The 72,089-nt window shown below is 35.2% G+C and overlaps 4 protein-coding genes and 1 pseudogene across 8 annotated transcripts; 1 reads left to right on the top strand and 4 right to left on the bottom strand.

The window, feature by feature from the left end:
• Positions 1-13,451: 13,451 nt before the first annotated feature.
• Positions 13,452-15,400, top strand: LOC148871167 (Pentatricopeptide repeat (PPR-like) superfamily protein). The gene has a single exon (XM_088968611.1). It carries the CDS (start codon positions 13,572-13,574, stop codon positions 15,387-15,389), a length of 1,818 nt encoding a protein of 605 aa, XP_088824737.1. The 5' UTR covers positions 13,452-13,571; the 3' UTR covers positions 15,390-15,400.
• A 7,736-nt stretch (positions 15,401-23,136) lies between these two features.
• Positions 23,137-25,444, bottom strand: LOC148871166 (protein LITTLE ZIPPER 4-like). Of its 5 annotated transcripts, none has more exons than XM_088971932.1 (2): positions 24,600-25,444; positions 23,137-23,628 (listed from the first exon to the last, which is right to left on the bottom strand). In XM_088971932.1, exons 1-2 carry the CDS (start codon positions 24,861-24,863, stop codon positions 23,383-23,385), a joined length of 510 nt encoding a protein of 169 aa, XP_088828058.1. In that variant the 5' UTR covers positions 24,864-25,444; the 3' UTR covers positions 23,137-23,382. The 5 variants fall into 5 exon arrangements, with proteins under 5 accessions (XP_088828058.1, XP_088828059.1, XP_088828061.1 ...); XM_088971933.1 differs by having other exon boundaries at positions 24,675-25,444; XM_088971935.1 differs by lacking the exon at positions 24,600-25,444 and adding an exon at positions 24,444-24,569.
• Positions 25,445-32,857: 7,413 nt separating this feature from the next.
• LOC148871165 (cytochrome P450 84A1 pseudogene) lies at positions 32,858-36,027 on the bottom strand (annotated as a pseudogene).
• A 1,213-nt stretch (positions 36,028-37,240) lies between these two features.
• Positions 37,241-41,046, bottom strand: LOC148871164 (acyl carrier protein 2, mitochondrial-like). The gene is made up of 2 exons (XM_088971893.1): positions 40,554-41,046; positions 37,241-37,752 (listed from the first exon to the last, which is right to left on the bottom strand). Exons 1-2 carry the CDS (start codon positions 40,821-40,823, stop codon positions 37,576-37,578), a joined length of 447 nt encoding a protein of 148 aa, XP_088828019.1. The 5' UTR covers positions 40,824-41,046; the 3' UTR covers positions 37,241-37,575.
• A 12,749-nt stretch (positions 41,047-53,795) lies between these two features.
• Positions 53,796-62,963, bottom strand: LOC148871163 (uncharacterized). Its single transcript, XM_088972299.1, has 5 exons — positions 62,364-62,963; positions 57,755-58,469; positions 56,204-56,573; positions 54,144-54,532; positions 53,796-54,010 (listed from the first exon to the last, which is right to left on the bottom strand). Exons 1-4 carry the CDS (start codon positions 62,674-62,676, stop codon positions 54,482-54,484), a joined length of 1,449 nt encoding a protein of 482 aa, XP_088828425.1. The 5' UTR covers positions 62,677-62,963; the 3' UTR covers positions 53,796-54,010; positions 54,144-54,481.
• Between the last annotated feature and the right edge of the window lie 9,126 nt (positions 62,964-72,089).

Below are 72,089 nucleotides of genomic sequence, written 5' to 3'. Positions count from 1 at the left end.
TCTATACATTGTTTAGTCGCAGGCTACAACACCTAATAGGAAATGAACATTTAAAAGGTTAAAAGTTCATAATTTTTCTAACAGTAATGAACTGCTTTGGCTATCTTTGATACCATTTCCACTTCCACTGGCAACATTTTGTCTTGGTCAATACAAATTTTTGAGAAATTGTCTTAATTGCTACATCACATTAAATAACCACTTTCACTAAAAAAATATAGGCATTAGATTAGGTGTTGTCATTTATGCTAGAAGTAACAAATTTGATATTTCATGGAGAAGCATAAATGAAAAAAGTTATGTTTACATTGTGCTATAATTACTTTGGAGCATACTTGAACCACCTTTTGGAGTTCTATCATCAGCAAAACTATATTTTTATCAAAGCTTTCCTAGTTGTAGGTATGTGTTCTATATTTTATCTTTTTTTTTTTTGCATGATTAAATGCATTTCTTAAAATTTTATGTTTGGTACTCTGATTTTAAGAGTTTAAGAATCAGACTTGAAAAATCATTTTTATGCAGCAAAAGTGACAGTTTGGTAATTTACTTTTAAGGGTTTAAGAATAAGGCTTGGAAAATCATTTTAAGGAACAAAACTAACAATTTGGTAGTTTGCTTTTAAGAATTTAAGAACCAAGCTTGGAAAATTCTTTTAAGGAATAAAACTAACAATTTAAAAATCTGTTTTTAAGAGTTTAAGAACTAGACTTGAAAAATCCTTTTGAGGAACAAAAATAATAATTTGGTAATTTTCTTTCAAGAGTTTAAGAATTATACCTAGGAAATACTTTTATAGAATAAAATTAATAGTTTGGTAGTATGCTTTTAAGAGTTTAAGAATTAGATTTGGGAAATCCTTTTTTGTAAACAAATAATATTTTTATAATATACTTTTAAGAGTTTAAAAACAAGACCTTGAAAATCCTTTTAAAAAACAAAACTAACAGTTTGAATATCTGTTTTTAAGAGTTTAAAAACTAGGTATAAAAATCCTTTGAGGAACAAAATTAATATTTTGGTAGTTTACTATTAAGAGTTTAAGAATCAGACCTTAGAAAAATTTTTATAGAATAAAACTAACAATTTGGTAATGTAATTTTAAGAGTTTAAAAACCAAACATAGAAAATATTATTAATGAATAAAACTAATAGTTTGGTATTGTGTTTTTAAGGTCTTAAGAACAAGACTTATATATTTTTTTAAGGAGCAAAAGTAACAATTTGATATATTGGTTTTAAGAGTTTAAGAATTGGATATGAGAAATCATTTTAATGAACAAAATAACAGTTTGGTAGTTTGCTTATAAATATTATTAATGACTTGATAAGTCGTTTTTAAGAACAAAACTAACATTTTGATAATTTGATTTTCAGAGTTTACAACCCCCATGAGAAATTTTGTGGTAAATTTCCCCATCTTACTTTAGCATAATGCGATTTAATTTCAATCATTAAATCATTTACATTATATTTTCTTAGAATATGAACTTTTCTTACAAAACACTAATTGGAATTTCCGCCCATCCCTTAACCTTTTTAAAAAATATCTAAAGCCTAACACAACTTTAAAATCAATCATAACCTTAAATTTAATCCCTACTTTTCCTCCACCCAAGGATCGTCTATCTAACTTGTACCCTCTAAAATCATAAGTTAGCCCCCTTTTTTAAAACCCTCCAAAATTTTGGTCAAAGATGGTGACACTTTATGCTTTGTACTTTTACTTTAAAAACCATTTGGATGAACAATTTTTAAAAACATATTTTTAAAAGTAAAAATAAATGATGGTGTTTGGATACAACAAAATATTTTATATGTATGCATGTCACATGGCATTTAAATATAAGTCAATAACATGTGGATGCCACATGGCATCATATACCATTTAAATGTAAGTCAATAATATATAAATGTCATGTGGCATTTGAAAGAAAATTAATGATATTACCTACCACATGGCAACATAGATGAATGTCACATGGCATATGATTGTCATGAATTATGTTCATATAACATGTATCATCCATATGTGCCATATCGTAGCATATATGGATGTCATGTGGCATTTGAATGTTGGATCAATAACATGTGGATGCCGTATGGCATCATATGTAAACCATATGGCATGCCATGTGTCACTAAATACATTAATGTGTCTATACTTTTACATGGCATTCATATATGATATCACGTGGTGGGGTGTATAAATATCACGCATGCACATGTTTGAGAAAGTATAAAATATGTTAGAGGGCAAAAAAGCTTGAAGTATAAAAAACTGGTTTCGTGCTTTTTGTGTTTTTTGTATTTTTACTGTGTTTTTTAAAAGTAAAAAATACACAAAAAACATTTTTTGATAATTTTCGTACTTTCATACTTTTAAAAGTATGAAAAATATTTTCAAAAATAGCACCAAACAGGACCTTAAATTTAGGCTCCCTATTTTCTTAGTCATTTAATGAGGGAGACAAGTGAAGACTTTAAGGAGCTTTGTCTAAGTAATTAATGAAGAGAGAGGGAATTGAACCTAGATATGAGGGTGTTTAGGTTCATCCAAAACAAGGAAAAACATAAAAGAACACCCTAGTATCCATGGGTTTAATTTCAATTAATAGATCCTTTATATCTCTAGAATCTAAATTTTTCTTACAAAACACCCCTTTAGAATTTCTACCTATCCCTAGACATTTATGAAAATATCTAAAGCCCCCATCACAACCCTAGAATCAATCATATCCTTATATTTGAATACCCAATCTTCCTTTACTTTAGGATCATCTTTATTTAACTTGCACTCTTGAAAACCTTGGGTTAGAAAACCCTAATTGCCAATTCTTTAAAAACCCTCCAAAATTTTGGTCAAAGTTATTTAAAATTTTAATTTTAATTTTAAATTTAAGGGGTCTTTTGTAGTGTGGATGAGAAATTGGTGGATGTGGACTAGTCTACAGTACACCTTATAGCAGGGACCAATCCACATCACACCATAGTCCACAGCTGTTTTGATTTGTGGATAGATAATGTGTACTTGACTAGTCCACACCCACGGTGGCATTCTATAATTGTGGTATGGACCAATCCACACCACACTTTTTGATTTCATGTATCTTATAAACATTTTATGGGAGATCTACACAGTCGATCATAAATGTCTAATTTTTGCATTTTATATGGTAAATAAATTGAAAAAATGCATTAATATGTAGACAAAAATTATATTTTTTAAATAATTAAAAAAATAATATTTTAAATATTATTTTATTGTTAAGTATATTAAAAAATTAATATTTAAATAATGTAAAAAGAGTTGAGAAGGAGAGTTGTCGAACTTATGCTAGAATTAACATTAAAAATTATTATTTTATTGATAACATATTAAAAATTAAAAATTTAAGAATTATTAAAAGATTAAATAAAATGAGAGTAATTGGACTAATGTAATGCATGTAGGTTACACTGAAACCTTCCCACAAACTATCCACACCATAGTGTGGACCATCCGTGAGAAAATACTGTAGATGATAAATTGGGGTGTGGTCTGTCTCTGTCTGCGCTATTTTGTGGGTGAAGACCGTCCACATGTAACAGAATACCATATCTTATCATAGAAAGGACAAAAATGGTCTCATCCACAATATATACACGTTACCTAATACAACCTTAGGCTTCTTATTCTCTTAGGCAATTAATGAAGAAAACGAGTATGATGATTTCAAGGAACCTTATCTAGGCAATTAACGAGAAGAGAAGGGATCAAACATAGATAAGAAGGCATCTAGGTTCATCCAAAATAAGCAAAAAGATTAACAATGGACGATGCCTGATAAATCTTTTAAGGAACAAAATTAACATTTTAGTAGTTTAATTAGTTTAAGAAATACACTTAAAAATCCTTTTTAGGAACAAAATTAATATTTTGTAATATGCTTTTAAGATTTAAAACCAGACTTGGAAAATCTTTTTATAGAATAAAATTAACAATTTAATAATATACTTTTAAGAGTTTAAGAACTAAACCTAAGAAATTCTTTTAACGAACAAAACTAACAATTTATTAGTGTGTTTTTAAGATTTTAAGAACCAGACCCGATGTAGGTACATAGTGGTCACTCAGACTATCAAAGGACAGATGGTGGAGAATTAATACCACACGGATGCCTGCGATAAGTCTATACCTCATCGCACATATAAAAGTTCATAACTCATCACACGATTACGACAGACTCACACCTAAAATGGGTTGCAATTAACTTCAACCTGTGTAAACCTGCAATGAACTTTAGATATGTACAGGTTTAGGATAAGTTTTAGAAATTTACAAACTTGTAATAAGCTTTGAACGCACGTGGTCCCGCGATGAACTTCACATATTTGTGGATCTACGATAAGCTTTTAAACTATTATAAAACAACAATAAATGTAGAACCACTACAGACCAAGAGTGAGTGCTAGAAACACAAGCACGTATAATGGGATGCCCCGTGGACTTGGTAAAGGTGAGCAATACAAATAACGATGTTACCCATGCCACATCAGTATAAAAAGGTTACAAAAATAAGTAACATACATAGAGGATCATTAGGGGAAATGAAACCCTGTCTGTGAAGAATCTCGTTTGATACATGGTGAAACCCTAATAATGTTCCCTTAATAGCCAACATAGAGATAAAGATCCCATTTTCTAATAAAAGAGACTCTTATATCATTCTTCTTATAGCTTTGGGTTTCTCTATATAAAACGAGAGAGCAACTCTTCCCTAAAGGGGGAACAAGATAGAACTTTGACATAGGGTTTCTCAGATGGGGGTCTCTCCCATCTCTCATCTCTTCCTCTCTTTTCCCCACAACCTCTCTCTTCTCTATTGCTCTTTCCAGACTTTTGGAGACTCGACCACCCACCAATGAGAGCGCAGCCTTATCAACACATAGGAAGTCCATTTAAGGATCAAAACTAATAGTTTGATAAATCAATTTTAAGCATTTAAGAACTAAATATAAGAAATTCTTTTAAGAAACAAAAACAACAGTTTTGTAATTTGCTTTTAAGATTTTAAGAACTAGACTTGAAAAATCCTTTTTAGGAACAAAATGAACATTTTGATAGTTTGATTTGAATTTGCACAATCTCATTATCCAAAAGACACCCTAGTATCTTGGGGTTTAATTTCAATAATTAGATCCTTCATATCATATTTCCTTTGAATATGAACTTTCATTAAAAAACACATCATCAGAATTTTTGTAAATCTCTAAACCCTTTTGAAAATATCCAAAGCCCTCAACATAACACAATAGCCAGTCATAGTCTTAGATTTGATCCCCCCACTCTTGTTCTATATTAGGGTCGTCTTTATCCAATTTGCACTCTCCAAAACCCTAGGCTAGCAAACACTAGTTGTTTCCAAACTTTTGGTCAAAACTATTTAAAATTTAAAATTTAAATTTAGGCCCCTTACTCTCTTAATGAGGGAGATAAGAGTGAATGTTTCAAGAAGCTTTGTCTAGGCAATTAAGAACTCTTAGGAATAAAACCTTGGACCTGAGAAATCCTTTTATGAAACAAAAATAACAATTTGGTAGTATGATTTTAAAAGTTCAAGAATCAGACTTGGGAAATCATTTTATGGAACAAAAGTAATAGTTTAGTGGTTTACTTTTGAGAGTTTGGAAAGGAGGTCTGGAAAATCCTTTTAAGAAACTTAACAGTGTGGTAGTTTGCTTTTAAAAGTTTAAGAACCAAACCTAGGAATTTTTTTTTTATGAAACAAGAAAACATTTTGATAGTCTACATTTAAGAGGGTGTTTGATACTGTGTTTTTATCATGGATGAAACCATTTTGGTCTCGTCCATGATAATTAGTGGTGTTCGGTTCATTAGAAATGGGTAATTCATCGCCAAGGACCATCTCAAATCAATTTCTCGCTAATGCTTAATTTTGTGGGTGAGAACCATCCACTAGTAGCCGAAAAAGAGCATGTGATAACATATCACGTGCTTTAGTATTTGTTGTTTTTTTACCACTGATGGACCCTTGTGCGGTGCATGGGAAAAAGATGTTAGGGCTTATTGGGCTTAAAACTTATTGCTCTATGAGGTTACAAAACTTGGGGGGGTAGGGATGTTAAATTTTCCCCATCCCCAAAGAGTACCCAACCTCCGCGACCAAGTGGGGATAAGGAATAAAGTCCACACCCCGCCTTGAATCCGATTATATATATTCAATATGTGTATATATTATATTAAATATATAATATTATTCATGTTATTTGTATTATATATTAAAATATATTTAAAATAAATACCTTTCTAAAAAGAAACTTTTAATTAAAAAATTTGGGGATTTAAGTCCCCGATGGGGAATCTGTCTCTATTGGGGACTGGAGATGTAGGCTAAATTTTTTTATCGTCGGGGATTGAGATCAAAGATGGGGAGTAGTTTGAAATTCGGGGTCAAGAGGGAGTGTATGATTGTCACCCCGAACCCGTCCATTGCCACTCTGACCTAGGGGGTCATCCCCCAAACCCTAATTCCCTCCAGACCCATAAATATAATTCCAATAATTATGGTAATTATAAATGTAGTATCCAATACTTATGGAAATAATTAAAATTTTCTAATTATTTATTTTAATAATTAGAAGTTGTGTAATTTGCCTTTCACTAAATTAAATTACCAAAATCACTAATTACTACTCAAAAATTATATTAAGTATCAAAATTACTGAAAATATAAAAAGTAAATTTATATTTATTGAAAATAAATTTTTGCTAAAAAATTTAATTATTATTTGATAATATCATTAAATATTAATAAATTGACCAAAATTACAAAAAATAACAATAATTATTTATTGCTAAAAATTATTAATAATATCAAAATAAATGAAAATGAAAAAAATAAACTTATGCTTATTGAAACAAATTATCTAATGAAAAAATTTTAATTATTAAATTTGTATTTTTAATATTTTAATTAATTATTAATTTTTTAGTAATTATTGATTTCAATAATTTATTTTAAAAAATTTTTAAAGTTAAATTACCAAAACTAATAATTTTCAACAAATAATTTTTTTGTAATTAAATTTTCCAATTTACCGAAACTACAAAAAATTATAGTTTAAGTGTTGATATTTATTGAATAATATTCTATAATATCAGTAATTATTGAAAATGTAAAAAATATTTTACAAATTAATTTGACTACCCAAATTTATTTAACTAATTAATTTAACAATGCTTTTGGTTTTAAATGGTTTATTATGCATGTAATTAGATCAAGAGGTGTTTTAAGAGCAATTGTTGGTGGGAGAGATAGTTTAAGAGAAATTTCAGGAGGGGGTTGGCTAAGTTATTAGGGAACATGAGAGGGAGAGAGTTGGAGTGATACTTTAGTGAAGAAGAGAAGGCTGCAACATGGTTACATGAAAAGGTTGGGAAGGGGTAAGGGAGAAAAGAGAGAGTGTTAAGGAGAAATGAGAGAAGGGGGAATGGGAGAAGGAGAGGGTTGCTAACATAGCCTATGTTGCTATATAATATAGTATAGATTACACCCTTGAGGCTATGTTTCTTCTCCTCCCTTTATGGTTAACAAAGTAGAGATTCACTGTTGATCAATGGAACCTATAATTTGATAATATACCTTTTAATTTTTTAGAAAAAGTTCTAATATTTTTATTGAAGTTTTAAATAATTCAATAAAGTTTATTGAATTATTTTAAATTTTTAATAAAAAATAGTTTTGTTATTTTTAAATTATTTTCACTTGTTTTTTGTTAAAATAATTTTTTGTTGGTTAATATGAATTTATCAATGATATTTCCAAATTAATTTAGGTTATTGTGTATAATTACTTATTTATAATCGATTGTATATCTATTCAACAAATTATATGTAAGATGTATGGAATAAAGAAGTGTGGTATGGACTAATCCACACATTTAGTTAACATAGTTCAAAACAACTATGGACTAAGATGTGGTGTGGATTGGTTTCTACCACAGTAGTATGGGTCCACACCCACAAATTTCTCGTCCACAGAATAGAACACCTCAAAGAGTTTAAGAACTAGACATTATAAATTATTTTGATGAAGAAAACTACAATTTTTGTAGTCTAATTTAAAGAGTTTAAGAAGAATTAGACAAGAGATGCTTTTATGGTACAAAAAAAAGAATGGTTTGGTAGTTTGTTTTTAAGAGTTTTAAAAGTGAGGCGTAGGAAATTCTTTTAGGCTAAGTTTGATTGCGATGTAAATGCGAATCAACATAAAACTCCATCGTCGGTTTGTATTACACGCATTTGTTTCTAGTGTAAAAGTGGACCGATGTAAAATTCCACATCCTTTCCACTTTTTCAGGTGTTTGTTTCTAATACAAAATTTACCTAAAAAATCGATATAATCACTTTTTATCAATGTACATTTACATCAATTCTCAATAAAAAAAAATCCTCCAATAACACATTTAAAATTTAAACCAATGGAGTAACTTTTACATCGAAGATTTTTCCACCGCAATCAAAACATAGTTTTAAGGAACAAAACTAACGATGTAATGGTTTGTTCTTAAGAGTTTAAGAATCAGACCTGTGAAATCCTTTTAAGGAATAAAAGTAATAGTTTGGTAATCTACTTTTGAGAATTTAATAACCAGTTGTAGGAAATCCTTTTATTTAGCAAAATTAATAATTTGATAATTTACTTTTAAAAGTTTAAGAATTAGACATGGGAAATCCTTTTAAAAAACAAAACTAATAGTTTGGTAGTATGCTTTTAAGATTTTAAGAAGGAAGCTGTGGATATCCTTTTAAGGAACAAAACTGACAATTTGGTAGTAGACCTGTAAAATCCATTTAAGGAAAAAAATAATAATTTGTTAATTTGCTTTTGTAAAATTAAATAACCATACTTGGAAAATCCTTTCTAAGACAAAATTAACAAAATTACATGATTGCACTAAGAAGTTTGAGAATCAAAATATAACTTTACCTTCTCTTTGTTAGTTGAAAGTTGTAGGGTCAAAGAGACTTCCAATTTGTAGGGGCACATTCACCTATTAACAAAGAGGCTAAAAATGTTTTTCTAGATGCTTATAACAAAGGGGTAGAAGATTAGAAGGTGATAACAACTTTTTCCATTTTCTTTACTACACTAATGATGGGAGGTACACAAATTATGTCTTTTTTCTATAGGACAACTAAAGTGTTAATTTTCCATGAAAGTTCAATTTCACAACACAAAGCCCCTAAATGGGTTTAGACTAGATCTCTTTCATAGGACAATGATGTAGGGTAGGGGATGGGCACAAGGAAGAGAAAAAAAGAGTCACATGAAGAATCTCCCTTAGGATGGAGAGTCCAAACTTGCCTATCTAGTTTAGAGAGATCCAAAAAAACAAATGAAATTACCCTAACAAGCTCATGATCTATCAAATCTTTATTTAGGTTCATGTTCCAATTCACCATAATTAATAAGGAAAATACAATCTGGTGGACAAGTTTTGTTTTGGACAAAGAAAGAGTACAAAGAAGAGAATAGATCTTTAAAGGCAGAGTAGCCTATCCAAAGGTCTTATCAAAAGAGAACTTTATATTTAGAGCAAACGTCATACTTGATAAAGTTTAAAGGCAGAGTAGCCTATCCAAAGGTCTTATCAAAAGAGAACTTTATATTTAGAGCAAACGTCATACTTGATAAAGTTTAGAAATTGAAGAAGCACTCTACACATGATCTTCTAAGGGAATGCCAAAGTTGTCACAGATACCCGAACATCCCAACCATTGCCTATACTTTTATGAATACTATTAATAACCTCTTGCCAAAGTCTCCCCTTCTCCAACAATCATTTGACAAAGACAAATTCTTCTTCCCTAAATTACCTATCCCTAAACCCCCTTACTCTTTGCTTTTACACACTAATTCCTATTTAATTAAGTAGTACTCCCTTTACCTAGTTTTCATAAAAAATCTCTCATTAATTTTTCTAATTTTTCACTTCCCCTTGTGGCATTTTAAAGACTAACAAATAATTAATTGTAAAGTTTGTTAAAGTGGATTTAATTAAGATAATTCTACCCCCAAAGGATATGTAATTCTTATTCTAAGCTATCAATCTCTTAAAAATGTTCTCTACTATTGGATTCCAAAACTTATTTTTCCTTAAATTATCTTCTAGAGGCATACCCAAACATCTCATAGGCTAACAAGTAGTAGGAGAACCTAGGGCCTCCGCTATATGATAGTCAACTTCTCCTGCTCAAGATTTATCCTAGCCACACAATTCTTTTCAAAATAATTGTTCTTTAGTTTAAAAATGTATTTAAACAATTTAATAACCCTTTTTAAATACTTTGCTTCTTTGGGATCCCCACCCTTAAAATCTAATTATATTATATACAAACTGCAAGTTACTAGTGCATTATTCCTGCCCACCTTCCTTTCTCTAAACAAGTTCATATTATTTGCCCTCATGAGAAACCTACTGAATACATCTACAATTAAATTAAAGAGGAAAGGGGAAAAATGACCCCCTTGTCTTAATCCCCAAGTAGTTGGAAAAATGTCTTTCACCACACTGTTTATTAAAACCGAATAACATGTTTTCAAACATCTTTCAATCCATTCGCACCATCATTCCCTAAAATCATAACACTTCAAGACATCCGAAAAAAAACTCAATCCACCATATCATAAGTTTTTTCTAGATCTAATTTACACAAAGGTTTTCCTCTTCCTTCCCTTAAAATTTTCCATACATTCATTAGTTATCAAAATTCGGTTAAAATTTTTTTGGGTATTAAGGATAGGAAAGTATATTTTACTTTTAGGGTAATGAAATGTTCCTCGCGAAATCCTTCAAAGATTGCTAATAAATCAAACTTGATTATCTCTTAACAATCTTGAGAAAAGGCCATTATACTAGCACTTTTGATTTATCCATTGAAAAAACATCATTCCTAATCTCTCCCAAATTAAAATTGCTTTCCAACAATCTTACCATTTCAAGATCCAGCCTTGGCCAATCTAACCCTTCCACATTTCAATATCCACCCTTTTGTAAATTTCTTTAAAGTGGTCCACAAAACACTTTGCAATTACCTCTTAGTCAGTCAAGGTTTTCCCATTAACTTCCATTTTGTTCACAAAATTCTTTCTTCTCCTACTATTGCCAATTGCATGAAGAAAACCCACATATTTTCACTACTCTTCACATTAGTTCAAACCCATCTTTCTTTTACCTCTTGCACTAAATTGAATATCACCTTCTACATCAGATCTCAACCTTTTCACCTATGTCATCATGTTCTTCCTTGAATTCCCTATTGGCCATTTCTTAGTGTACACATTAAGGTTCTTGACTTCCTTCAACTTCCAACCTAAATATTCAGCAACTTCAATTATGGGTTCCCTTTTTCCTTCATTTTCCTTCTCTACACCCTCCCTCCTAGCCTCTACCCCAACTAGACCTTTCCAACTCTACAGGATTACTAGTGTTCTCTTCAACATAACCTTCCTTGACCCTAAGTCCTTTAGAAAAAATCACACACCAAGTTCCAGATCCATTCCCCTTGCCCTTCACAATCAATCTCCTTTGTCCTTCTCTCTTCATTTTTTCTATGTTCACCTTCATTTCTAACCCAACTATAGGTCATGGTTGGTTCTCTATAGAGTTAGGTTTGAGGGTCCAAATGCTGGAAAGTTAGGTTCTAATCAGTTGTTGGGAATAGAAGCTTTTGAATTGGAACATACCCAAAAGATCTCTTCCGATTGGATTTAAGGGTCCAATAGGGTTCTCAAGGAAACATGGTTGACTCTGACCACTAAAGAATTCTTTCCCAAGGATTCCCTTACACTCCTTGGAAGAATAATTGAAACCACAACTAAGACACCCTGTGGTTGTTGAGTCTCTAGGTTCATTCCTATCTTCACAAGCACATGTTTTGTCACATAGGTAATCTCTTCTTCCCTACGAAGCTTCAATCTAGCTTTAGATCTAGTAAGCACAATCATGCTTTCATCCCTTCCCCTCTCGTCTTCCTCCAAAAAGAGTAGTTTCGTATTGAAGCTCTCTAGTTCTTAGGATTCCTTACAAATTTTCAAACAAACGTTGCCAATACTAGATGCCTCTAAGTCATCAGATTCACTTTCCACGTTGTTGAACTCTCCCCTAATTAAATAATCCTCTAAGTCATCAGATTCACTTTCCAAATTCGATTCGTTTATAATTGGATCAAATATGGATCTATCCCTATCCAATTCGATAAAATTCGATATAAATATATATGCTCATATATACTTAAAATTATACTATATCTATGATTGAAGTTGGTCTCAATGTTGTATTTTCACTAAATTTTTATAGTTCAAGTTTTATGCAAGTAATTTTCAATTCATAATATATAATATTTTGATCATTTTTAATCTAATTTATTTATACTATTTAATATTCGATTATAATCTGACCTCAATTTGAATCCGCTATATAAATAGATCAAATTTAGATATGCCTATGTCCGATCCCTTTGCAGCCCTACCCCTAGAGTAGACTTGATTATAGGTCAGGCTTTGCCTCTAAATTAATAGAATATACTCGATCCTAAGCCCTAGCTCAGCTTGACCATCGGACCTAGGTCTTGAGCTCAAACCCGACCCTCATATAAAGTCCAAAGCTTGGGCTCGAGCTCGAGCCCAACCAGAAACTATTTTATTTTTTCTTTTTTATTCAATTAAAACTATTTTATTTATATCAAAAGACCTTAAAACCTAAAAAAAATGAAAGATCTCACTATTACTTAAAAAGAGAAGAAGTATAAAGAAAATTATATATATATATATATACACACACACATTTATATATAATACATCATCAAGTCGAATTCGGGCTCAATTGAGCTTTTTTGAAAAATCCCAAACCTGACACAAAAAGGTTGGGCCCGATATTTTAGATCCAAGCACAAACCCATGGGCCTAAAATCCTGTCCAAGTCCAACGTGATTCGGGTTGAGCCTGGTTGGCCCATCGGGTTACCCGACCCATGATCAGATCTACCCTTAAGCCCTAGTTAGATTCACTTGCACAGGTGGTGCATCAAAATTAATACCCCCATTATCTCCAGGATGATCAGATTCCTTAGATGGTAGATGTGAATGAGTGGATCCTAATCCTATTACGGTAACATACGTGGCAAACTATGGGCCCATTAAATCCTGGGGCCGGGGGCGTGCTGCCAGGATGCTTTTCAACCGTTGGAGGATTCCAATCTTGCGTTAAATGGCAACAAGTCAACAGTCACCCGACACTGGATCTGCTCCTAATAAAGGGCGCCTCACACCGACCTCACACGCACATTCTATCATGGATTGGGAACATCTATGAACGGAATGCTTCCAATGCACGATGGATGTGCCTGTGAGGCGCCTATTTGTGAGTGAACCCAATCACGCTGGCCCGTATCTTCTCTGTTAATGAATAGTGAACCCAACAACAACGACGAAGACGATGAAGAACATGATGTAAATGAAGACGATATAGTGATACACAAGCCCATGAAAGCCAGATTTGCATAGCATGAACAGGGCTCCACGATGTCTGGAGTGGGCCCTTCTTAATCTCATTGATAGATGTAACTGTCTAAAATCGTTCAACCAAATTCATGCACAACTAGTTACCTCTGGCATCATCCAAGATGGAAACGTCCTAGTACTCGGCAAGAGCATTGCATTCTTTGCAAGTTATGTTGATTTCGAGTATGCCTGCGAGTTCCTGAATCAAATTCACTACCACCGGAGCTCTTTCGCTTTTAATTCATTGGTGTCAGCTTATGCCGTAAGCAATAAGCCACAGGCGGCAATTCTGGTGTATAGAAAGATTGTACGAAATGGGTTTTTGCCTGATATGTATACTTTCCCCGTGGTTCTGAAATCCTGCTCCAAGGTTTTGGGGATTGTTGAGGGTAAGCAGGTTCATGGGGTCGTTGCTAAGATGGGTTTTCTAAGTGATCTATACGTCCAGAATTCGCTTCTGCATTTCTATGGACTTTGTGGTGAATACCATTGTGCGAGCAAATTGTTTGATGGAATGCCCGTTAGAGATGTTGTCTCCTGGACTGCTTTGATTTCTGGGTATGTGAGGGCAGGGCTTTGTGGTGATGCACTGGCTTTGTTTTCGAGGATGGATGTGAAGCCGAACATGGCGACTCTAGTTAGTGTTTTTGTTGCTTGTGGGCAGCTGGGCGATCTGGGTATGGGTATGGCAATCCATGGGTTGATTGTCAGAGGTGAATTTGAAATGCCTTTGGTAGTTGGAAATGCTCTTCTGGATATGTATGCAAAGTGTGGTCGTCTGGGGGATGCAAAGAAAGTATTTGAGGAGATTCCTGAAAGAGATATTTTTTCTTGGACAAGTCTGATAAGCGGATTAGTCCAATGGCAGTGCCCCAAGGAGGCATTGGAGGTCTTTCGTGCAATGCAAATGTCAGGTGTCGAACCTGATAAGGTTACCATATCTAGTGTGCTCACTGCCTGTGCAGGTCTAGGAGCATTGGATTATGGAAAATGGGTCCATGAGTACAATGAACGTAAGGGCATTGAATGTGATACTCATGTTGGAACTGCGATGATTGACATGTATGCAAAGTGTGGGTGTATGGATATGGCATTGCACATCTTTCATAAGATGCAGCATAGAAATGTCTCTACATGGAATGCATTGCTGGGTGGCTTAGCCATGCATGGTCATGGCAAGGAGGTGCTCAAATATTTTGAGCAAATGGTTAGTATCAAAGTGAGGCCTAATGAAGTGACATTTCTAGCCATTCTTACTGCCTGTTGTCATTCTGGCTTAGTTGATGAAGGCCGCAAATTCTTTTATCAAATGATTGGTGGGGACTACAACATCGCACCAAGGATAGAACACTATGGATGTATGGTTGATTTGCTTGGTCGAGCAGGACTCTTGAATGAAGCGCAGGAACTCATCAGGACAATGCCAATGCCACCTGATGTACTCATATGGGGAGCTCTCCTTAGTGGTTGCAAGGCCCATGGAGAAATCGAGCTTTCCCAAAAGATCTTGAACCACCTACTTGATATTGAATCCAAAGATAGTGGTGTCTATGTTCTTCTCTCCAACATATATGCAACAAATGATAGATGGAAAGATGTAAATAGAACAAGGAAATTGATGGAGGAGAAAGGTATTAGAAAGGCCCCTGGCTCAAGTATCATAGAGGTAGATGGTAAGAGTCATGAATTTTTAGTTGGAGAAAGTGACCACCCTCAGAAAGAGGCAATTCATCTTGTATTAAACATGCTAGCAAAGCATATCTTGAAGGACAGGCTTTGGAGTTCAAACTCTGATATTTTACAGCAAGACTATTTCGTTTAGATGGACTAAAAGGTCTTAACTGTGGTTGAAATTTTCTGTCTCATGTTTTATCCTCACAAGTCATGTTTATATCTTTTGCTCTTAGCTTAGAAATCTAACCTAAAATTATATATTAAAGCAACATGGATATAGCATTGTTTCTTGATTATTGGCGAAAAAAGATGTAAATGAAAAAGAATATTAAAAACTCAGAGGTAGTAGTGACGATATGGAGAAGATGATCATGTCCCAATATCCAATAGTGCCTTAAGCAGATTTTGTTCATTATAGGAGACAGAGAAGCAAGCAGTTGTCATTGGGTATAGAACCCTCTTTTTTAATAAGTTTTTTATTATTTGCATGGGTAATTAGGCAGTGAATGTGTGTTTCGCTATTGTGTTTGTTGTTCAGTGTGATTTTTCCCCATAACTATAGCAAATCTTGGGAACGGTAAACCTTAAAATTTCGTAGTCTGGATGATTAAGGTAGCTCATTTTAGATTTTTTATTTTTTTTCCATTTTTTGTTGTTTTGGTAATTGTTCTCTTACTAGGGGTGAAATCTCTTCACCAGCATCTGTAATCTGTTATCTTTTATTTTACCGAAAATTTGTCCTTAACAAAAAAAATTGGGCAAAGTTCGCCTTCTGGAAGATGTTCTGTTTTGGATCCAGGTTGTTTGTTGTTCCTTGGCATAATCTAACATAAATATTAGAACACATTTAAATTTAAAGTTGCAGAGCAAATAAAGTATAGCTGGACCAGCTTAGGAGTGAAAAATACTCCTTTTATTTTAAGAGAGTTATATCATTTTTTCTTTACTTTGTATTGGGTTCATGCAAATGCAAACGAAAAGATAATAGAAGATGTCAAATAGAATATAATAAAGAAAAAATGGGAAACTGGCAATAGTTTACCTTGAAGATCAACTCTAAGCTACAGTGATGGCATCTGCTGTTCAAAGGAATCTATATTTTAAAGTTGGTATCTTTTAAACAAAAGAAAAGAAAATATTTTCTTTTATTGAAATTAATGAACATTTGCTGGTGTTATTTTCTATTTTTGCACTGCATGCTCATGTAAAATATTTGGCAACACATGAGCAGTTGTGAATCTGGAACCTCTGTGGTTTCTGTAGAAGTGATCTGTTCATTATATTACATAATATAAAATAGTTCTAGGTAGGTTTCAGAAAAATAAAAAATAAATTAACAAGTATACAAGTAAGAATGACTGGGGTGGGGTGGGGTGGGGCAATCTCCACGGGGATGGGGATGGGGTTAGGATTTTTAGCCCTGTTGGGGTTCGGGTAGGGAATTTGAATTCGAGGTCAGGTACAGGGCAGGCAAAACCTGGCCCCGCCTAGCACTATTGCCATTCCTACAAATTGCAAAGTTTAAGACCCTAGCGTGGACTTGTTTGGGCTTGCCTCAAGCAACTTGGTACTTATGTAGATCATAGAATTAGAAATGAAAGATATTTAACATCACATAAGCCATTCGAAGTAATGCAATTAAGAAAGAAATAAAGAAACTGAAAGTTTGGCATTCTTGAATTGTTGAGTGCTCGAATTTGTCTAATTTTATTTTTACATTTTCACTTTGAATGTGTTTTATATATTATGTTTATGTATTTTAATTTGAACTAATAGGCTTTCTGACATTTAGTTTATAATTAAAGTTTGCACTTTTTATATTCTTATTTATTTTGTTCTTTTTCATTTTATTTTTGCAAATTTTGCATCCTAGTTCAAAAAGGCATGTATTTCCCATTGTGCCTAGTGCTTTTAAACCACTGATTGATGCATTCTTTTTTTTTTCTTCCTTTTCTTGTTAATTAGGGAACATGCTTTTATTTGAGGAGGAAGTTCTTTATGAAACATGCCAACATCTTTTTATCTTACATGTGTGGAGTAATTAAGGATAATTTGATTGACATCTTGGAAGGAGTAGAAGAAACTATTTCTTTCTTCAAATAGGCACTACAACATAATATTTGCTAAATGGGAATGATGAGTGGGGCTTAAAGTCCGATAGGGCACTGTTTCTTACACAGATTATGTCTTTCTTGGTTGTCTTTTCTATAGAAAAAAAAAAAAAAAGACAACTAGTAGGTGAAATTGCAGACTTTGAAATTTAAAAATTTCTGTTGATGAAAATAATGTGATGGATTATGATTAATCCTTCATATGGAATCTGATCTTATAAATTCGTATGCCAGATTATGATACCTGATACCTGTTCAAGGGTGCCGTTGGGTACTTCAATTTTTAGTGTAAATTTCATCTCCAATACCATGTCCAGATGTGTCCTTGCCATATCTGGATAATACACATGCCAGAATGAATTGAAAAAACTGAGATCCCAAATTCAAAGAATAACGGAGAATTAACAACTTCATGAATTTTCAAAGAATATCTGAGATCCCGATTTCATCTATTTTTGTCTTCTTTCCTACAAGTTTCCTAGTGAGCTGTCAAAAATACTTTAACTGATGCTAGAGGATTTAGACCACTGAGGTTTTTAATTGCTCACCTTTTCTTTCGGATGAGGCCAGGTGTGGATCCATAGCACAGTCCACCGAACATTGGCATCATTCTGGTTCTCTCCACTCCATTTGTGAAATTGTGAAATGGGGTATGATGGTTATCTTCATTTGGATGATAGCTTTCTTATACATGTGGATGGATGCCCAAACACCCAAGTAAAATAGGCAACACTACTCTCTGCAAGAAAGTACCAAATAGGACAATGAAATCCATCTGGTAGAATGTGATAAATACTGTAATCAAGTGTAGAGCATTTTCACCGGAGCCATTGGAGAACTTGAGAACTCTAGTAAGAGGTGGACTCCTAATTCGTACAGTTTTGGGATGCCTCTTTTCTTGTCCATCTTTATGTCATTATACAGTTCTTTATGCTCTCTTATTACTTCAATTACTATTTATTGCTGATGCTCAAAAAGATAAAGATATAAGTAGAATTTGGGAAACATCCAAATGCTAAATTTCCTTATTGATGGCATTCCCTTTACTAGAATTTTCGTACAAGGAATTGATAGCCATAGAGTTGCTAATTTAAGAATCCTGTGCTGCTACTTAAACAGCTTAGTTTAGAAACTTGTAGAAATTGGTGACAACCAATTGGAACCCTACACACCGCGCCCCACAGCATATCCGAATCGTGTATTGGAAATATTTCTCAATAATATGTTTCCATTGAGTTCACATCTCTGCCCCACAACGCCCCACAGCACATCTCCATCATGTATTGGGACTTCCAATGATAGTACTAGTCCCAATGATGTCATCACCGGGAAATGTTTCCAATACACGGCGGAGATGTACTGTGGGGCGGAGATGTGATCTCGTTCCCAATGCACCCAAACATGTGCACGTGGGGCACCTGTGGGGGATGCCAATGCGATCTCCAACCAATTCCTCTTTCATCTAGATTTCCATAGATCTATAATATAGTCTAACTTTTATTTCCAGTGATGGTTTAATGTCTTAGGCCATATTTGGTTTGAAGGAAAATGCAAGGAAAGGAAGGGAAACATAAGGAAAACTGTACAAGGTTTGTAAGAGTTTTCTTACCTTTTCCTTCCTTTCCCTATTTTTTTTCTTCAACCTAAACACAACCTTGGGATTGAGAAACAAAGTTGGAAATACTGAGCTAATACCTATTAGTAGGTATAGTGTCCAATACATTAGGCTAGCTGCATATATATTTGCTTGATCAACAGGTTGCAGGAAGTTTCCATCGCGAGAATCTACATAATAACCTCTCAAGAAAAGAGTAAAAGACATGTTTTCCTTTCTCAAACCCATCCAAAGCCATGTTTGGGACTTTTATGAAAGCACTTTTACAAAAGCACTTTAATGAAAGTGCTTTCATAAAAATACTTCTAGAAAATTCAACTAGGGATAATTTAATAAGTGGTATTTTTAAAATTCAACTAAGGATAAATTTGAAATAAAAAAAGTTGAATAAGTGCTTATTGTATAAGCACTTAAAAAAACTGAAAATTTGGGCTTAAAAAATAAGCCCTTATTTTTAAAATAAGCATTTATTTCAGGCTTATTTCCCAAATACCAATAAGTGCTTAATGGCATAAATAAGCACTTATTTTTAAGCACTCCCAAACATGGTCCTAGTCCACTTAATAAAATTGAAGAAGGTGAAACCAGTTATAATGATTGACATTGAGATTGCTAAACGTTAACTGATTGAGATTTGGACTTGAACTCAATTAACGGAGTAAGGTTTAGTTGAACACTTTAGCTATTTAATAGGCTGTGGAACCAACGATGAAGTTCCACGCCAGTAATAAATTCATTAGGCCATTGTAAAAGATGTGGGTCGTATGTATTTAATATTCCACAGCATGTGGAACAGCTAAAGCGCTCAGATTCCAATTAATGATACTTCAACTCTAAAAGCTGTAGCACAAGAAGAAATCTTGGATTCGTTTAAGCTTCCAAGTTAGTAGCATGTAAAATCCTTGACCTCATTCTAATATTGATAAATCAAGATAAAACGACCAAATGAATCGATCTTAAGCTTTGATTATTCTCAGTAGGAATACCGAATAAATCTTAAGCTCTAGTGGTAATGGTCCATACAACTTTGAGCTCAGACTGTTTTATGAAAGTTAAGGAATCATTTATGTTCATCCCGCACTAGTAATGAAAATTGTGTTGTGGTTGCTATTGCGAAAGATTATTTGGGCAAGATTCTGGACTAAAAGGATACTCGTTAGGAATTTCATGTATCAACGCAGCGGAAGCTTGGGCGGCTTGAGAAACTCACAATTTGGCATCAAAATTTACAGATTCTCCCATCATCATAAAAGGGGATTCGAAGTTCGTCATTTCTTGTCTCAAAGGTCAGATTCTCTCTCCATAGACCCTAAGAAATATTGTAGAAGATTGCTTGCAGCTGAAAGAAAAACATGAGAAAGGATTTGGGTATAGACACGTGTTTCAAGAAACTAACAAAGCAGCAGATTGACTTGGGAACAAATCTTACTCTTCTTTCGATGGTTATGTTTCCCTTAACCTTTGTAATCTCTCTTGGACTTTAGATTATATTTGTTTGAATGACTTGTGGAGAGATGCTACCCCCGTCTTGTATAACAAATGGGCCCATCCAAGCCAGTTGCTTTTGGATTGAGCTTGAGCCCATTATATCCTGACCCTCTTGGGCTTGGCAGTTTTGTGCTTTTTTTCTCTTTTTCATTTCATTTTCTGATCAAAATCTTCATACTGCGCTAGTGGGGATGCTTGGAACCGTAATAATTCTCAAGCTTGTTCATTTCGATGTGGGAATTTGTAGTGAGAAACGATAGGGAAAAGGATCAACAGTTGGCCCCATGCTTCAGGTGTTGGTATCCGTACCGTAGATTGTGGCATTGCTCAGATTTCAATGCACAAGTACCCCTTTTGTCTTACTCTTTGAAGACTGGCTCTACATGTTTTCCACTGGTAGTCTTAAGTCCGAGTCATAATTCTTAATAGACAGCTCTTCTGTACATGTGGGGCAGTTGGACAGGTGATCCACTGTTCAACGGTACGATGAAACCATCTAACAAATTCTATTCGTTTCTGGAACCCATTACAGAGTAATTCCTGCATAATCTGAAGTTATAAGGTCCATCCATAAACTGCATAATTTCAAGCCACAATTTATCCCATGCGTCAGTCAAGATTTCTTTTCGGCTGAACAGAAACTTAGGGTTCATTTGGTTCACATCTGGAATCAGAATCGAAAACTTTTAAAATCAGAATTAGAATCGTTTATTTCAGACATGAATGAGAATAAAAATTGGAATCAGTACGAATGAGATTTCATTCCCAAGAGAGGGGCAGGGAATGACCATTCCCTCAAATGGGGGAATGTCATTCCAACAGGAATGGGAATAGAATTCCCGTTCCATTCAACCAAATAGTTGGAATTGAAATAACCCATTCCGATTCTAATTCCAGACCCCTATTCCCACAAACCCTAATAATAATAATAATAATAAAACACTTAAAAGTTGTTTGATGGCAGCCTCTTTTGCCTTATTTTTCCTTATGAGTGGTGGAGGGAAATTAAAATGAGAAAATTTTTGTCTTACAGACTCCACGGTCTTTGGCCAATGATACTCTTTGAAGATCTTTATGGGTTTGAACTTGGGTTACAAATAGGTCTGCAAGTCAACCCTAACCCTAATCCAATTCCAGAATTCTGGGGTTGGGTTAGGATCGGGTTGGCTGGATTTCTCTATTTTCTTTTGTCAAATTTATTGGGTTTATGTTAATTTAATATTAGCATTTACGTGTAAAAGAAGAGTATCATCTTTCAGAAAAAAAAAATTGTCTTTAAACTAAAACTTCTTAACATATAAATACATACATGTGTAGATAGATAAATAAATAGATAAAGATGCACACACAAATATACTTGTAACTAAAAATTACATAAACATATACAATTATGTATACATAAGTAGATAAATATGTATACATAAACTAAAACTTCTTAACCCAAAATACATATACATATAAGCATATACAAACATGCATGAATAATGAATTTGCATATACACAAATACTTAATTAAATGCATAAATACATATTTATATAATATTCATACATACAAATACGAAGTTAAATCAGGTTAATACTTTTCAACCCTAACCCGAAATTCAACCCAACCCTAATTTTTTTGGAGCTGGGTTTAGATTCGCTAGTCCAAATTGCAGCCATAGTCAAAAGCAGTTTATGGGTTTTCAACATGATGAGAAGCTCAAATTTGGAAGCTTATTGATACAATTATGAATTCTAAACATTTACCTCATATGGAGACAGAGAATATAATCATACATTTTAACTCTTGTCAACTTCGGCTTCATCATTGAAGACAAGTTATAAGACCCGGAAGTCATCAGGACAATTCTTCCAAAATTTACCCTATTCGTTGAGGAACCATGCATGTAAACCTAAGGGCCAATCAGTCATTTTAATGAAAATTTGAATTGAGTTGGTTTTGAGTCCTTTTGGTTTTGGGATATCGTACGGGGCACTTAATAGTCATAGGGACTCTCTTTCCTCCAGCCTTTTCTTCTTTCCTTTCCTTTGACTTGTTTGAGCTTAAGTTCTAAATATGTTGGATTTGAAATGATGTTTCTCAGATTGATTTTGATGATGGTCAACCAAGTAGACAGAGCTGAGTTTGAAACCACGTCATATCCTGATGCCCTTATTATGGTGATGAGTGATTGAGTTCTTTGTTTTTCAAACTAAGATGAACCTCCATTGACTCCTCTGAATATGTGATGTTACCTCTGATTAAATCTTCCCATCATTCCTTCCTGTGGACACGATCTCCATAGAAAAACCTTTGTTAGATCCCATGCTTCAAAGAAAAAATTGAGAAAAAAGGACTATTTGAGGGGCTGCAGATCACTCTAGTCGGTTTTGTCTTCATTTCAAAATATTTTGTAGCCCAAAACCTCCACTAGATGGACCAAATTCTGAAAGCAAAGCCACAACAATTGGACCATATATGATCTTCCTATTGATACCAAGTGAATGGTTTGGATTCAATGATTCCAATGCCAGGAACCATGTAACCATCATTCATTTTCCTTAATTCCATATAGAAATTCGACTGTTATATATGGAGATGATGCCCTTGTTTTAACCACTTAATCAATCTTAAACGTGTAGTGTGAGTAGAAGATAAAAGTAAAAGAGAGAAGATAATAAAATCTGAGAACAGATACTTCAATTTAAGACCATATAAAAATATTATATTCCTTTTGCCTCTCTGGTACAACTTTATATGTCTGCATTTCATCAGCTCAACACCAGAATTCAGAAAGAAGACATAATTAGAAGGAGACAGGGGTTGGTAATAAGTAGTACTCTGGTGGAGCAAAAGATACTAGAAACTGGATCTACTATTCCTTTTTGACTCCTATGTCGCAACACAAAAAAGGGGTCAGAATGACAGCATCCACCAGAAACTATCAGGGTTTGCTGGGATTAGTTGTATTCGGACTGGAGGTGGAACTGAGGTTGAGGTCTGGGATAAGGCTTGGGCTGGGTTTGGCGTTTGCATTGGCCAGCTTCTGCTTCTTCAGCTCAGATAACAGAGCCTGATTCTCCTGGTTGAGAAGCTGAGCTTTCCTTCTTAGCCTCTCATTCTCTTGGATTATGTAGCAGTTCTGCAGGTATAGCCTTGAGTTGATCCTTTCCATGACTATGCAAAGTGTCTGTAACCAAAACAGTAAACAGAGAATAGTATATAAGAGAGTATCTTTTACATTGTTATTACAGGAAAAAAACAGAGAAAACCACTGTTACACTAGCTCTTGAAGAAATAAACTGATTTTATAAGAAAAAGTACACTACAGAATCGAAACAAACTTTAATAGAGAAGGCCCTCTGCTTATTCTTTTAAGAGAGGAAGATGAATAAATCCAATTTAAACCCAAACAAACTATGACCAAGTACTTGAAGAATTGAAGTGTTTCAATTGCAAAATAGATAACCAACCAAATAACAGAAATGCACAGTCTCAGTTACACTACACCCCAATAGGCTTCCACGAAAGAACAATATATGGTAAGGGGTAAGAACAGAGTTGGAAAGAAGTTGGTGTAGCAAATGAAACAGAGTTGCCTGAAAACAGAGAGTTAGAATAAAAGAGGTGACACTCCTCCAGACTTGCACTGATTTAAAGCACTCCCTTTACAGTGAAGTAAAGAATAAAGTTTGTAAGAAAACAGGGTGTAAGCTCAAAACCAAGCTAAGCCTCTGCAAACACAAGTATATTGCAATTCTTGCCTCAGAGATAGAAAAGGAATTAACCAACGTAAAAAAGAAAAGGAAAGAAAAAAGAAGGAAGCCCAATTGGGTGGAAAAATATTCCAAGCTTCCAACATTAAACTTATCGTTCTAAGATCTTCCATTGCCATACCTAGAAAAAGGAAAGCAAAGCGGGCCTATGCACAACAAAGAAACAATAGAAAACTAACCAAGAAAAGAAACCCCAGACTCAATTCAATTCACTCAAACAGAAACTCACGTATGGAGACCACACTTAAAGCTTTCTTTCAAAACGATATCTCCACGATAACATAAAAAGGAGAAGGCGTGCAATTGGTTGTGGAGTGTGGAGAAACATAGAAGAAAAACAGGAACCCAAAATAACAAAATCCTTTCATAGCACTACAGAAGTAACCTTGATGCAAAAAGAAAGAAAAAAGCAAGAAGAGAGGGGGGTGGGGTCCTTCTTTAGCTTTTGAGAAAAGATCACCCTTTTGGGATGGTTAGAACTTAGAAGATGAGACCTTGGTCGTGGAATGCTGTGTGTAGTAGAATTAGTAGAAAAAGAGAAGGAAAGAGAAAGGAAGAGTTGTGAGTGATGAATTGTATGGGATGAGGAATTGGAAAGAATATATATAGAGGAAGGGAGTAGTGGGGGAGGAGACATTGCCCCGTTCATCTGCCACCATCAATCATGCATGTCAAGGCACGGAAGGCGGCCGGAAGGGGCGAAGATTTAATGTTGTATGATGATGGCTGTGGCTGGTTGGCCTAAATGGCCGCTGGCTTTGCGCCTTTGTGAAGACTGGACTGAGAGGACTCTCTCTCTCTCTCTCTCTCTGTGGAGAAGGTGGATGGATGGGTGCCGTCATGTGATGATGGTGGCTGCAGTGGGGGTACTCTCGTCATTCCATGGGGTATTCTTGGAATTTTCTATGCAGGGTTTGGTTTTACTAAATGATGGTGGGCTCGGCCGTCCCAAGATTCGCAATGATGGTTGGATTGGCTCGAACCGACGCACCCCATCATCACCTCCACCCCATCATTGATGCTCTTTTGTTTTTTTTACTGCTATTTGCTTCAACTTATTAATCTGTTCCTCTTCCCCTCGCCCCCACCCCCCTCTCTCTATCATTTTTTACACCCTTTTTCTTCATTTATCTATTTTCCCGGCTAATGCATTCTAGCTTGTCCTTAGTAGGTATTGGACGCTTTTGCCCATATGACAGTTTGATGGATTGAGGGTATAATTGACAATTTTCTTGACACCCTCTTGTTTTATACATCATTTTATTCTTTCCTTAATAGTTAATAACCCTTTTTGACAATTATATATACTTCTTTTTGATAATTATATTTGTAGTTTTTGCCAAATACGGTTGATGCACTATTTTGCCCATATGGATATTGATAAGTTGGGGCTGGTGATAAATTTGGTAATTTGATTGACGTGTGCGCCGTGTGGTGGTGAGCCTCGTTAGTTGGGCCTCGAATTCTTGTATTAGAGGAGCTGTTAATGGGGTTAATGCATGCGTAGAAAAGGACTGTTTTGCCCCCACGATTTCCAATGTTGCACCATCTATTATGGTTCTTTTGTTTTTACGCTTTATAATAATAATGCTTTGAGTAAGTTACGTTTTCCTATTTTGAGGGTGTAATGGATATTATTGCTTTTCCAAGTTGGCCTGCCTCATGGGTTGTGAATGGTTAATGTGAACATTATGTCTGTTGAATGTTGGTTGTGTTTTCTTTAAAATCTTTGACGGTTTTTTGCATACGTGGATGAGTGCCATAGGGGCAAAAGGGTCAATAAATCAAGCCTCGTGAACCTCGTTTCTTGGGTCCGAATCTCTTCTTGTTGGCTAATTGGATTAGGTCCATGATTTTAAAACTGTCATTGACCTGAATGGTCGAACCACTCAACCCAAGAACCGGTTACCTATTCCTTTCCATTTAACACCTGACTCCATACATTGAATTAGTTAGTCAACTGCTGATCCATTTAAATATTTATAATGTCACGGGTTGATTCATTTGCACTAAATGGTTGAGAATTACTCACCCAAAAACCAGAGGCAAAATTATTTCTATTATTAGAAATTTTTTAATAAAACAGAAGGAGTTACATAAGATGAATTCACATTTCCGCCCCACAATGTCTCACAGCACATCCCCACCTATACATACATGAAAGAGCTTCATGAACTAACCAGCCAACAGCTTTGAATCGGTTTTATAATATTAATTCTTTCTCTCTCTCTCCAAACTCCAAACACATAACAGATGGACTGTTAGGCCATGGTTTTAGTCATCATGCACCTCAACGTTGAGAGCTGTTTGATCGGTATACCCTTGGGGACATGACCCACATAAGAGGTGACTTCCTAGGATGTGGTAAGTGGTAACATCCAGGAAGTGATCCTACTAATTGTCTTTGAACTTAAATCTTGAATGGCGGTCTTATTCTTTCATGTACCAATCTTATTATGGAACTGAAACCATCATGTATACTTAGAACAACAGGTAGGCATAAGGATGCAATATATGCTTTCTACAGTAAAAAATGAAGGGCAGTCAGCACCAACGTGCACTAGGTATAAATGGTGATGGTTCCAACATCCCATTCGTGATATAATTTAGCCTGAAACTAATAATGATGACCAACCCTAATAATAATCTCTCTGCCTTCTTAAATTAATTTTGCTTTTTACAGAAAATTTTATGATTTAGGGTTAAGTTTTTTTATAATAAATTAGTCCTGTGTGATGCATGGAATTTATCGAGGAAAAGTTAAATAATCAAAACTTATAATTATGGAAGTAATGTGATGTTATTTAAAATAATTAAACCTTTGTTTTAATAATTTGTTACAAAAATTATTTAGTAATTTAGTAATTTATTAATTTGGATTAATTATTTTAATGTTTTTAACAAAAATAACAAATTATTGCTAATTACTTAATAAAATAGTTATTTTTTTTATATTATCTGTTTGTGTTCTATTTTATTTAGTTTACTTCATTAATGATTAAATGTTATAATTTTTTGTAAATATCGCTCAAATATTTGTAATACTTAAATGTTAATAAATATATTAAATTAGGCTATAGTCATAATTAAATTAATCTAAAGTTAACATTTTTTAGTCATAATTAAATTAATCTAAGCCCAAACTCAAGGTTTAAGACTTTGGATTAGACTTGGATTGATCCTCATCCTAACCCAACCCACCTAAGCTGTACGCATTGCGATACTCGTAATTGGATAAAACAAACTAAGTGCAACCTAGGGGTGAGCAAATGGGTAGGCTCTACCCGAAATCAAATGGATCCGAACCTCAAACCAGCCTTGAACCAACCCTATCCAATCTATTACAAGGTAGGGTCTGGTTCCAAATTCTTGGAACCAACCCCCACTCAAGTCGGTTCTAGGGTCTAGGAGTTTACCCTACTCGAACCAACCTTGGTTGGCCTTGGTGGATCTTGCCTTGGAAATGAACTTGCCTTGAAATAAACCCAAGCACTCATGGTTACAAAGGCTATATGGTCTCACTTGAACATTTAGTTACTTAAGTTATTTGATCATTTGTTTTCATTTTAATATTTGAATTGAATGTGTCAATAAGTAATGTAAAAGGTAGTATTTACAAAATTTAAATTTAAATCATAAGTTTTGAACCATATAGTGATGTTCTATATATTAAGTTACTAAATTAATCAATAAAGATAATATAAGTTTTAAATTATATATTATATTTATTGAATATCAAGTTTTTAAAGAGCATGCTTCTTTTTTTTCCTCTTCTTTTATTTTCTTTTCTTTTTTTTTTTCCTTTTTTTTTTTGAAGGGGGAGTAAAGAAAGAACAGATTCCACAGGTAGACCCTGGAACCAACCTTATAACCGGCCTTCAAAGGGTAGGTTTCGATTCCAAAAACCTGGAACCGACCCCTATAGGGCGGGTTCAAGTTTTGCCATGGAACTAAACAAAACTGACCCATGCTCACTCCTAGTGCAACCCATGCATGCATTATTTTTGGGTTTTAAACTATTTTTAGATAATATTGAAATAGAAGGAGCTATGGGGCATACCCCCATGTGCAACCCAATGAACCAAAACAAAAAAAATAAATAACAGATCTTGGGGCAAATTTTGATAGTGTATTAATAGATTTTACGGTTGCCTGGCCTAGCCCGACCCACACCTCAAGTGTAATAATATTTGTTTGGGCCTAAGGCATGGCCTTACTCATGTTAAGTATAATAAAACTATTATTTTTTTACAAACTAAAATTTTTAGTTAATTTTGGTTTATTTAAAAAAGTATAGCATATATATTTATATATATTAAGGACCTGTTCGTTTGCTCTGAAGTCTGACATATGAAAGTGCAATAATTACATTAAGAGGTATATTGGTATTGGTGAATTTTTCTTAACTCTGAACCCTGAATGGAAAGAATATTGTTCTAAACTCTGAATTCTTAATTCTAAAAATTATGAAATATCCATTTTAACCCTATATCTAAGAATTTTTTGTTTTTTATGTAATTCAATAAAAAATAATATTAAAAATCAGTATAATGATTAATAGTTATTCATAAATGATTATTGCTAAATAATACAATTAATAATTGATTATTATTATTGTTATTATTATTATTATTATTATTAACTAATTATCATTACTAATTATTAATAAATAATTATTAATTAGTAATAATTAGTGATAATATTAATTATTAATATTAATAATTACTATTAATTAATAATTAATATTATTAAAAATTACTATTGATTAATTATAATTATAATTATTACTAATTATTATTATTTTTAATTACTATTAATTAATAATAAGAATTATTATTAATTATTATTATCACTAATTATTACTAATTAATTAATAATTAATAATAATTATTCTTATTAATTCATTATTATTACTATTATTCGTAATTAACAATTATTATTGCTAACTATTACTAATTAATATTTAATAATTATTATTTATTACTAATTATGGTTAAATCATATTAAATTTATTATTAATTATTAATTCATTGTTAAGTAATTATTTGTATAATTGTTATTACTTAATTAATTAATTATTATTAATAAATTATTATAATAATTATTATTATTTATTAATTGACTATTATTAATAACTAATATTATTAATTATTTATTAAAATTATTCATATCCAATAATTTTGTTATTAATTAATTTCAATTATTGTTAATTTACGCATTACTGATTATTAATATTATGAAAAAATGTATAATACTATATAATATTATTATTGATTATTAATTGTTAATAACATTAAGTACTAATTAGTCATTAATGAATTGATATTAATATTATTATTATGCGTTATTAATAATATTATTTATTAAGACATAATTATTCATTCATTAATTAATAATATTATTATTAAGTAGTTATTATTAATTATTTATTAATTAATAATATTATCCTTTAAGTACCAATGGTCATATGCTTTTAACATTCAAAAAGGGTAAAATCGTCCAATGGTCAGCGAATAAATTCACTGATCATCTAGACCATACTTTGCATTTAAAGCTTTATAATGTTCAGCGGTAAGAGTAATCGAACAGTTACAAAATCGCTAAACGCGTACGGTGACCATTCAGAGATCAGTGTTCAGCGATACCGAATGCGCCCTAAATGTGTTACCTAAATATTACATAATAATATTTACCATATATGCATATAACTAATTAATAATTCAAATGAATGTGGATTTAACCCCCACCCAATTTGATTAAAATCAGCATCTAATAAAAATTATTGTTTTATATATATGTAGTATAATTAATAAAGTTTATGTATACATATAGATATTGTGTTATTATATAAAGTTTATAACTAATAAATTTAATATTTTATATTTATATGCATTTATTATACATATATACTTTAAAATTTGAAATCCAACATAATAATCAGATGTGGATACAAATCTAAAAATTTCATAATTGGATGTTCATGTGGATATAGCTAGACATGATTTGAATTTAATCTATTTACAGTTCTACTACCCACATTGTGTATGGGCTTGGTGCAAATTTGAGCAAGACCTAGCTCAAAAGAAAATAATTGCTTGAGCTTGAAAATGTATAGGTCTAGTTGGGTTGGGCTAAGTTATAAAACTTGCTAAAATATAATATTTTTATTAATTTTAGTAATTTATAAGTCTCTACTGCCTCCATTATGTGTGGGCTCGGTATAGATCTAAGCTAGACCTAGCTTAGAAAAAAATAGTTGTGTGAGCCTAGAAATTTGTAGGTTTAGCTAGGTTGGGCTTCATGTAGATCTGGGCTAAGTTTTATTATTTTAATCAATTTTTATACAAAATGGAAATTGTTTATTTTATTATTTTTCATATTATTATTATTATTATTATTATGCATTAAAATATGTTGTATCACTATCGTGTATCAGTATCACACGTTACAGGTTTCTAGATGAACCGGAACCAATTTTGAATATGGGTCAACATAGACCTGTTTAGCTTGTTTTCTTGGCCTGAGTGATAAAACAGGTTCTACAGTTTTAATTTTCATTATTTTTATTTCTATATCATATATATTGGGCCCTTTGTTTTATATAAACAATTAAGGTCTCAACTCATAAAAATTATTAATTTTAGCAATATCATCAATTAATTAAAAATACATTAATATAAAGTTATCTAATAAAATAAAAAGAATAAATAAAACAAAATACAAAATTAGAACATGGGTTCTATATGCAATATATCAAACCCATGTTTAAGTCATAATATTATTTAAACTATGAATTAATATTTGTTGTATTTAAATTTCTTATTTTTATTAGTGTTTATTAAGTTTGATTTTTAAGTGGAATTGAAATGTTTTTAATTAACATTTTAAGGAAAGAAAAGATAAATATATTTTAATTTTTACTAAGTTTGGTTAATAGTTTTTATTTTTAAGTGGAAGTTTAGTGGATTTTTAAATTAATAATTTTTAAAATAAAATTTTCATATTTTTTGTTTTATGTGTGATTGTTTAACCTCAATTTTAGATTATTTGATTTATTAATATTTTACTTTATTATGTTATTTTACTATTTCCCTCTCTCTTTAAATAGTGTAGAACTTTATTGATCCAATCAAAATTAGCAATAATTACATTTTTATATTTTTAAAACAAAAGAAAATAAGAAAAAATACAGAAAATGGAAGAGATTTACACCGCTACTGAAAAAAGAATATGGATTTCTTGATCAATGGGAATCAAAATCCCATTGAGCAATTTTCCCCCTCTCAATATCCAAAAAAATAAGAAGGCCCCCTTAGTATCAATGAAAGTCTTCATTTGATTACAAAAAAAAAAAAGTGGCTGAGTGGAACATTTTCTCCAAAAGGTAAAATAAAATATCAACAAGAGAATCTTAGATTCAAAACTTCTTTTTGGACTCAATAAGTCTTGGGCCGGTTGGGTTGGGCCGAGGATCAACCTAGGTCCAACCCTAAGACTTAATACCTTGGGCTAATGGTACCTTAGCCTCAAATGTAGTATCAAATCTCCCCAATGTTCCTCTAAGACTTATCTCTATGTGGATGAGTATATTTGTTTTATGAGTAAAATTGGCTTGGATGAGTATGGGTAAAATAAGTTCTTTAAAAAAAAGTAGGGAACAATTTGATAATTGAAAATTGTAAAAGGTAGTTCATATAGTTTAAAATAAAATAATAAATTAAAAGGGTTTGTTAATGATCAAAAAATATTTTGAGTATTGTCTTGTGGAGGATATTATGGATATTTTCAAATTTTATGAGTTGTAACTAGAAAGTTGCCATTTACGCATTCCATCATGCATAATCTGCTCAAGACACGAAGACAATACCTTTGAGTTATGGTTCAACAAAGTGTGGGACATAGTGTACATCGTCGTAGCAAAAGTGGACTCTAAAGCTAAACCCTTAAATCCTTAAACTTTAATCCTAAACCTTAAATTTATTATATAAATGTCTTTTGCTAGGATGCATGTACTAAGGGTGCAAGTCAGGCAGATTGCGCAGGTTTATGGTTAATTCGGGCCTGATTCTAAAATTTTAATTTAAGGCCCAATCCCAGACTGAGTCCGAACTCAAGCCTGATATTTTCAATCCAAGCCTAGTCTGCATTGTAATTTGATGCATTTGGATTGGACTCAGGACCAGACCGGGCTCAGATTAGTCAATGAACCCACTTTAAAATTATACATACATACATATACATATGTATATATGCAAAATATATATGTAAATAAATAAATATATATATAAATGTATAATATATATATATATATATATATATATGTATATATGTATACAAAATTAACATAGACATATGAATATATAGTTGGGCGGCGCTCGAGCCAAATTCAAACTTCTTAAGGACTAGGCTCAGGCCTGGCCCGAAATATAAAAAACCTGATTTCTTGGGTCCGATCCCAACCCGTGTAAAATTTAGGTCTGAGCCGGTTCGGACTCGGGTTGGGCACCCCTAGCATGTCCTCAAACGGCGGGGTATGAGACAAGCATTTTTCCTAATATAATATGACATTTTTATCTTGATATGTTTTTAATCTACAATAACCATGAACAATTGATTCATGGTTATCTGAATAACCAGAGGTCGTCAGAACAGGGGAAATTGCAATATGGCAACCAGTCGTTCAGCTCTAGGGAGGGTGAGTCCGAAAACATCATTCATGTCGAGCTCGCTAAGTTTCATCCCATCGGGTAGTTCCCACGTAAAGCAATGAAGGAGAATAGGAGATGAGCCACTGCCAACTCTAACGTGTACAATGCGAGTTGCATACCGGGGCAAGAACGCCAGCCGGAGCAAAAAGGTATGAACTCGAAGTTGCTTCCTTTGAAATCCGGTGCTCCCTCCTTCAGAAACCTCGAATGTTTAAACGTTTCTGGTTCGTCCCAGGCTTCCGGGTCTCGGTTGATCGCCCAAGCATTAACCACCACCTGCGCTTGCTTCGGGATGGCGTAGCCACCGATATCGGCGTCATCCGCCGTCTCGTGCTGGAGGAGTGGCACAGGTGGCTGGAGCCGGAGTGTCCCTTTTATTGCACGCCTAAGGAACGTTAGCTTCTCAAAATCCGAATCCTGAACTCTTCTGTCCACACCCACCACGTCGACGAGTTCCTGTTGCACCCTCGACAGGTCCGCTGGGCTTCTGATCATCTCTGCCATGGCCCACTCGATTACCGACGCAATAGTTTCGGTGCCACCAAACATCGCATCCTATTGTATACACAAATTCTGGACAAAATCAGTGACCTAATCTGATAATCTGTTTTTTAGTAGTAATCGTTTAATTTCTTTTCAATTCCACTTCATGTACCGTGAACATAATCTGATTATCTGTTGTTTAGTAATAATCGTTTAATTTCTTTTGAATTTCACTTCATGTAACATGATAATGGCCTTGATGTTGTCTCTGATCAGGTTGATGGATCCCTGTAAATCTTCTGATTCACCATTTTTCGCATCTTCATCATAAAAGGAAAGCAGATCATCTACCATGTCATTATCTTCCTCCCTCTCATTGGCTCTGTTGTTCTTCCTCTTTGCCAAGTGAGCGTCGATGATTCTGTCGATGAACTCGTCCAGGGACCGCCGAGCCCTGGCGAGTCTCTTGCTGAATCCCTGCAAGTCGACCGGGCCAAGCCAAGGAATGAAGTCGCCGAGGTTGAAAGCCCCGAAGTGCCTCGAGAGCTCCTGGATTATATCTACGAACTTCTCCTGGCCTTCACGAATGTCCGACCCAAAAGCGGCTCGGTAGGTTGTTTGTCATGAGCGAGAGTGCCAGCTCACCGACGTCGACAGGGGAGCCGGCTTTCCCAGCAACAGTCCGAATAACAGAGTCAACCTATTCGCGTATGGATTGCGGCTGAACACCTTCGTGACAAAGATCTTACGCATCTGACGCCAGAAGGGGCCGTAGTGAGCGAAGACCATGTGCGACCGGTAGTAGGTCAAGTACCTAACGGCGATGTTGGCCGGGCGGTTGGAGAAGATGTTATCTTGTACTTGATGAACCTGGCGAGCCATCTCTGGGGCGAACACCACCACCATGAGTAAGAGCCGAGCCGAATAATTGACTATTCGAGCTCGGCTCTCAGGAATAGTATCTGTTTGATTCGAGATAGAGATTTGATCTCGAGCTTGGCTCGGTTTATAGTTCGCAAGTTCGAATTCGATAAGTAATTTTTTTTTAAATAAAAAATACATATAATTATTTTTTTATTTTTTAGATAAAAAATTAAGAATTATAAAAATTATTTTTATTTATTATTATATATGAAACCTAAAAATATTATATTAAATTATTAATATTTTTTTATTTACAATAAATTTTTTTATTATATATATATATATATGTATGTATGTATAATAAAAAAATATTTATTTAATATTAAGCTCGCAAGCCTCACAAGCCAAGTTTCACTAGGCTTGAGCTTGAGCTTGGCTCGACGATAAATAAACAAGCCTTATATATTGAGCTCGAATTCAGCTCAAAGCTCAGTTTAAACTGAGTTTAACCGAGCTTTTCACGAGCCAAGCTCAAATAGCTCATGAAGGGCTCGACTCATGGCCACCCCTCACTGGCAATGGGGCTACACAATGGGGGTAGCCCATCCCCTTCCCTTAACCCCCAACTCTGATAGGAGTGGTATTTGATCCCATATCCTACCAACTTATCCTGTTCACTTGTAATCAATTACTGAATTAGGTTGACACATTTATCATGAGATTTATTTTGCTAGTTATGTGGAGGCCTTTTTGTACAAAGTTAAGGCTGCATTTGGAAGTGATGTAAGATATCATGTAAAACATCATTAGTGCTTAAATGGAATGTAAATCAAGATCAATGTAAAACTCCACATTGGTTTAGATTTGTTGGCCTTTGGATAGAGTGAAGTTTTTACATCGTAAATTGATGTAAAGTCTTATCAAAAGTAAAGTTTTACATTGATTATCGATGTAAATACTATATCAATCAAATCCATGTAAAAAACTCAATGCTTTTCTCTATGCTTCTCCAAACTCAATAATAGCTTTTTTTATTGTTCCGTGTATAACCTCATCGATGTACTTTTATATCAATGACATTTCACATCGCTTTCAAACACACCCTAAGGAGCATAGTCATGCATAAACAGTGGAAGATATTGCAGGTTAATTAAGGGGGCATATGAGATATGAGTAGATAAAAAAGGACACAGAAATAGTTTATCAAATTATTATTATTATGTATATTAATTTTTCTTTGTTGTTATATGATTTTAAATCTATGCAATTCTTTTTTTTTTTTTCTCCACTATGTCAAGACACAGAAAATTAAAGAGGATGTACACTCACAAAAAAGTACCACCACAAAAAAGGGAGTTCACATCTCTAAGGGGCCACCCCACAGCACATCTCCGCCTTGTATTAGGAGCATCTCCCAATGATAGTATCACTCCCAATGATGTCATCATCGGGGAGATGTTCCCAATACAAGGCGGGAATATGCTGTGGGGCATTGTGGGGCGGAGATGTAATCTCCAAAAAAGGATAGACAAGCTACAATAGAAGAAGAGATACTAGAAAACAAAGAATAAATAAATAAATAGAGCTAAGAAGACATGAAAGCATTATATCTAACTAACCAATGTGGGGGAGACTCAACACTACATTTTTCTCTAAGAGGCCTGACCGAGCGGCCATGTAGGACAAGCTCAAGCTCTAACAATGCCACATCTCCCAAGCAAATTCATCTTTAACTCCAAACTTATTGTGAATGCTCATGGCCGAGATAAAACATTCTGGGTGTGGTAAATGTTGGAAAAAGGGGTCACAAAATTTGGAGTATAAGCTCTGAAGTGTATCTAAAGACACTGCCTTTAGAACATTATTTGTCCCTATTTAATTTCATTGAATTTGCTATTGGATTACAAGCAATTTATTTCCAAGATACAATAGAGCTTAGGGTGAAAAACTGCAACTAGCAAAATTGAAGGATTTCCAAAGAGGGATGTGTAAATTCAAAGAGCCACTTTGTACAACCACGAATTTAAACTTTGTGACTGTTCTCAATTAGTCAACGGTTAGTGATCATTAGTATTTAAGTGGTGTCTCTTGATCACCCCTGATTAAGTCATGGTCGTTGGATTAGCTTAAGCGTCAGCGGTCATGGTTCCACCTTCAAACCAAATGCACCCTTATGTATTGTTCAAACTATATGCGATTTTGCATATTTCACAAGATTCCATATTTTGCTATTTGTGGTTTTCCAAATCACACATCTTGCAATTTGCAATTTTGCAAATCACACAATCTGTGACTTGTGATTTTGCAACTCACAAAACCTATGGCTTTTGATTTTGCAATTCGCAATGTTTATGATTTACGATTTCACAAAATTATGGTATAGGATGTGATTTTGCAAAATCACAATCTGCAACTAATGTGTCATTGCAAACTTCTCATCACATAAAATGTCATCACACTAAAAGCATAAACGGCTCTCACGAATCACACAAGTGCAAACTCTATAACTTTAGGGAGTGCAAACAAACTCTTACTTAAAAAAAGCTCAAGTTAGTTTCAATAATCTTTCAATGTGGGACAAAGCTAAAAAGAAGATAAACAAGTTAAAACAGAGTTTTGTTGGAAGTTTTAAAACCAGTTTTCAATGGTGCATGTCAAGTGTGTTTTTGTCCATGTAATTCATCAATCAAACCCCATTGAATTTTAATCTCTAGTGAGATAAAGTCCAAATGGATAATGTTAATTATCTGCTTGTCCAATGCCCATAGATGTGTTTATGTCCTCTAAATCACGACTCAAGGTGTCATAGCTTGTCTCTGAATTCACAATTCATGACCTCTAATGCATGGGATGCCCCCTACTGACGAGGTAGATCGTAGATGACAGAAGATGCTACTCTCGCAACCATCTGTTATCCTATTACTACTGACAAAGGAGACTCATTGCATAACATTCAGGTATGGTTTCAAAATTCAATGGAAAAAGTCACACAGTTCTTAGTTCTTACTATAGGTTATTTACAGAATGTTTTGTAAATCACAATTGCTAATAATAACAAAAAATATCCTGGAAAAAGAACATCATTGGTTTAATGAAATGGCATGCTCATACAAAGGATCAAAACATATCATCATTTCTAGACTTTCTTAAAATCGGAGCTATGAGCCTCAATAAAATTAAAAAAAAAAAAAAAAACAAAGCAAAATTGCTCAAAGGCAAGTTTCTAAAAAAGGCAAAAGGCTTTCCATTGGAACAACCCACCTATTACATACTGTTTAGGACTTCACCGTCGAAAGATCAGGACCCTCATTTGGCTTGTGGGTGGGTTGCAATGTATTCGATGAGATGAGCTGCTGAAGAGAATTTGTTGGCTTCACTGTCAGGGATGTCCACAGCAAATTCTTCTTCCACTGCCACCATTACCTTCACATTATCTAACATATCCAACTGCAAGTCATCCTTGAAATTCGCTGTTGGGTTCACCTGTCCGACCAATTTAACCAAGAGTTACTACTTCATATGTAATACAGACAAGAGAAAATGATTGAAGTTAAGGAAACAGATACAGCACTTGAGAATCCTGAGAGAGTAAAAAAAGTGTGAAGGGCCTCCAATTTGTCTCAGTTTTCTTTTTTCTTTCTTTTTATTCATTTGCAAAGAATAGTTATAACTGTACGTTAAAATCATAAAGGAGAAAACTTTTTCCTCTGAAAAGAAAATAAGGAAATTTATACATTTGACAGATTATTATGGGTTACAAACTAAACATGTCATTAAGTCATTGGCATCCAATTTATGGGTTACAATCTTCCCCCTTTTATGCACAAGTGGTCATTCTCAGATTCTAAACTACATTCATGCTTGTTCGCCCAAGATTTTACAATTGCCCCAAGCAACGGCCCCTTAATTATGTTTGCATATAATAATGAACATATTTTCTTGTTATGATGGTCTTTGCCCTTGCCTCCATAACTATGACCCAGGTTTGACACTCCTTGCATATTTCACTAATAACCAAAATAATATATACATAAACCAATGACACAGACAAGTTGGTTAGAACTGCTTGTGCAATGGCATTTTACTGGGTCCTGAAAATTTCAGAAAACTAGGATTTAGAAAACTGAAGTCTGAGTGGTCCAACTGCCCAACCTTGTCCAGGTCTGATAAAAGTATAAGGAAAAAAAGGTTTCTATTTAAAACCTTGTTCAGGTCCTGAAACTTTCAGAAAACTAGGATTTAGAAAACTATAGTCTGAGTGGTCCAACTGTCAAACCTTGTCAAGGTCTGATAAAATTGTAAGAAAAAAAAAGTTCCATGTCTTCTTAATCTCTAAATGAAGCCTCCATTAAAAGCAGTCCCTAGACCCTACTTTTATTTCACGCACCATTACATAGGCCAAATTAGCAGCTCCATAACGCACTGAACTTAATTATAGCTATTCTATTATAAACCCTAGCTGCATCCTTAACTTAGGAACTCTACTCAACCATAAAGGTCATAAAAAGATTGCCTTACATATTTCTACTATCCAAAAATCTCACACATCCAACTTTATTTTCATATGCAGGAGTCTCATTATCACAAACTCTTAGTGGATCCCTTTAATTTAACTGTGTGAAAATGGTCTTTCTTTCTCAGATAAAATTAAGCAGTTAGCCTAGTACCCATCCTTATTCAATCTTACATAATAACTAAGAATCTGCACATATCAGACTGCAACAATTAGCTTAAAACCCTGCTCCAAAAAACATAGAGCACCAAAGGTTATTTACGACTGTTGTGCATCAAAGCTCTTGCATAACCATCATTATTAATTTTGTCTTTCTTGTCCTTTTCTTTAGGAAGCAAATAAACAGAATTACAGAAAAGCAGCAACTGTGCTGCAATAGAAAAACAGGAGTCATGTTGCCAACCCCATATAGTTGGGGTAAGGCTTGGATGATGATGAGCAACTGGGCTGCCAATGAGCCCACAACAGCCCAGATATTAACTTTGGTTGAACTTTAATAATAGGACAGCAACTACGTTTTTCTTGTAGTGGATTTAGTTCGCTCATCCAACATTAAGTTCCTCTAATCTTTGTAGCATTGCTCAGAGCCCTTACAACTGCTTTGTACCGAATACAACATCCCAGCTCAACACCCAATAAGAGGCGTAACTTAATAAGTGGCTATGGAGGAGCAAAGTTAGATTTGATGAGCAAATATTCATAGCTAGTAGGTTTCTTTCTCAATCTATTGCTTCCTGGCAAAGCTGGTGTTGGCTCTAATGGTACCATTTTAGATAGCCTTCTTTGTTTGATATTCAGAGCCTGCCTACTGCACAACCTTTTGGATATAACGTGAGTATATTACATAAGGCTCAAATATTTACACTATATTTTTGTCCCGTTTACAATGAAAATTTTGTTTTCTTGCCATTTATATCAAAACAAATAGAAGGGATGTAAAACAAAGTTTCCCTTGTAAAAGCATCAGAAATAATGGCTGAAGTATTTGAAATGGAGAAAGAAACACAGTCATACTAATAGGATTAGAAGTTACTAAACTAGGGCTTTATGTCTTGTAGTCAGTGCATAATTTTAACAAAGTTTTACTCTAGAAGTTAATACTTAAATATAACCAGATAAAAGAAGAGACATCTCCCCCAACCCACTTATACAAACAGATGCATACAATCAAGAAAATGGCGAAACCCAGGAAAGGAAGAAACCTGAAATAGTGAAATGTCATCTAGCAAAAGGAAAAAGGGAATGGGGGAAATCCTAATGGAAAATGGACCCAAAATAAGCTTCCTTTATCAACCAGGGAACCAAAAGAGATGACCTAAAAGAATTCCCCAGATGAATAAAAAGCAAAACAAAACAGCATACATGAACTCCAAAAGCCCCCAATTCAAAACTCCGACACAATCAGTCAGCACCAGAGGTTCCCAAAATATAACAGGGGCAACCAAGAAGGAACTCCCAAATAACAAAATCAAATACAAAAAGCAAACCACGGCACAACAAAGGAACCCAACTATAGTCCATAACAGTATAGGGACAACCATTAGGCTCTATACTGGCATAACAAAAATTCCCTTCCTTTTACTTCAAAATTTTCGAAATGCAGTGTAAACGAAGCAAGTTGCTATCCCAGTGTTCCGATTCATCCAATCAGATCAAGTTTTAGTCTTGCATCAAAATTGCAAGAAAATATATCAATAAAGCTTAAGAAGTTCCCAATTAACAAACAAATAAAAGAAAAAAAAGAGCGAGGAAGGGAGTGAATGAAGAGCACCTTGGCAGGATCAACGAAGGGGATGGATTTGAGAAGATCCACAACACGGGTGGTGACCTCCTGCTTGTCCAAGAAAGTACCAGGAGAAGAACAAGCAGCGGATTGAGAGAAACCTCTAGATCCTGCAATGTACCCTGGAAAACCTCGATTTCTTCTGATCAGCAAGATTTCAGGAGAAACGCCATTGATGCGATGCGATAGAATGGAAAGAGAAACGAAAGCAGCAGCAGAAGGTCTTAGGGTTCTGGTTGCAGTACGTATGACCTGCATCTTTCTACTCCTCTAGATCTCTTTCTAGGCCTCAGACACCCAAGGAGGTGACTAGCAGCATTTGGAATGGCAACGGGGCGAGTTCGGGGCGGGGATCATATTCGCCGTCCCCGACCCCGATTATCAAAATTAAACCCGTCTCCGTCCCCGATCCCGACGGGGATGGGTTTCCGCGGGACCCGAATTCCAAAATTTTTTAAGTAACAGTATTTATTTGAAAAATAAAATTATTTAAATAAATAAATATTTTAAATTATAAACATTTTTTAAATATATTTTGATATATATAATATAAATAATATAATAATATATACTTAACATATATAATATAAATAATATATATATGCATAATCAGGGTCGGGGTGGGGCGGGGACTTCAATCCCCATCCTCGACCCTGACCCTGATTGAGGATTCCTATTAATCCTCATCCCTGTCTCTGTCCCCGCCCTGCCAAAACAATCCCCACACCCAACTCCATCGGGTCGGGAAAATCAGGTCTCCATCGGGAATGGGGAAAATTGTCATCCCTAAGCAACGTCTGAATCCTGATTACAAGTCCTGTAGAAAGTAGAAACTAGAAACAATTAAACGAATGAAATGATCAACTATGCGACCTTAAAAATTGCACATTGCGCAGTCGTCCAACTCAACCAGTCAATCCCACAGACCTGAGTCCAAGTCACCTACCAACAAAATACATTTCAAGAGATCAAATCAGTCCCCCACAACGTCCCACATGACATCCCCGTCGTGTATTGGTAACATCTCCTAATGATAATATAAAAAATAATGATGTCATCATTGGGAGATGTTCCCAATACAAGGCAAAGATATGTTGTAAGACATTGTGGGGGATAGACTTGTTCATGGGTCGGGTGCCCTGACGGGCCGACCTGACCTGGCCCGACCCCCGGACGGGCTTGAACATGCTTATAGACCCGCGGGCTTAAATTCGGGCCAAAAAGCCTGGCTCATAATAAATTCGAGCCAGGCTCGGGTTTTGTCAAAATAGCACGGCCTGAGCCCGGCCCGGCCTGACCTAATATTAAACTTAAAATTAGTTATGTGATTATGTCCATTTGAATAAATATTTTGATTTAAGAATGTAAAATTGTATTTTAAAATATAAAAGAAAGGGGAAAATACCATCTTGTAGGCCCATTGTTCATTTAAATAGAAAAAAAAATACTATATGAATTTTTAATTCTAATTTGAATAGGGAAATTTGTTTTTTTTTTCAATTAGGTCGGGCTTCGGGCATTTTACCAGGGCCGGGCTCGGGCCCAAGTTATAGGCCCGTTGGTCAAGCCAGGCTCGGGCTCGGGCCTAGTATATTTTCATTAGTGACAAGTGAAAGCCCGGCCCAGCCTGGCCCATGAACAGGTCTAGTGGGGGGCAATTTTGTGGGGGGCTGATTTGAACTCATGTTTCAACATGTACCAACATCATCTGACACCACACATTTCATGCATGACGGGCTCCACTTTTATGATGAGCCCTAGTTTCATAGTGAGAGTATAGTGTTAGATCAAGTTGGTAAGGTGTTGGAACTTATTTTGCCGGTAGGAGATCCCAACTCCATAGATCCAAATTATTAAAGTCTTCAGAAGGCTCAATTCTGCATAACCCTATTAGGCTCAATTTGGAAGAAGTACAAATACAAAGAGTGCAAACTTGTATTTTGTATGTATTTAACTATTTATATTGTATATTGATGTAACACAATCCGATTGTTCCCTGTAGGAGATAATCTAGCTACCAGCAACGATGGGAACTGAGGAACCTGCAAGAGATGAATCAGAGAATTCGGGGTGGCTTACCCGGCGAGGACACTCCGATGGTTAAGTTAGCACTTAGTAGTGAGCTTGAAGATGATAATAGATTGTGAGAGAGCTAGAGAGCAGAGATTACGCATACCTTCGCCCTTGGGGGTGAGATTTTTATATACTGGAGTCCTCACGGGTTTGGTGGAGTAGTTCCTGGATTCCTGCTGTGGTGGAATCCGTTTCCGTGTTAGGTGGGGATAATGCCACCAACCGGTAAGGTTTCCCATTTTCGCCTGAATCGGGGAGTGGGTGAGCTAATATAGCCGTTACAAGGCGCGATCCCGTAAGATGCAGGGTACGGTGGTGAGCACCTTAGAATTACCATGCGGCAGTTGGTGAGCATCTCCTGAGCTCGTGTTTTTTACACCTGATTTGAATGCTGAAGTGCCTTGGGACCGAGGTGGTCCTGATGTGACCTTGCACCGAGGTAGACTTGTCCCGAGGTAGATCCGTTGCGGACTTGGCGTGTTAGGTTGAGCTGTTGTTCTACTAGTTAGGTTGCGTCCACATGTCCCCCTATTACTAGGTCGGGCCAAATCACCCTACATCATATATATTTATTTGTGTTCTTTTCAAATTGAGCCTTAATTACTATTTTGGGTGGAGCTGTAGTCATAGAGGTGGCCACAAGCCAAGCTTCTTACGAGCTATTTGAGCTCGGCTCAACTCAGTTTAAACTAGGGCTACAAGTTGGTCTGGGTTAAGTCGGGTTGAGGCCAACCCTAAGTTCTAAACGCCCAACCCTAACCTAACCCGACCTTTAACCCAACCTATCCAACCCTAACCCTAACCAAATTCCTTCAACCCTAACCCAACCCAAGGTCAATTTCAGGTTGCACTGGGCTCAGATTGGGCCCAACCCAACTTTCTTCCCATCCCTTAATATCTCATACAAACTTCTTAGTCTCATATCTTAACTCAAATTTCACTACATATATTAATCCTATGTTTTATTAGTATTTGTTTGTTGATGTTTTTATTGGTTCTTTAAGTACAAAATTTAGAAAAGAAAGTGTTTGAAATGCCTATAGTTTATTATGAGTTATGGCTTATAATAGATCTTTTATGGGCATCAAACTATGGGTGGCAAACAACAAAGTGGAGATAAAGAACAAAATATTCAAAAAACATAAAGTATATTATTAAGGTCTTAGTATTTCCAATTAGGATTAAGTGATGTGATTATCTTAAAAGAAATAAATGATAGTATGTGGTGGGGGCTACACAACTATCATGCATTAAACAAATCAATGTATGGTAGATCACATATATAACATATATTTATATATGATATGTACTACAAAGTTGGGTTTGGGTTGGATCGGTTTGCCCGAGTGGTCAACCCTAACTTAACCCGGAGTAAAGTCGGGCTCATAAATTTAAACCCTAACCCTAACCCAAGCATCAACCCAACCCGACTTTTTCAGGTTGGGTTAGGGTCAACCTGACCCAAGTTGCAACCTTAGTTTAAACCGAGCTTGAGCCTAATATATAGGCTCGTTTACTAGTCGAGCCGAGCTCAAGCCTAGTGAAGCTCATGAGCCTAATTGAGCCTAGTATAATAAATAAATAATTTTTTTATTATATACATACATACATATATAAATACATACATACATCCATACATACATACATACATACATATAAATATATATAATAAATAACTTTTATAATTCTTAATTTTTTGTATGCAAAATTAAAAATATTTTTATATATAATAATTATTTAAAAAAAACTTGACATGTAGTCGAGCTCAAGCCTAATCGAACTTGAACTTGCAAGCTTTGAACTGAGCCGAGCTTGAGCTCAAGTCTTTAACTCAAATTAAGCTCAAGTTCGAACTTGAACCTAACACAATTTTAGCGAGTCGAGCTCGAATAGCCAAATATTCGGCTCAGCTTAACTCAAATCCACCCCTCGATGTAGAGATGGGAGAGGTCCGAGAGAAGATATAGGAAAAAACATCATGCATGAACCCACCAATTTGCTACCTAATTCACTTCCTGAAAGACATGATGATAGGTGAGGCCAGTAACACGTTCAGCCTCGAGTATTAATAATCATTGAGAGGTTCACCTGGTGGCACATCCCCATGTAGTGGGAATATCTCCCATGAATAATAACACAAGTATGTGAGATATTTCCCATACATGGTGGGATGTGTCTGCTTGCTTGATGTGAGATGCGTTATATGGGCAAGATATCCAATCTCCCGTGTAAGACCCTTTTTTAAAGAGATCAGATCTGTTCCTCACACATGGCGCCTCACACGGACCTCACAGGCACATCCCACCATGCATCAGGAACATTTCCGATAAATACGGAAAATGTTCTCAATGCATAGCAGAATGTGCCTGTCAGGTCGTTGTTAGGCTCCCTGTGTGAGTAGCAGACCCCAATCCCTCTTTAAAAGCCAGAATCCCAATTTGGATGGACCTCAGTGTTGGTGACCTGCCACAATCCCAATTTGGATCGTCCTCTAACCTGTCATATTATAACAAACTGTTGACTCACTCAATTAATCACCTACTGATATAAATCACTGATTTGTTGATGTAGTTTACATCAGACGGATCAGTGGTTCAACTTCTTTAGTGGGTTTTAAATTTTGAGTCCTGATTGTAGGGGTCAGGCCCAATAAGTATGATTAATAACTGAGAAGATTGTAGTTCTATTACTAAATACTGACAGACGCTATAAGGTAGGGTCTGGATAGGACTTTAAGCTTGGATTGTGATTTTCCAACATTATTGGAGTTCTCTCAGAGAAGACATTGTCCAATTAGTATCTGATTTCTTTCAAACAAGACAACTTCTTAAGGAAATTAATAACACCTGCATCACTTTTATTCCTAAGTGCAGGAATCCAGAGAGGCCGTCTAACTATAGGCCAATAAGTCTCTGCAATATTATCTATAAAATCATCACCAAATGGATGGCAAATCGAATGAAGCCATTACTTCAGGAGCTAATTGCGCCAAATCAAGTTGGGTTCCTCAGAGATAGACAAATATCCGATCACGACTTGCTCACTCAAGAAATTCTTCATCATGTTAAGAGGCAGAGAATAAAAAGGGATGGGTTGTAATTGAGTTAGACATGTCCAAAGCTTTTGATAAAATGAATCAGCTTTTCTTGGTTGAAGTTATGAAGAAAATGAATTTTCCACTTCATTGGTGTAATCTCGTACAGGAATGTATATCTACTCCATCATTTGTGATCAATTTACGAGGAACCTTCAACTGAAGCGAGGCCTCAGACAAGAAGATCCTATTTCACCATATCTCTTCATTTTAGGTATGCAAGTTCTAACTCTCCTAATGCAAGAAGCAGAAAGCAAAGGACTCATTACGGGTTTCAAACTCCGATGATCCAGTTCTAGCACAAGTCACTTACTTTTTGCTGATGATTCCATCCTGTTTTGCAAGGCTCATCCAAAGGAACTTAGACAATTAAAACAAATTCTTATTTCCTTTGAAAGTATTTCGGGACAACAAATAAATTACACAAAATCAGAAATATTTTTCAGTCCCAAAATACATAGAAGGCACAGAAGATTACTCTCTTCTATCATGGGTATCAGACAAAGTAGTCACATTTTAAAATATTTGGGAGCAAGAGTGGGAGGTGAGAAAGCTAGAATCACACAACAACAGGATTTATTACATAGGTTACAATCACAAGTGGAAGGATGGAAGTCAAGGTTGTTTGTTATCCCAAGCAAGAAGAACTACATTAATTAAGGCAGTGGGTCAATCTATGCAATGTTCACGAAGTTATTTCCCAAGAGGTTTACATCACAGTACGATAAGCTTTGTAGGGATTTTTTGTGGAAGGGATCTCGGCAACAACACTCATCTCACACTATCTCATGGTCCAAGTTATGTTTACCAAAGCAAAAAGGTGGATTAGGCCTCTGTTTAGCAGAGGAGATGAACAAGGCAATGTTTGCAAAGCAGGTTTGGAGATTATGCTATGGAGCAAATTCACTTTGGGCCAACTATACTAAAGAGAAATTTTATCCAAACTGTAGCATTTTTGTAGCAAAAGCGACAAAAAGCAATTCAATTTGGTGGAAGAAAGCGGTCCAAATTGCTCAAGTGATCAAGTCACATGTTTGTTGGGTACTTCATGATGGGCCAAAGATAGATGCAGCAAATGACCCTTGGGTCCCTACTTTTCTAGGACATGTTCCCCAAACAACTAGAAATCACACAATGCCTGTGTCTCATCTTTTAAATAGTGATGGCACTTGGAATGTTGGTGAGCTACAAATACATTTCTCAAATGAAACCATCAGGCATATATCATCGATTACACCTTAACTAGACTTATCATCTGATTGCTTGCTTTGCTTTGGAAGCACACAAATAGTGGTGTATTCAATGTTAAATCTGCTTATCAGGTATTTATTAATGTCAAACCATCAACATCTTTTAGTTTTTTCTACTGTAGCCTAATCTGGAAGCTCAAGATCCCATATAAAGTTCAAGTTTTCATCTGAAAGGCTTTATGGCAAGGAATTTGCTTACACAGTTTTTTCCACTCTAGCCCATCTTTTTGCTTAAGTTTGATGTAAATATAATATACAACTTTTTTGGGCTTCATGTACTTTCAAATTATCAATAAATTTTATCTTATTTAAAAAAAGGTACAATAAAAAAATTCAAGATTCTCTCTCACTTTGTTGGTTATTTTTGATGGGGAAAATCTATGATATCAAAAAGGTATGGCCTTGGAAGAGGTTTGGCCAATCAAGGCACCCCTTGAATTTTGATGAATATACCTGAATGGTTCTCTCTTTTGTGATATCGGTTGATTGGCTTTAAGTTTATTCAGTATCATGTCTTTCCCGTATTATAATCAAACACGTATGAATATTTGAATGCATTGTATATATTATTCAATCAATAATCGATGTGAAAAATACATCGAAAAAATCCATGTAAAACCTCTTCGCTTCTCCCATCGAAGTAAAAGCACTCCCACTCTTAATAACATATCTCTTCTCCATCTCCTACCTGCTCTGTTTCATCCCTCCTTCACCGGCGTCGCTACTTCTCCGTCGTGCATTGAAGCTCACCATTGAAGCTGCTTTGCCAATGTTGTTGCTTCTCCATCGTTGCTTTGTCATTTCATCCCTGCTTTTTTGTCTCGATCGAGTCTCTAGGAATTACCCAAGCACAAGTTCCTCGATGCTTCTCCTATTGAAGTTGGCCATTAATAAGAGTCTGCGCGCCATGTGTCGAGGTTTTGGTCTACGGTGGAGTGCCTTCAAATTAAAATCATAAAGCCAACAATAGCATATTTATATCTGCCTCTAAAACCTGTAGCCGCTTGATTATTACTACATAGGACCCAAAATGGGAGATGGAGGAAATGTCGCTAATGGGAGACATTATCAAAGTTTTTGTCATTCGACAACCCATTTGCTTTCTGATGGTTAAGTTTTGGTGTATGTCTCCAACCCAAAACGGTAATTACAATTTCTCAGCACTCTATCAGAGGATCAAAGTTTCCGCCATTGTTTCTTTTCTGTCTCTAACTGTTGAACACACTATAAAGCGATTTGATGCAAGGTATTGTATATTCCCTCAACTTAAACTACAAATATGTTCTTAAAAAATGTAATAGTTCCATCATTGTCACTTGGATGGTTTTGGAACATTCAATCAATTCGTAACTGTTCGATGAAATGCCTCACAGCACAAGCATCAACCATCTCACTACAGTTCTATCATCTGAGCCTCCATTGAAAAGGGTTCCCCATAAAAGGCCCTTCTGGACTACAAAACAGTTCTCTACAGGATCACCCAGTTCTATCAACAAACACTTCTCTCTATTCTTGAATCCTACAAAATATCTTTGAATTTCGAAAGTAGTTGTATCCACACTAGCGTTACTAAATCTGGGTTCCAATCTTATCAATCCACTGTGTTCTCTCTGATAGCAAACTGTGTTGCCTATGGTCTCATTGACAACGCCAATCACCTTATCAGTGAAATTCCTAGGTGGGGTTTTGATCTGATATTTGCAAATTTAATTATTGCAGGTTGTATGAAGACATGAGAGTTTATAATGCAGAGTATTTTCCCATTGTATCTTTTGTATAGATCCTACAAACCCAATAACCGTTATTTAAACAAAGGTAGACTTACATCGATGGGTATCCTCCAAACATTTGCAAAAGTCCAACATATATTTTACATTGATCAGCCAAACACGTGAATGTAAATACTGGTTTCTGTTTTACACTTTCAAAAGTCAATCAATGTAAAACTCCTCGGTGTAAATTTAGATTTACACCACAACCAAACATAGCCCTACTGTTTGAAAAATCCCTTAGGCTGCATTTGGTTTGAAAGAAAAGTCACCCTACATTTCCCTTCTTTTTCCTACCTTTTATTTTAAACCAAACACAACCCTAAAGTATTCCTAACTTTTCTAACAATTGATATCATCTTTATACATTGACAGAAATAATGAAATATCAAATTTGCCTTCTATTATTCTTCAAATTTTTAAAATAAAATCCAACAGAACAAAATTTCCAACAACGACAACATCTGTTACAAAATTCTATCCTTAAACAAAACATCAAATTCAGAAAACCTGTAACTAAAGAACACTTTGATTTCATAAACATTTCGCAAATGAAGAGCTTCTACCAGCTTCAAGGTTTTAAAATAAAATGCAACAGAACGAAATTTTCAACAACAGTAAGATTAGATACAAAATTTAGAAAATAAAATTTATTAAAAAACAAACATATTTTTCCAACTATAAACATTAAATTCAGAAAACCTGTAACTAGAGAACTTTTTGATTTCATAAACATTCACAACAGGAGAAGAGCTTCTACCAACGCTACTTGGTCTGTCAACCACTTACTTGTGCTTGCCACGTGGGTAGAACATATTCAAGATAATGTACAAATCAAGTTGCATTCAAATTCTTGTAGATCTATTGTAAAAGAAATTAACTTATATCTGTACTACAATAACTCAAACATAACAGTTTCAAGATAACATACAAATCGAACTGCTTCCAAATTCATTTCCAAATAGTGAAGATTCAATCCACTTAAGGCATGTAGAAGAAGATGGGCTTTTTCCTACTAGCCTGCAACGCTATATTGCTGGAAAGCTTCCTGGGATTCACTATCACAACTCACGAGCTTAGGTTATGTTTGGTTTGAAGGAAAGGAAGGGAAGAGAAAAATTTTCCCCATTCATTGTTTGGTTAACCAATGGAAAAGGTAAGGAAAATTAATTTTCCCTTGTTTGATGAGGCAAGGAAAACGTATGGAAAATTAATTATCATGGGTCCCACAACTATTATAAATGAAAGATATGTTCATAATTAGCCATTTCTTCAACTAATATCAATTCCAAAAGGACAAGAAAATACATATCAATATTTATGTAGAAGTATATCAAAATTGTCATGCCTAGTCAATCAAACAAAATGCCCATAAAACATAGTTCAAACCATTAAAAAAAAAATTACCAAAATTATCATATCAAACTATAAGGTAAAAGGTTGGTAAGCTCATAGGCCCATATCAATTATGGAATGCTAACATTTAAAACGGGCCTCCTAGCTTCATGACCAACCAATCATTCCTCAGTTCTAGCATAATCACATAAAATGTCAAGACTAGTCCTCCGATAAAAAGTCAAATGCCTTCAACAAAAATGATGTAGATATTCCCTCCAAGCTCATAACATCTCGGAAGAGAGTCTCTATCGAACAAGCCATATCCACGTTCAACAGCCTTTGTGAGTTTTGCCAATTTTTCTGCAACCTCTCCAAGTTTTTCTTCAATTTCTAGTTTCCTTTCCCTTTTCCTTTTGATGACGATGGTAGATCTATTGCTCCTGCTCGTAGTGAGGAATCTCCAATTTCATCATCAATGTCATTCGAGGGTGTGGGAACTTGACCATCAATACCATGAGTCATAGAAGCTGAAGCTGCTTCACGTCTGTTCAATTCCTTTGCAGTAAAAGCTCCACTCCGATAACTTGATCATTTCCACAAACGAGTGCCAAATCATCGTAGTTATCAATTTTTTTCCTACGATATTGTCTCGCCTCCGGATGAGACCACATGAAAAAAGAAGTCAATTCATCACATTAGACAATGATAACAAAAGAAATATAATCCAAGCATTATATAAAATCACATACCTCAACATAAGAATTCCAGACTTCAGGTTCAGCATCTATTGTATGTGTTTGATCATTCCAACTAAGGTCACTTTGATTAAGAATAACTTTTAATGTGGCAATTTTTTTTTTTTAGTCTTCAAGCAATTCTTAATATATCCAACACTACAATCAACTCCAAATTTAGAACCCAATGCCCAACTTGCAGATTTATAAGCAGGGCTCTTGAAACTCTTATCAACTTTGTTCTCAAGACAATTGTCCATTTCTAGGGTCCAGGTCATGTTTAGGCTTCTGACTTCTTGATTCCTATCCTTCCATATCTAATATATAACAAGCACATAATAAACATGTAATAAACCTAATATAATAGAAATTATATAAAAAAAATTCAACACAAAACAATGATTTTCTAACAAATGCAAACAAAGATAATGTGACAATAATCATTATTTACATAACAACATTTTCAAATCAAAAAAATCAAAAAAATCAAATCAATGCCTTCTTCGAGAATGTTGTAATTGGTAATCTTCCTACATTTTTGTTATTATTTCTTCTCTTAAGCGAGTTCCTTGTCTCACTACCTCATTCCTACTTAAACATGTGAAGGTCTTCTTATTTGTTTCCCATCATCTTCTTCCTCAGGTTCAACACCATCTTCATTACCTTCCTCTAATCTTCAATTTCCTGTTTGTTGATGATATTATCTCATAATGAAATCATATGGGTTCACACCCATCATATGGTTGTATAAGATACAACAAGTTTAAGATTGTTCAGTTTACCAATTTGTTACATGTACGAAGGGTAGAAGTTCAAAATTGTAGTCATGAAGTTAGATGCCTAGAACAATGGCACTTAATGACACCACAACCTAATTCTATTTGCTTTTCCTGTAGACACAATAATGTGACAAATATTAAGATGGGAAGAACACAGCTCTTCCACTTGTCAATGAGCACAGCGAATAATGTGACAAATATTCAATATAACTTTTTTAAAATATACCCAATTTTCTTGGTATATCTACCACTTGCCAATGACTTGATGAGGAACAACAAGAAGAACACAACTCTCTCTCTTGTTCGCTGGATTGTCTTACATGTGTTGTATCTTGATTATTTTGACTGCTTCCTTTCTAGCATGAATATCTTTCTCCGTTTGGATTTAAGTGTTTTGGATTGCCCCAATAAATTTCATGATTTATGTTTCTTTGGTGGATGTAATCTTAAAAATTTATTGGATTATTGGTCTCTAAATTGTGTTTCTTTTCAACGTGCAGTTGGTGCTCATGATGTCGGTGCCTTCGGCTACATGTGAGATAACCTTTGTTTTCCTCTGTACGTAATGTAACAGATGATTGAAATACTAGATGGAAACATACCACTGAAATCGCATGAAATATACCACTAAAATCTCAACAAAAAATGACACACTCCACCTATGCGCAAATGATCCTCTGTAAGCATTGCAAAATGGAGAACCTACAGAAGAAGAAGAAGAAGAAGAGAGACTCGGATTCGAACCAGATGAAACATGAAGAACTGCAAGTTTTATATTCGAATTTACCTCTACTTTTCACCTCTACTTGCTGGAATAAGGTGAATAAGCTTTCACAGGTCGGATGAAATAGATTGACTTCATACGCTATTCACCATTATTTCTTCAGAGCAGAAGTTCCCTATTGAAGTTGAAGTGAGGCTCTCGATTTTTTTTCCCTCTTTTTTACTTTCATTTTCGAGGGAAGTGGTTTCCGACCAAAATGGAAGAATCCCGTTTTCTCATTTTCATGATTTTAAATCCTCCCATTTTCCTTTCCTTTCTTCATTTGTTATCAAATCAAACAAGCGAAGATTTAGAATCTTATGGAATATTCCAAATTTTCCCTTCCTTTCCTTCAAACCAAACATAACCTTAATGGTCCGCTCACGTTGATGGCAATGCCTGATGCCATTGTTAAAGACACTTCTACTTGAAGAGAAATAGTCTAATTGCTTCCTATCTCCTATGGATGTATCAAGCTCTTAGCTCTCACCCCTTTCTATTGTGTTTCTTGATGAATTTTCTTCTGTTTTTTCCCAATTTTTGATTGAGAACCCCTTTTTGTATTCAAGAAAATATATATTAATCAAAAACTTCAAACGGCACACTCAACTTGTGTACTCGATTCTCTCAACGTGCCTGTATAACCCATTTACATCACGGAACACCTACCCAGGAATGCTATCTCAAGTTCCTGGAGGATGGTGAAGAGGTTCAGATGAGGCTATTGCAGCTGGACAGGTGGATTAACCAAGTATATTTGTTCCTAGTAACAACACAAATAGCCATGTGGAATTTTAGTCTTCTGTGAGTCTCCCCCCAAACCAGCTGAATCCAAAACCTACTAGGAACGCCAAAACTAAAAGTAAGAACAAACTATCTGTGGGTAATCTAAGAGATTTACCTATATAAAATTGTTTTAATCTAACCAAATTCAAATACAGATTTTGGAAAACGACAACCTGCGTGCTACTTAATTGTACAATTGGATCCATAGAGTAATATTGCAACTTGAATTTGTCCCAAATTCCCAAACAATTCTAAATCAATCCTGATACATTCACAGCCAGAAACTTTGTGAATTGCCAACCCTGATCTACTCTATAATTTTTTTTAATATTATTAAAAAGACCCACCGACCAAACTGGCTATATTTCTCAACCTCTACAGCCAGATGAGTTCAAGTTGTACCCAAGACAATTTTACTTTCAACGTGACGCCAAATTGCCAATAGGCGTGGTGCGTGGACTCCAAGCACAGCCGATCCGGACTGGAACTCTGGAAGCCCAGAAAGCACTACTTGTATTCAAGTCAAATTGCCCCACAAAAAAAATAATAATAATAGCACATGCACAAACTACTATGCATTTGGCACTAAACTTTAAGGGCCGCGGAGCACATCCATAGGTGTAGTAGTTAATAAACCGAACGAGTAATTGAAAAGAAATTCATTACGGATAAATGAATATGGTACACCATGAGGTTCTTTCTGTTGCTTTCTAGTATGATGTTCGCAAAAGGACCTATATCTAGAATTGACTCACTCTGGCACGGATATGCACCACTTCCACTAGCCAAAAATGTAAAAGAGCCATCTTCCTTGCTCAAATCACCCATTAATGCAAGCTCCCATTAGATGCCTAGTGTGCTGTAGATGATAGAAAAAAAGGGAAAAAAAAAGTTTTACTAAGCATCTGTAAACACGACCAAACCAACCCATGAGAAGTATAAAGCAAAGGGGATTTGACATTATCCCAAGAAAATAAATTCTGATAGCATACCTTAGTCCTAGCCAATAATTTACATCCCAGCTCTTGGCATTTTTCCCTTTTTCTCCTCCAATCTTCATCATCATCACAAAACAGGGCTCCATAAGAACAGTGTCGAGCAGTGAAAACTGCCAAAGGTGGGCTTCTCCATCAAAGATGCAAGAAGCATCAAAAGAAACCGAGAGTGATGAAGCACAATCAAAAGAAGCTTGAAAGGTTCGAGTGTATGCTCCAGTCAACCTCAGGTTCTTATGCCTGCACTGTTGCCAGTTTACAGAAAACATGTAGTAATTTTCTCGCTTCACAATCTTAGTGTTTCTCTGGCAGAGCACAGGCATCGCCCAGGCCCCTCAACGGGGCCGGGCTAATCCATAACTCGTTTCAGGTTGCTGTTGATGAGGCTGCAAAAAATAGAACCAATGAAACTGTTAAAGAGAAAGTAGTATGCTTCTAAAAATAATAATAATAATAAAAAACAGAAATTAGAAATTTCTATTGGCCAATATTGTAGGTAAGACGCCTAATGATGCCTTGGGGGGGGGGGGGGGGGGGGGGGGGATCTTCCTTGTCATATCCCATACTTTTATGTTCAGATGGGCAAAGCCAATGTGCACACATTTACTCTTACAAAGTTGTCAAAGTGTCAACTAAATAGTCAATTGAGGGCCGGGCTGATCACCAACTAAACCAGTCAATAGATGCAGTCACATAGGACAACTGAGCATCACCTACATCAACTAGTGGATTAATTACAAAACTTTATTTGTCTGTTTTTATCCCACTAGGCCACTATCTCTAATTATTTGGAACAATATAGAATATTTGTGTTTTGTTATATTCTGCTTTAAATATCTGTGATGGAACATGATTGTTTCTTTTAAGTTTCATTCAAATCAGCGGTGTGCTGGTACATAGTTGCTATAAACAAAGGGCACATAATCAAGCCTGCATTTTTTATTGCAAAACAAAAGCAGTAATTTCTTATCCTAAATTGTCCACCCTATTTTTTTTGTCACAAAACAAAAACCTAACAGCACCCAATACCATTCATTCATCTATTGCATGGTTGTGATTTATATTAACTTATTTATGAGATTGCATTGATATCTTAAACTTAGAACATATCTTTTTCTCATCAACTTCCCAATGCCTAGACACTGGCTAGTCATCAAATTGACTAGATAAGACAAAATGACTAGTCATAGCTTCACCAAATTGATAGCATTGTTTCACTTCTACAATTCTACTGTTGTGCACTAAGATTGGGCAACCATAACAAACCTATGAAAAGCCAGAGGACAAAATTAAAGTTCAAAATTCTCAAACAAAATAAAGGCTGCATTTGCTTGCATCTAAAATGAATGAAAAGAATGATTTCTTGAAAAATAATAATCAATGAGAAAACAAAAGAGTATTCCTAATTTCCTTGTCTTTTACTTTACATGGAAAACCAACTTAATGGTTGAGAAACATACACGTATTGCAAGTCAAGGAAACCAACCTCAGTTTTAAAAATTGTCATGTGGTAAAGAACAATATTTCCTTAAAATTAGGACCCACTTTTTGGAAAATGTTCATTTTCCACAGCTATTTTATGTGCAACGAAACACCATAAAACAGCAATTTCAGGAAACTCTTCACAATTTTTCATCTTAGTTGCAACCAAACAGAGATAAAATATAAACATAAAAAAATGCCAGACGGCCAATAAACAAACCACCTCTTAGGAGATACCATAGTTGCCAAGACATAGCCTAGGCAGGCAGGCACCTTATTATAACATCATTATTATGGCTACATCATACTGAAATGTGTGATTATACATTCTATTATATGCTATAGCCTAGACAAGCAGGCACTTTATAATTTGTAATAAAAATTTACTATTGAAATTTAAAAGATCCAAGAAAAGAAAAAAGAAAGAAAGAAGAGAAACATAGAGAGTTTCTCTCTCTTGTTCACACACAGACTAAATAAAATAGTGTCTCTATCCTAGCCTAGAAACTTTTTTTTATTTTTCTTGTAAGGCTCGGAAAATAGGAGGGGGAAAAACCATATACTAGTGTCCTTACCTGTGCAAAAGGTTGGTGGGCATGCTCATGAGGATGGACAAACGGCACTCCAGGGCGTGGAACCGGATACTGAGAGGAATGCAGATAAATGGCAGAAGTGGTATGTGCACCAACAGGACTGGGATTGAATGGGGACATTATGGTCTCCGGTGGACCATAGTTGATTCCAGCAGGGGTAGATGTAGCAGCCCATGGCCCACGTAGGTGTTGAGGAATTGGATGAGGTTGGTGGTCCACAGAAATTTGAGGCCTATGTGCTGATCCAAGCTGTGGGAATTCAGTATTGTAGTTCAAAGCAGGAGAGTACATAGGTTGCATGGCATATGGTCCTCCATTGAATCCAAACCCAGGATCAAATCTTTGCATATACCTGCACAAGCACGTTAGCTATATTCTTAATCTATCTAAAAACAGAAAATAATGTCGTTTGATTATTAAGCATTGCCTCTGGTGTTTCAGAAATGCATTATATTTTTTCCCTCAGAAAAGCACGGTATTTAATGGTTCAAAACAGGTTAAGCATCATGGAACGAATACAAAAGTCAGAATGACAGTGGCAACACTCTCACCAATTAGGTAGGAAGCCACCATCCAATAAGTCTCAGAAACAAGATCAGAGGGACTACCTTGCTGTTCAGAAAATACAGTCAACAGTCCACTAAACAGCAGGGGATAAGCCACATAATGTTTGATCAAACCACTAAACAAGTGATAGGACCAATAACTTTGTGGATACCTCCAAAACAGGTTACCCCCTAGATGGAAGAAAACAATGACAGCTTCCTTCCCATCTCCTGTAATGATAATGCATACTAGTCATTGTTGATGACATTTAGGTGATCTTTGGCATGACCATTCTGTCGCATGAATTTGCCATACCAGCATGTTAAAGGAAACAGGAAAAGAGGTGTAGATGCTAATGTTTGTTTGGACTCACAGCACTGCAATGCCCATTTCATGTTGAGGGTGTCAGAGGAAACACCGTTTCCATGTTCTGAAAATTTGAAGGGAGGAGAATTACAGCAAAACTCCCTCTAATGTTCCACATTGAAAAGTGGCGCACCAGAACACTTTTAATTAGTTGTCACATCCTAATTGCAGCACTTTAAAAGCAATGCTAATAATCAACAAATTAAACAACTCTTGGGTTCTTTGCCCTATAGACATAGTGGAAAACATGAAAAGACACACTAGACAATGACATGTCTTATAATGGGCCCACCTTTTCTGTAGGAGAAGAAAATCAAGAGTTGCATAAACTTGTTTACTAGTATTTGTCATTTTTAAATAAAAGAATCATGACATCTTAAACAAAATATCAGTTTTGTCTTTACTAACAGCTTTATACTAGAAAGACTGCCACAACATTTATGATGTTGCATTGCTGATGAGGCAAAACAACAATGCCAAAAGTGGCAGATATCCCAGGTCTTGGGAGGTGTGCACTGGATATGGACCTAAGATTTTTACCACAAACCAAGTAATGGCCCATATGAAAGATTGAACAAAATAAAATACAAGTTACTTGAAGAGTGATGGGCTTGGAGATACCTATCGTAGCTTCTGTCATAGTCAGGATCCTTACGATCAACCTCACGATCACGAAAAATAGCAACCCTATTGTTTGTCTTGTGCCTACCAACAGGCTCCTTCTCTGTCCTACTTCTACCTGATCTATTGCTACTTGTAGTAGAATCAACAGAATTCCTTCCAAGATTCACTTCAGAGCCTTCAACAGATTTGTCCTCCACCCTTGAAGACCTAAAAGTGCAGTGGTGGAGAGTATCTTGCACTGTGAGTTCACTTTCTGGTTTTCCAATGGCACCAACACTACTACCGCTATTACTAGAGCTAAATATCCGTGCACGGGCCCTGTTATATTCCTCTTTTCTTTCCTCCACACTTTTTGAATGATTTGCTTTAGAGGTATGTGGATTTACATTGTTGAGAGTTTGAGACCTTTTCTGTGGTCTCTGTTTAATTGCAACCTTAACAACACTATTACTGTCATCCTGTGGTAGGTTTACAGGAATATCTGCGAGACGAATTAGAGGAAGCTGGCACTCAGAAGTCTTGCGAACAACAATTCTGGAACCAGACCCATCAGGTAAATTGTTGTCTAATATGACCATTGATTGTAGACAATAATGCTGCGCAACACGATGTGCCGCCAAGCGCAAATAGGAAGTAGGCAGCTGTTGAAATTCCAGTTGCTGTCGTGTTGGGTCACAGATGAACTTCTCAACATCTTGTTCCATCCGCAGAACTAGACAAATGAGAGAAATATCATGAATTCTTTATTTGTCATGAGAAAGTGAAGCAAATACAACAACCAAGACAACACGGTGACAACTCCTTAAAATCGATTTTAGAAAAAGCTTATTGGCCCTGGGCCATGTAGCAATAGCTCATACCAAGAAAAATTAAATTATATAATCTCAGAATACTAGATGCAGAATATTCAAGTACAACTTTTACGATAACTAACAAAAATGAAATGGGGTCTCCTGAAAGGAAAAAGAAAAAAAAAACCCTGCAACACTCAGACCACAGACATCCAGCTACAAATTGGAACATCTCCCCATGAATTTAATCTCTCAGAGGTTTTGGCAAGATGAGCAATATTTGATATCCATGCTACTATAATTGCCGTGGACTAACAAATCATGACTTTTGTGCAGAAAAATGTGGTCTTGCTGGGCACTTTCTCTAAATGTTATTTCATTTCTAAACCGTTAATTCATTTTTCCTTTTATGTTTATATTCTCTTTAAAGCCATTTGAGCATGTTGCCATATTATAACATATGAAACTGATCTTGCCTTTAGTTAAAATGCTTTTAAGTTCCTATAATACCCAACTCATTTAATCTTAACACGACCACTCTTCAGAAGCTTAAGACAAATTTTCTGGAGGAAAACCTACTCCCAATGTAAAATATAATCAAATTTGCTTGAGGAACCAAAAATAGATAATGCAAATATATATATATATATATATATATATTGTATGAAAGCAAACAACTGCTTTTTTCTTTTGCAAAAATAGACTTTCATCCACTGACATGGACACTGAAATACAATTTAAATCAAAGATAGGTATTATTTTGTTCAGTTCATCAAGATGATCCCTACTCAATCACAAGCCAATCATTACCAACTCAGCTATCAAATTGACAATAAATGGTGCCAAGCATAGTACTACAATTTAATCCTTCATACTGGGGATGTGATGGGAGAAGCCCAGCAGCTAAATTCTAGCCATATATAATGAGAAAATGGCAACTGATTTGGATTTTTTTTATCAAGAGGATTCATCAATAACTGATCAAGAAAGGGTTGAACAATAAGCTGAGGATATATAGTCATTATAGACATTGTAGAACTAGATATGAAATTTCTACATTCGGATTTAGGTACTTGTATGTTTTTTGTTTCCATCCAACCATAAAAACTTCAACAATTGGTTTTTATACCAGATTAACATGGCAGGTATAGAACCTCGTACATCTTCTTTTTTCTTTCCCATCATAAAAACTGCAATGACTAGTTTTTATACTGGGTTGGTAATGCAGCTGTAGAGCCTTGACCTGTACCATCAAAGCTGTAGAACAATGATACCTAGCAAAAAGTTGGCCCAACCGAGAAAATATTGGGTTGGGTCAGGGGTCAACCCGCTGACCCAATTGTCAGGTCTAATTTGGACTATTTATGTATTGTTAGAAGCTTTCACTCTTTAATCTTGTAGTCTTTACTTTTTATTGTTTACTCTTTGAGTTTTTGAATTTTCAAGTTTTTTTTTTTATTTTATGTTTCAAATTTTAAGGTTAATTCCTTTAACTTTGACTTTTTTCATGTACTTTTTCTTTATTTTTTGAAATTCCAGTTATTTTTAAGGTTGACCCGAATTGACCTGTGAGTCAACCCTAACCCAAACATTTTAGGGCTAGGGTCTAGCATTTTCTGACCCAACCAAAAATTCAACCTACCCCTAAATCAACTCGAAGTGTCTTGACCCAACTTGAACCTGACCCACCCAACCCAATTGCCAGGTCTACATGATAGCATCCTGCTTAAGAAAGCAAAGTAGGTTCAGCATTTTCAACCTGTCATTGATGCAGCCAGTCAGACTGGTGACCAGGCCACAATCCCAATTTTAGTCAACCTCTAACCTGCTATGTTACAAAAAAATCTGTTGACTTGGTCAATAAGTCATCAACCTGAACGGTTGAACCATTGACCCATCTGACCCATTCATCAGGTTACTAGTTTTTTTATATTAATCACATCACAGGTTGACCCATCAAGTTGGAAAGAAAACAGTTCAGCTTTTGGGCCAGGTTTTAAAGCATTGAATAGGTTATCTATTGGGCCTTCTACCTTGATCATTGATATAATGTGTTTTTTTATAAATAATTGAAATTCATAAATTAAAAAAAACAAATCAAAGAGTACAAGAGCCACCACCAAGTTGCCCAATCAGGCAACAAGACACCGAAACAGACACAGAAAAAAGATAATCCAAAATAAATTACAAATTAATTCCCAGCCCATGACAACCCAAAACAAGTTGATCTCTGGCAGCTCCTGCTCTAGCTAAAGAATCTCCCAAGGCATTGGCACTCCTAGGAACCCAGTTGAATTTGTATTGAGAATCTACAATAAGGAACTTCGCCCCTCTGAACAAGGACAAAAGATTTCAGTGCAGCAAATCTTTTATATGGCCCTACAATAATAAGTTTGGAGCCCAACCTTTACTGTTTATCCCCCAAAGAGAAGCTCCAATCCAACAGCCTGGCCTTAAAAGCACAACCATAAGTATCCTTCTAATGAGAATTCCATCACAGTTTCACTAAACCATTCAGTTTTGAATAGTAACCTGGTTATTTGCTTTACAATCTTTACTATTCAGTTTTGAATAGTAAGAGCGGCATTTTTCTGAAAGGTATGGAGGCCAGCATGGCAAAAGGTTAAAATCCAATAATGCAAAGTAGAACCAGAAAAGGAGTACTTAATTTAAAAAAGAGTATTTTAAAACCATCTCTAGAAGCATATTGTATAAAGGAGTATAATCTCAATTATCAGGTTTGCATCACAATGTAAATTATTTTACATTTTAATTAACAAAAGAAATCAAATGTAATTAACTTTAGTAGAAACTTCTAAAGTATTCAGTCTCAAAACTTGATAATTTATGAACATTTTTATTAGAACTTGTGCTAATAAAGATGCATTGAACTAGAACCTTGACATATCTAGGGAAGAGATCATATGGATAGAGACAGAGAGCAAAGAGATCATGCAGAAAGTATACATACACAAAGCACACAACAAGAGAGGGGGAAGAGGAGGGTCAGTCCAAGAAATGATTTTATTTAGATATCCACATACAGGTCAAACAACATTTGGATATTCTTTATGTATTTTTCTTATCCCATGATTCCCGTCTCTTCTTCCTCCCTATTATAGCCATTCATTCTAATTCAGCCTCCTAACCTCCAATATTCTCACACTTTCAAACCAAAGTATATATTTCTTTTAATTCTTTATGGATTTTGTTTTGATTCCTCTTGAAACTGAAATTAAACCTCATAACTCCAGAATTCTGTAGAATTTAAAACCCTGTTCTTGTTCCTCCCAAGTCCAAATAACTGATTAATTTATCTGTTTTTAATAGTTCAAGTTCTATGCAAAAGCCGCATTCCAAGTCCCAATATTTTTTTCGGGCACACTTCCCCACGATAAGAATAAATTCAAAAAGTTAGTCCTGAGAATCCTTCCCCAAATAATAGCATGGCACTATGTCGATGTCCGAAAGTAAACAGTCCTTGCAATAGCAATTAACTAACACCTAATGAAGTCTCTAGGAAATATTCATAACTCCTTACTTGAGAATTCACATAATATTACAACGGTCCTAACTTCTAAATACACCTACTACATCACCCACCCCATCACCTGAAATGCAAGCTCAGAAAATAGTTATTTTAGGAACATACAATTCTATTAATCTAAGAAGCTAGGAACCATATATATAAACAGAGGACTACATCATATAAATCCCAAACCTTATCTACAACAAGTGACAGACAAAGTCAAATGGATTCATAAACAACAACTGGAGCTCAACCCTGGACACGCGAGAATAGGCAGGAGACTTACTCGATAGCCGCTCGCGAGGGTTCTGAAGAGCTTCTCTAAGAAACTGATCAACCTGATTTATTGGATCCTCGGAAACCCCTCGAATCTTCTCAGAACCAACGGACGAAGACGAAGCAGAAGCAGAAGACGACGAGACCGCAGAAGAAGCAGTAGAAGCAGGACGAGGAGCTGCGGCAGAATCATCGGCGAACTCCGGCGGTGATGCCGTCGTCAAATTCTTCTTGCAGGAGACCATTAACCTGCTCATGCTTTCGTCCAAATCCGCCATTTCCCATGAATCAGGGGCCCCGAGATCCTCCACAGAGCCCTCCATGGCCGGAAAATTCTAGGGTTTGGGAATGGAAAGGGTCATGAAATCAGGGCTAGCTCTGGCAGAAAAACCCTAATTGCAGAGAATTTCATGAGAGATGGAGACGATGATAACGAGACTAGGGTTTGGAGCAACAACGAATTCGCAGAATTAGGGTACAGAAGAACGACGCGAACGGAGGACGATATGATACGATAGATTTCCTTTTTCTTTTTTCTTTTTTCGTACCCTATTTACTGTTTCTTTTGTGTATTCCTGTTATTAATTTGGAACAGTTTAGATCTGTTCCCAACTCCTCTCCCAACACTGTCCTAAGAAACCATTGCAGTCGCAGTCGCACATCGGAGCTTCTCCCCAATCCTATGAATGACAATGAAAATGATCTCGATATACGGCTGAAATGACTTGTTGGGACAATGTTGAAAGGATGTTGTTGGTATTACACACTTCCAATTTCCCGCTTTCTATGCTTTCTATCGTACGAGTGTATCTACACATGTAAGGAGATAGATGAAAGAAGTAAATTCAACAGAGAAAAATAAATGTAATGGTGGTCTAGACATGAGGCTAAGTTAGATCCACGAGTGATATTATAAATAAATTAAAAATATATAAAAGTATAAATAAAATAAAAATAATATAAAATAGAATAAAAATGTCATAAATACATAAAATTTATACAAAATAGATAAAATATAAAAATACAAAATATGTATCAAAATTGGGCAGTTATCTAATACATATTCATTATATTAAGAAGAAACAATTTGTGATATTGTAAATACATATATATATATATAGAGAGAGAGAGAGAGAATATATAGAATATATATGTATATATTGTAAATACAAATATATATGCAAAAAATTATATATATTCATTAGAAAGAAATAAATGGGTTGTAGGTTAGTATGTAAATCATTTGGGTCAAATGGGTTCCTTTGTGAAATGTGATAATTAAAATATAAGTCATATAAAATTAATAAAATAGACATAAAGTATAAAAAAAATTGGGCATGCCTCTAATATTATATATTCATTACAGTAAGAAGAAAAAAATGGATTGCTAGTCAATGGATCAACTATCTAAGACAAATGGGGTAAATGGTAACATCGTAAATAAAAATACAGTCATTTAAGAAAACAGCATACAAGTATGGGCAATGTATAGAAAATATAAAATAACATTATGTGAAATTGTGAATATAGAAAAAATGTACAAAAAATAGAAAAACAGAAAAAATATGTATAATTCTTATCTATATAAAATTTATAAAATAGATGCATGTAAAATATATAGAGCTTTTTCACAATTTACAAGCATATGCTTACCACACAGGTTATTTGCTAGTTATAAGACATTAAGAAATAGTGAAGGAAATGTATTTTCATTGAAAAGGAAAAAAGGATATCTATTATAATCTCTGTCTATGTACATATAGTTATAAGATTTGGGACTGTGTGTTGTTTCGTGTTCCACATTCCCACTTATTATGGACTTAGTTGTGTGGCACGATTTTATTTTCATTACATGCAATAGGGTTGTATACACAATTGTATAAACCGATTAACCCAATTAAACCGAACTGATTCGACCCGAGATGGTCAATTTTTGAAAGAAGTCAGTCGGTCTCACTTAGAAAAATGTCAAAACCTGACTATTCGGTTTGAAATCTTACACTCTATCGAATTGTGTTTGTGAAGGTTCTCTTGACATTACTGCCAGCCACTTGTATGTCTATAAATGGAGGTTACAATATGATTGCATTAAAAGTTGTAAAAGTTGATTTTTGTTATGTTTAAGTCAAATCTGATAGGTGATTTGGCCCGACCTCATATATAGAAGATGCGTGTACGTGATTCAACGCAAATGACAACTTGGCACAAGCCAGTTCGGTATAAAGTGAGCTCGGGTAGGTTAGTACTTCGAACTGAGATCACCTTGGCCCAATGACACTTCGGCATTCACAAGGGCAGACCAAAGCACGAGCTCAAGAAGCTGGCTACTCATTAGCTCGCTATCGAGTAGCCCGGTATCCTACAGGAAGCTCGCCTACCCTACATATCTTTGCATGGCCACCTCGTGGAATACACCCCATCCCTGAACCCTGCAGGACCGTACTTATAATGGTAACATTAGTTCACCAACTCCCCGTTCAGATGAGAAGTGACAGTATTACCGTTTGGCAGCGCTTCAACCACCTAACACGCGACAGGTCCCATCGTAGCAGGGGTTCAGTGACCGTTCCATCTACCCAACTAAGCCAGTGTATAAAGACCCTGCTCTCATCAGGGGCGAAAGTAGGTTCTATGATTATTATTGTTGTGCGAAATCTCTACTCTCTGAGCTCTCTCACTATTATCATCTTCAAGTTTTACACTATCACTGTGTTCTAACTTAGCCATCGGAGTATCCACGCCGGGTGAGCCACCCCGGGATCTCAGAACTCCTCTCTTTCAATAACCCGTCTTCGTCGTCGCTGGAAGCCAGGTCACCTCCAGTAGGGAGTAGCCGGATTATGCCACATCAAAATCAATTAAACCGAAGTCAATTTTAATAACATTTGTAGCTCAGTTTTTGCATATGACTGATCGGTTTTGATTGGCCTTAGGATCAATCCAAAAGTTTTGGTTTAATTGACAAAATTAAATGAAACCAAACTGAACCGACCCGTAAACAGCTCTAACATGCAAGAGGAGAAAAATAAGCATAGTAAAGTGCCAACTGACTGGTTGGTAACGTCTCTTGCTGCTTGTAGCAATCCTAGTGGAGACTTATGATCAAATCCTACTACATACACCAGGGTTGGGGGGTTATGGGATACCCCCTCCCCCCATTGTGTAGCCCAATGGAGCAAAAGAAAAAAAAAAAATAATAGGTCATCTTTAGTCTTATCCTAGTGGCTAATTTTATTGACATGTGGCAGATTGAATTTGCTTGTAATTTATTGCCATCTTTGGTCTAATCAATTGTAAAATTCGAGCTTGGATTTCCTAAACGCAAAAAAATGCACAATCATACTAAGAGCATGGCATCCAATCATACATTGAGAACATTCCTCCATAAACTTAATATACAAGTACGGAAAATGTTTCCAATGTGCAACTAGATGAATAAATCCTATCTCATAAAATTTGGGTTCAATTTAAAAATTTTGGCATGCATAAATTGTTGTTGAATTTGGGTTTTGATCCTTCAATCCAGTAGTCCTGATTAGCCATGTTTCCATTGCTTCAGCCATGTAAATAATGGATGATTCATGAGCATGATACTTCTCTCTCTCTCTCTCTCTCTCTCTCTCTATATATATATATATATATTGTTTAAATATTTTATTAATTTAGCCAACAAGTTTAGACATTTAAAAATAAAGTCAAAATTTTTTTTTACTTTTTTTATCTTTAATTGCACAATGCATGGCACTTGCCCTTACATTATTCAATTTATTCATGAAGTGTATTTTAAGACAAAAACACACCCATGTTTTGACTTGTGTGTAATAATGGGTGTGTTAAAAGCTTAATATCCGGTTTGAGGGGGTTGACTTGGATATAGGTATAGCCAAGCTTCTTGGTAAGATTTTTCTCTTTTTTTCTTTTTTTTTTTTGCAATATAAATAACATAGTTTGTGAATTGATAAATTGGGCTTATGTTAGAAAATAATAGGCATAATTTCAAAATAAACTGCACCCGTATACACCCAAAATAAATAAATAAAATGAAAGTGAGAGGTGCTCTCTTCTCCTCTCATTCTCCTCCCACCTCTCCTGTTCTTCCCCCTTCCCCCTTTTTCTTGAATTCTATTTAATCACTTCACCTTCTTATCAGTTGTGTTTTTCATTGCGCCCAAGCTTGCAACTGTCATTGAATCTTTGTCCATTTTTTGCAATCATTAATACCATAGCTGAGTTTGGGACTTGGGAGAATGAACCATGAATACTACATTAATTTTTGTTCTGTCAAATGGTCCATAAAAGGAATGCTACTTTTTTTTTTTCTCTAACCCATCAAGTCAATAAAGATTTGTCCTTTTCATTTGGGCCCATGCACTTTGGGTTTTTCAACAACCAAACTTATATTTAAAAATGTAGATTTTACAAATATGTGATGTATTTTTTCTGTTTATTCTTCACATTTTTTACAAGATGACACTATATTCATACCTTTTCCTCTCAAATGGAGCTTTGGCAATTGGCTCTTGACTTTCATTAGTTACTATAAGAATAATTTTATCTTAGGGTAATATTTTATTTCCATATTTGTTTTATATTTTTAATCAACCAAAATTCTTGTTTGTATATTGTAATGTAACCATTAGCTAATTTCGCCATAAATTCCCCTTGATACTTGCTCTCCACCACATTTTGTCCTCTTTCTAGATATTGGGTTTATCATTAGTTTGCTTATAATATCTTGTGCTGTCAATATCCTTTCTCTTTGTTGTATGCATAGGAGTTGACGTCTATCCATTACACAACAAAAAAGAATATTTGTCTTCTCCATTTCCCACATTCCATCTTATCCTTTTTTGAATTGAGTCTCTTGCTTTAAGTATGCCTTTCCATTCTCATGATTTTCCTCTTTACCATCATTTTGAATTAAGTGAATTAGATTCTAAGTACTTCCTCTCTAAGGGGGTGTTTGACAACACAGTTCGTATTTGTTTTTGAAAATAAAAACAATTGCCACATCAACAAGATTAATAAATTGGCAAGGTTAAAGGATTGGAAGATGTATGTGAAGCATAGGATTTGGCAAGTGATAATTGGAATTGGCATGGGTAGGTTCTAACTCATTAAAGCTTATATAAGATTTAAAGTGTTAATATGTGTCATAATGATTTTTGGCATAGGTGATATGTAAAATACTATGAATTAGGGAGTACATAGATTTTTTAAGATTGATGTTCACTAGGGAGTACCAATTTTTGGAATAGGCAATATATGGAACACCAAGAAGCAAGGAGTATTAATTTTTGGAATCAGGTGATACTAGAAATTGCAATATCTTTTAAATCAAGTTCAAGGCAGTGTACCTTGATACAAGTCATTCATTAATTTACTTAGAATTACAGTCTATAATTAAAGTCTTAAACAAGAAAGATGGGTATATGACCATGTAAACATATGAAATAGAACAAAAGTTTGTTTATCCAACTTGTGGGTTACCTGGTTACCCACTTTAGAGACCCATCGAACTGAGCAATGAAGGAATTGTAGATCTGATCTGCCAAGGATGATTTGTATTGACCTCTTATAGACATAACATAATTGTATCATAATCACCTTCAAGAATAAATGGAATAAGCACCAACTTTAAAAGCCAAGATGAGACCTGTAAGTGCTACTATAACCTCAACTTCTTTAGGGGTGCCCAATTAGACTTGAGGAGCACAACCATAATAGAATATGCAACTATGGTCTCTAATTATCACACCTACTCCTTCCCCTTCAAGGCAGAAAGAGCACTACCAAAATTTACCTCACAACCTATGGTGTTAACTTCTACCACCCTCTAGGAATTGAGCACTACAAGAAAAAACGCCGGCTTAGGTCTAAGGCGGCAATCTTGTGTCCGCCCCCAAAGAAGCTGCCGCCTTAGACCAGGACCCGGGTTAGGTTAAAATGACCGTCGCTTATGATGGCTGGCCGAAGGCAGTTCAAATTGCTCTAAAGTGGTGGTCTATTGGAGCCACCGGGTTAGCGCTAATAAGTCAGCGGTTTTGACCACCGGCTTAGGTCTTAAAAGACTGCCACCTTAACTTTTTTAAACATCCCTACCATCTTTAGGTGGCGGTTCAAACCGCCGGCTTAGATGCTATATGACCACTGCTGGCTTAGATATTATATGACATTATTTATGGCAAAGCTGGACCGCTGGCTTAGATTTTTTTATATTTTTATATTCCATTTATTCCGACAACTTTTTTTTTTTTTTGCACTAGCACTTTTACTAATTCATCACTTTAATACCTGCTTAGTGAAAATCTCATGACAATTGATACATAAAAAAAAAAAACTTAAATAAAAATGGTATTTAAAACAAAATTAATGTATTAAATTAAAAAAACTAATTATTATTTATTTCCAAAAGAATTACTCAAATACAATATCCAATTGGCATAAAAAATACAAAGGCTTCAAGAAATTCAATTTGTCAAATAATATAACACATCTTCCTTTCTTTCCACTTCCATCATAATTTAAGATATCTAATAATCTCTGTGCTTTATTCTCTTGATTGATTGTAGCAGACATCTTATCCAAGCTCTGCTCAGCAGACATCCAAGCCCTGGTATTGTTATATAGCAATGGTATCCATCTATGGCTGCAAGCAGACAAACAAATAATAAAAAACAAAGACAAATACTATTGACAAACAAAAGAAAATGATTAACTGATATATGTTGCTTATTAACGTACTGATGGATTCAGCTTCCAAGAAATGCTACAAAACATAGGAAGGATTAAGATAGTGAAAAAAGAACCAACAAACAATATCAACAATACAAACACCATTACAAGGGGGGAGGGAATTGCCATTTCCTCAAATGGGGGAATGCCATTCTACCAGGAATAGGAATGGGATTCCAATACTGCCAAACCAAATGGTTGGAACCAGAATGGGTCACTCCAATTCCGATTTCAAACCTCCACTCCCATGAACAAGAAAAAAATCTTTTTATGACTCAGAAGCTGAAAAGAATAATCTACTTAAGCCCAGTTTTAGGATGCATTTTCCTTTGATAAAACACATTAAATGGTTCATCCAGATCAAGGACTGACGTTGGGTTAAGTGTAGTTATCTATGCTTGGTCTCACACCAAAGTTAGGAAAAGAGAAACTTGAATCCCATAGTACTCATGGCTGTATTTTCTGATACTGGGTTCCTCGCAATTAACAACCCATATCAGATTGGTTAAAATTTTACCTGGAATGCAGCCGACTGTGAAATCTGCATGTTAGAAGCTCCTGATGAGCATGAATGGTGGCACCAAAATTTTCTTTCTTCTTTACAAGCCAAGAGTCTGGTGATGATATCAAGCCTTGTCATCTATGAAGTTAGACACAACAGAAGTTGCTGTGTCATTTGACAAATGAACGGGTTGAAGATCCAAAGGACCAAAGGGGGTCTACTTACAACTATGTCAAAAAGTTCAGGGGAAGTGATTGCAATTACCAAACTCCAAAGGAGATTTTAACAATAACCAGAAACTTCAAGGGAGGTTTCAGCTATTTATCCAAATTAAAATGGAGTAAAGATTGAAGTGGTTGAACCAAATTATTTATTATTTTGTATTTTGATGAATAAAATATTTGAATTTGTCCTACTCAACCCAACTTCAGCTTTATCCATCAAGGAACTCACAACCTCCTTAATTGATAGCTTATTAACTAAAAGAGAATGTATTAAGCCATTTAATAGAAACTACAGAGTTATGACATCCACCAAAATCTGATTCCATATTTGAAAACTTATGAGCTATATGCCTTGTTGCCTCAGTGGATGTGGAATAGCTTGTTGCCACAGTGACTCTCTAGACAGGTCAACACCTAAAATTGTTGAACAGCTTGAGCGTGTAGGTTCTGTAGTTCAGGTTGCTGCTGGACCAAGCTACTCCTTAGCTATAACCGGTGATGGAACAGTACACTCCTATGGGTCTGGCTCCAATTTCTGCCTTGGCCATGGAGAACAACATAATGAGCTCCAATCATTCAAGAGGAAGAGAATTCATGCGATCCGTGTCTCAGCAGGAGATGAGCATGTGGTGGCATTTGATTCCAGTGGATATGTTGGTCTCTTTACTTGAGGAAACTAAATACTTTTATTGAATTTAGTATCATGATATATTTATAACTTGGTTTTAACTATCATGATCACAGAATAAATTGGTGTTTGCAGGTATACACATGGGGCAAAGGATACTGTGGGCGGGTAGGTGTACATCAGACAACATAAATCAAGATCCCACACATGCATGGAAGCTGAGCACAGCAGACAATGTTAAAGGGTGGATGGATTAAAGGAAAACGGCGGGCGGGTAGGTGTACAATATCAGATCAATGGATTGGAGTTTGGAGAGAACAGATTAGCTGAACTTAATAGTTATATTTCCGTGTGTGGTACCATTCATAATACCCCACACTAGCCATAAAGTGCACATGGCCCTGAACTTTGGCTGGCGTGGAGCATTATGATTGGTCCCACAACCCAAAACACATATCAAGTTTCAGCTAATATGCTCTCTGAATTGGATGATGAAGATTGTACACTCGAGAGGATATTTCTGATTGAGGAGACACTTCAAACAAAAAGAAAGACAGAAAGAAAGAAAAGAATCAAATTTTATTGGACCATTAGACCTTTGAGCACCCAAGAGAAACGTCTGATATTCTTTCTTGTGTTATCTTACCCGAAGGACCCAATGAGCGCAACTCAAGAACCTTGGAATTTCCAATGCAAATACATAATGAGCTGTGAATGGTTCAACAATCTGCAGAGTCAAAGAAATATCAGGTTTCAGAGTTAAGTATGAAGAAAAATAATAATTCATCAAACTTAAGAAATCAATGATTTATCTTTCTGTCTTCATGTATTACCTTCGTGTTCTGCATGACATGCAGCTGTGGTAATACTGAAACAACTTCCATATATACACAAAAGGCCCAAGCAATCCTGTTAAAATGATGATGTGTTGTTGATGGATGAACAAGTTGATCTAATAGAGCACAAGATACCACCTACATCCACGTTGGAATAAAAATGTTAATAATGAGAAACAATAAATCCATAGAAACAACATTAAGATCAAAACAACAACAACAATGATGATGATGATGAGATGTATTTATTACAGAAGTAATGCTTATACAATTGAATTCTATTATTTTGTGTTTTGAAGACTCAACCATTTTTCCTCACAAGTGCCAGCATCCCTAAGAAAAATGGCTAAACACAATAACAACAGATATATTACATCTTTTTCTAAAATTTGGCCAAGTCAACCAATATGTTTAGGCAAAACTTGGTTAATCACATGACAGATCATATGCATATCCACAACTAGGTGTGTATGAAGAAAGGTCCCTAATCAGGCAAGTGGAGAAATTCCCACCCATTTCTGTCACATGGAAGAATCCTATGGCCAATTTAAACCATTCATTGGGTAATGGACCCTCTAGGCCAGTTGCATTCTAACCAACCCAATCAACATCAACCTTATAACCCTCCTTGTATTGAAAATTTCCCCAATGAAAATTTTCCATTTTAATTTGAAAAAGGCCCCAAAAGAAATTATTCTAGCCATGTGGTAAGCTCAAGGTTGCCTCTTGAAAAGAGGGCAAGGAGAGGAACACAGAAGAGACCAGTATTGTAAAATGGAAGATTTGAAGTAATTTTCTATTTACTAAATGA

Source organism: Nelumbo lutea, chromosome 2, assembly GCF_056320005.1.
Source record: "Nelumbo lutea isolate HS-2025 chromosome 2, American lotus-T2T, whole genome shotgun sequence".
In the NCBI taxonomy this organism is placed as follows: domain Eukaryota; kingdom Viridiplantae; phylum Streptophyta; class Magnoliopsida; order Proteales; family Nelumbonaceae; genus Nelumbo; species Nelumbo lutea.
Note: the sequence above shows the minus strand (reverse complement) of the source record. Positions and strands in the feature narration are given on the sequence as shown.

Bases quoted from the DNA above. Each gene is read 5' to 3' on its own strand.
- LOC148871167 (XM_088968611.1), top strand. From the start codon at position 13,572: ATGAACAGGGCTCCACGATGTCTGGAGTGGGCCCTTCTTAATCTCATT.
- LOC148871166 (XM_088971932.1), bottom strand. From the start codon at position 24,863: ATGAACGGGGCAATGTCTCCTCCCCCACTACTCCCTTCCTCTATATAT. The intron at 23,629-24,599 runs GTTACTTCTGTA...TTTTGGTTACAG, and splicing joins TTCTTTCTTTTTGCATCAAG to ACACTTTGCATAGTCATGGA.
- LOC148871164 (XM_088971893.1), bottom strand. From the start codon at position 40,823: ATGCAGGTCATACGTACTGCAACCAGAACCCTAAGACCTTCTGCTGCT. The intron at 37,753-40,553 runs GTGCTCTTCATT...TTGGTCGGACAG, and splicing joins CCTTCGTTGATCCTGCCAAG to GTGAACCCAACAGCGAATTT.
- LOC148871163 (XM_088972299.1), bottom strand. From the start codon at position 62,676: ATGGAGGGCTCTGTGGAGGATCTCGGGGCCCCTGATTCATGGGAAATG. The intron at 58,470-62,363 runs GTAAGTCTCCTG...TCATTTGTCTAG, and splicing joins CCCTCGCGAGCGGCTATCGA to TTCTGCGGATGGAACAAGAT. The intron at 56,574-57,754 runs GTATCTCCAAGC...GTGCTTGTGCAG, and splicing joins TATGACAGAAGCTACGATAG to GTATATGCAAAGATTTGATC.